The 72,089-nt window shown below is 40.9% G+C and overlaps 2 protein-coding genes across 3 annotated transcripts; both read right to left on the reverse strand.

Moving 5' to 3' along the window:
- Nucleotides 1–753: 753 nt before the first annotated feature.
- On the reverse strand, nucleotides 754–35,112 carry PGGT1B (protein geranylgeranyltransferase type I subunit beta). The gene is given in 10 exon segments (XM_030512937.1): nucleotides 754–1,330; nucleotides 1,333–1,464; nucleotides 4,206–4,314; nucleotides 4,587–4,771; nucleotides 6,220–6,265; nucleotides 10,275–10,407; nucleotides 13,358–13,509; nucleotides 20,497–20,564; nucleotides 29,207–29,325; nucleotides 34,821–35,112. Coding segments are annotated over 10 exon segments (1,119 nt in total). The 5' UTR covers nucleotides 34,949–35,112; the 3' UTR covers nucleotides 754–1,283.
- CCDC112 (coiled-coil domain containing 112) lies at nucleotides 34,107–45,931 on the reverse strand. Of its 2 annotated transcripts, none has more exons than XM_030512934.1 (10): nucleotides 45,769–45,931; nucleotides 44,949–45,064; nucleotides 43,304–43,425; nucleotides 41,487–41,576; nucleotides 40,142–40,217; nucleotides 39,166–39,556; nucleotides 37,917–38,333; nucleotides 37,126–37,221; nucleotides 35,301–35,415; nucleotides 34,107–35,213 (listed from the first exon to the last, which is right to left on the reverse strand). In XM_030512934.1, exons 1-10 carry the CDS (start codon nucleotides 45,817–45,819, stop codon nucleotides 35,164–35,166), a joined length of 1,524 nt encoding a protein of 507 aa, XP_030368794.1. In that variant the 5' UTR covers nucleotides 45,820–45,931; the 3' UTR covers nucleotides 34,107–35,163. The 2 variants fall into 2 exon arrangements, with proteins under 2 accessions (XP_030368794.1, XP_030368795.1); XM_030512935.1 differs by having other exon boundaries at nucleotides 35,297–35,415.
- Nucleotides 45,932–72,089: the final 26,158 nt, after the last annotated feature.

Genomic DNA, 72,089 nt, shown 5'->3' on the forward strand with positions numbered 1-72,089 from the left:
GCCCACTGGATCTCCCTGATACGTGATCAGAGGTCCAACTACTCTATCTTTTTCATTGTAAAAGCAGAACCATGGTTATCCCCGAAGCTCTTTTTGCTAAATGAAAGGGCCTATATCCTGTCTCTTCAGGCTCAGTGGTGACAAATGGTGCGCTTAATCTGGTTTAAGAGGTCTTCAGTCATCTGTATTTGGAAGCCCTGTAGAAAGAAGAATGTGTCTTAATGACTGGCAAGTAGAAAGACATCCTGGTATCTACCATATGCCTGAAACGCACAAACTGACCTGCCACAAATGCAACAGCTGCAAAGATACCTGCTTTGATTCTGAGCAGCAGTTCAAGCATATGAATTAAGGCACTACTATTAAACAAGCTGAGAATGTTCTCCATCTCTCTAACCACTGCCACTTACTTTAAAGCCCACTGTTCCATTCTTTATACAGAATCCTTAAGAAACTCAGCATTATTTCACACTAAAAGGGAGGTATGTTTAAAAAATAATGAGTGCAGTTGTACAATTGTAATGTACTGCAAATGTACAGGAAACAGGTTCTAATGCTACTCTCACATGCAGCTACTTTTCTAAAAGACTGTCTTGAGTATCTGTTACTGACATACATTAATATGCCACACTCTCGTCGAATTCCACATCAAGAGAATTTCTCAGCTGAAGACTCTTTGATCTGTGTAGAAGCTACTCAGAAGAATGATGACATCCATTTAGTAAGGCCACACAACTTTAGAAGTACAGTATATTGAATAAAATAATTTTATTTGCATTTACTTGATTTTTTTTAAACAAAGTTTATGGAATCTGAAAGTAGACAATAAAAGGTAACTTTTAACTGATACTTTTAATATGACAGCTTCTCTACTCAAAAATATGTTGAACATTAAGATCATAAAGAACCCCAAGGATCTGTGCTATACTGTATGATATGTAAACAGATTTTGAAAATACTTTCCCATTATGTATTTTGACACAGTATGCACAAATTTAAAAAAATAAAATAAAAATGAAGTTTAAATGCCTCAAGGGTTTTCTCAGAAGTAAAGCCATTTGAAGAGCCATTTATAGTCTGCAGTGACAAACTTCTATATAATCAAAATATCTCCTTTTTCACAATGCAGAATATTCTGCTGAAGGCAGCTCCCTATTGAAGTGATGCCAGCAACACAGATCTGATTGTATGACTCCAGCACTTAAAAGAGCACATTGGTTATACATGGCTTTTAACCTTGGGCTACAGTTATGCTACCAGAACTAAATTCAAGACTAAATCAGTCATGTAGTGAGGTGTGTGTCATCTGAACACTGTTTAGAGTCCTTGTTTTCCACATCTGATGAAGGTGGTGAAGGCGCTCGGAGGTTCTTATGCTTACATTCAGGGCAGGATGAACTTTGCAAATACCAGATTCTCCAATTAATGACAAACCACAGATCCCAAAGTAGGCATGTAAAGCATCTGAAAGAACAGAAAAGGAAAAAGAAAATTATGTCAGGCTGTCAGGCCTCTAACAGCCAACTGTTCCTGGATTCCAACTCCCCTGAATAATTACAGCCAAGGAAAACAATCAAATAGGTGCTTCATTTTAAACTCATGTTTTGACAGAAGAAATAAATTTCTGCCCAAAGTGACCAGCGTGAACTGATAGTCTGCAACGTCTAGAACTAAAGTCTAGTTTTGTTTTATAACAATTCTTGCTCACTACTTTATTTCTTCTGAGAGCTCAAGTCAAACAGCAAAAGAACTTAAGCATCTGAAAATAATTTTTATCCATAAAGCAAATTTTTTTTCCCCAAACATGTAAGACTTTTGTGGCTGAACACCAAAATTAGTGCCAGTAGCTGTCAAAGAGCAAGATTTAGAAGTATGAAAGAAGTCATTACTTTACCTAGCTTTCCCCCTTCCTGAGATAATACCCTAAGGATAGGAATTCATGAGGTGGCTTGATCAGTCTTAACAGATGACTGCCATCAAAAAGGGATGCACTTATTTCCCTATCCCATGCTGCTCCTGCAGCCTACCTTATACGAGCACTACCATGACTGAAAGCAATTGAAAAAACATAGACGAAAATTAACCCAGGCAGGATAAAATGGACAGTTTTCTGATATACTAGTGAATTAAACTGGTTTGCAGAACACTTTGATATATACCAAAGCTAGTGCAAAAAGGAGAAAGTATGTGCAACTATACTTGGGGAATCTGGGAGGAAGAGAAGCGAGTGTGCCTCCCTTTGGCAGCAGCAAGCCATGAGATTGGATTATCTGCCCATGAAATCACAGGCTAAAGATGGAAAGAGGATGTGAACTTAACGTGCCCCTTACAAATTCTCAACACTTAGTAATCTTTTGGAGGTGTCAGTAAATTTGCATCTGACTGCAAGAAAGTATCTGGACAGAAAGACTCTGAAAGAAGGCTTCTGCTTATCAGCATTAACATGCAGATACAACATTAACATCAGATACAACACTACTGACCTTGCAGAAAGTATGTCAGGCAAGGAGACCTCAACTTCAGGAAATACAGTGTATTAACCCCTGTGGACAGCTGCATTGAAACCACATACAAACCGGACTACCTGTATATGGCTATTTTCTGGGTTTAACCACAAAGTTCAGCACTTGTGCAAATCTATGCTAATTTAATACTCTAGCTAGTTCAAGCCAAAACACATATATGCAGCCTGCGTACACCTCTGTTTCAAGCTATAAAATACATAAAGTTTTTCAGGGTCAAAAACCACAGGTCCAAACATTTTGTTTCATAAGTAACTCACAAATACAGAATACACCATGCAACCTTCCAACTGCTCTGCTGCCATCTTAAAAATGTAACAAAGGTGTATTTACCTTTCTATGGGAGCAAATCTCACTTCAGTGTTTTACACATAGTAACTGTGCACATCCATTTTCATCCTGTTATTCCTTATGTTAAATCTTTTAATCTTTCATAACCTGTAGATCACATGTGCTTCCAATTCTTTTAAATTGCATATCACTTGAAGATAAGAAGTGAGATGCATCAGAGTTCTGCTTGACCTCCTGAGGCATGCAACAGTACATCTAAGTAATTTAAAATGAAAGTTTATTTAAATCTAGTCATGACTTTTGCATAAATCTGAAACAAAACCACAACTCCAAATGGGTTAGGTATCTATACTAGCAAAATGTTGTGGATTAACCCTGGAAGGCAGCTCAGCACTGCACAGCTGCTCACCCACTTCCTCCAGCTCCGGTGTGAGAAAAGGAAAGGGAGAGTAAAAGTGAGAAAACTTGTAGGTCAAAATAATGATAATATGGAAGGGAAAACCCACAGCTGCAAGCAAAGCAAACCAAGGAATTCATTCCCTATGAATCAGGAGGCAGGTGTTTAGCCACTTCTCAGAAAGCAGGGCTCCATCACACATAATGGTTAGTTGAGAAGACAAATACTGTAACTCCAAACATCCTCCCTCCCCACTTCGTCCTCCTTCTCCCAGCTTTTATTGCTGAGCACAATGCCATGTGGTATGGGGTTCCCTGTGGTCAGCTGGGGTCAGCTGTCCTGGCTGTGCCCTGTCCCAACTTCTGGTGTACCCCCAGCCTGCTCACTGGCAAGGCAGCATGGGAAACAGAAAACGCCTTGATGCTGTGTAAGCACTGCTCCACAACAGCTAAAATATCCTTGTGTTATCAAGATTTTTTTTGGTTGCAAATCCAAAACACAGCCTCGTAAGTTTCCTAGGAAGAAAATGAACAACTGAGCTGTGCAGATGCTTCATGTTAGTGACTTGGACTGTTTTTACATACATCAATGACTTCTGAATAAGCTTAAAGGATTCATTTATTAAGTAAAAATAGTTTTCAAGTATTTTACTCAGACAATTTACAAACGTACCCAACTGCATGATATTCCGTTTAACTAGAATAGTTAAAACATATACGGAAGGGCTTGTTCAGCTCTAAATAGACAGTGACACTTTTAGCAATAATCTAAACAACAGCTCACTTGCTCTGTGGGTGAACAAGAAAAAACTACCTCCCTCTTCCCACTTACATCATGAAAATCTGATTATATTTTTGTTTGGTTTTGGTTTGGGTTTTTTTTTCATTTTTTGGAAGAAGACTGAGGAGAAAATTTCCTTTACACCTCTCCGATGTCTCACTGCTGGAGTGTGCTTGTAGGTTAGAACACGCCATAAGTCTGAGAAGCAAATTTACCTGGATGGCTATCTGGCCACTTGGCAAATCCCCCGACAAGGCGATCTTGAGTTGACAGGATGTAATTTCGGTTTTTCTCAAAATTTGTATATTGGAATATGTTCAAGAGCTGAAAACAAATTAGACCATTACAGTAATATACTAAATCTTAGTCTATTTTTAATACTAGAATATAGTGCCTATTTATGAGATAAGCAGTGATAGCAGAGATAGCACTAATTTGGTAAAGCTTCATATCCTGTGTTTTTGCAATATGAAAGACCTTTATAGTGACCTGTGCATATTCAAGCACTTGGGCCAAATATGTACCTCTTTCAAGCAAAGATAAGATGCTTAAAGAAATCAAGACAATAACTATCCTATAGCTGTTCTGTACACTACCTTCAATGTTGCTCCCACCCAAAACGAATAGCAAGTGTCTACAGGTTTGTTGGGTCGTCCATGGTAGCCATTCTGTTGTCTCATTATACACCACCTTCTTATTCTGTTCAGTTCTTTTTCTGAAAAAACTTCTTCCAGTTTACCCATCAAACACAGTGATGCAATGCCACAAAATGTAGAGCCACCTGTGAAGAGAGAGTTGTTTTTGCAGTGTTTTGGTACCCAGATTTTCACTGAAGCCTGTATGATCTCAGTCAGAACTTTAAGTAGGGTGGTAGCAATTGCATCAATGGATTTTCAAAAATACGAAAGTGTTTAGTCTAAACTCCAAAGAAATAAAACTACTTTAGCTTAGAATATATGTCAAAGGGGATCCCATCCCCAATTCAACTCTTGCAATGTGTTTATTTTCTTAAAGCTGGATTGCCTTTCAATGCTGCACAATCTACATTACACACCAATCCAGAAATAAGTAAATTGCAGAAAACATTTCTTCATCTGTAACTTGAAAAAGAAAGCTATTGGGATTCCAGCAATCAGAATGAAGCAGATGTGCCAAAAGCAGTCTCAGACACAATCCCCACATGATACAGACAGAAGTGTCTGATGAGCAGAAAGCCAAATAAAAAAATGAGGGGGAAGGGCCACAAGAAGAAAAAATACTACAGCAATCACTTTTTAAAACCCATCAAGACCCATTCTGAGTATATTGCCTGATATGACAAAATTACAGCCCGAGAAAGACCATGAGAAAGCCATTGACAGAAGACTGGGGCCCAGAGTTCCTTACACTATCATGATGCTAGAAGACCCCACCACTCTAATATTATTTTCATTCTGATGCTGAAATACAGCAGAAGAAGGATGCGTAAGTAATGCTATCTGCTATCCCTAGCATTCTACAGTAGCTTAATTAACTGATTTCTTAAATATACAGGGATATAATTTATTTATTTCAACTTTATCCATCCTGTAGGAACAAAAACCAGATGTGATACTATCAAAGCTCAATACTAAGAATAAAACTAGCAAACATTTGACAGATTGAGTATCAGTCACATAAAAGTGAATAGTTCCTGTCACAATCAGACCACTACTTCATGGCAAAGAAACATTTTGCTTAAAAATATCAGTCTTTTGGGAATTCCTATCTTCACAACTACCAACTCTTTGCAACAACTAACTGCTGCTTCAAGGTTTGAGCCCCCAATATATGCTGTAATATATCAGAGGAAATGTTTCTAGGTTTCACTAAGAACTGCTGAAATTGGAGATTATCAGGTGCATTGCACAAATTCTCTTGCAGATAAATCCACAGAGTAGCAATGGTACATGTGGAAAACGTTTCATCTATCAGCAAGAGATCAGAACCAGAGCCAACACCTTCCAACAAAACATTCATGAGGTAAGATTAATGGAGTTGGTATATTAAAAGCCTATCTGGTCTGATATTAAGCTGGAACTAAAGGAAGAAGACAGAAGACAGATGATATTCTGAGGCATGTTTTGGATTTGCTCCTCATCACACTTCCTTAAATCAGAAACGAAGTTCAGGTATGACATGCCCTGCACCTCTTACAGCATTTCCAATCCCAGTCTTAAAAACAGGTGTAGAACATTTTAACATTCTTACCATGAGATTCTAGTCCAGCTCCCTGTGCCAGGCCATTATCGTAAGACTGAAGAAAAAAGGCCCACAATCCAGTTATTTTAGAATTACATCACTTTCACAGACATTGCAATTTCTCTGCCCTACAAAATATTACTATTAAAAAAATCTTAACAATGCTGAAAAGTCACTTTGTTAAGTGAAAGAAAAAAGAGAAAGTTGAGTCTGATGAACAAAGCACCAAGAATATTACAGTACAGGTCTGTCAGGAGCAAGCTAGGAGCAGATGATATTTTACATGTAGCAATAACAATCTTTTTTCCTTAAAAATACATTATAATTATTTTGTATAAGAAACAAGACATCACAGTAAGTTACCCATGAAACGGAAAATGCTTATTTTACAAGAGTTCATGAAATACTTCATAAATTATCACTGGACAAATACCCAACTGTTTAGCAGGAACAAAAATGAAGTTTAACTCTTCAAGTTAAACTACAAAGGTCCCAGATCTTCTATATTAATTGCTCAAATAATGATTGGTTCAATATCTGATCAGACAGTTAAAAAGCAATTTTAAAGCCCACCCCCAGGTGCTGACTATGAATTTCTCCTGTTTTCTCCAAAACATTTAACAGTTGTTAGCAGATAAAGTAAATCTTGACAGATGACTCCCACAATCCTAACTAAGGAATGGCTACAGGACCTAGCATGTTGATAGGAATGACCTAAGGATTGTTTCTAAAGCTGACATTGAGAAATAAAAATGAAACAGCAGCAGACACTGAAGATACTCTGAAACTGTATTTCTCAGTTCTTTAGTTGTTGCTGCAAGTTGAAGCAACTAAAAAGACTAACATCTGATACATACACTTAAAGCCACAGCTTAACCTGAAGTTTGAACCCGTCAATTTTAAGTAATCCCGATGAACATCAAAATGCTAAACCAGCATAAACTCAAATGCAGTGCAAATGTGCTACCACATTCCACAGGCCCATTAAGCAAAGGCAAGCCAGATTAGCAAAGCTATGCTGGCAAAGCTAATTAACTCTACAAACAGTAATTGTAAAAGGAGATGGTTTACTTTATGTATGATAAAGTAATTAGCTCTGGAGAAAAGCTGACCTTGTACTATGTTGGGCTGCACAATTAGCTTGGAATTTTAATAGATAATAGTTAACCTTTGGCTGACTGGTGCCTATTTGCAGACAGCAGCTGCTCTTTGGGGACTCGTGAGTTTGGGACTCCCTGTTTGAAGAACCAGGGAAAGATTTTTGTTTCTTTGTTCTTTTTAAAAGACTCAGGAAATTATAAGCAAAAGAGGCTGTAGGTTACCGCAACATGAAAACTGCATAATTGAATATTATACTCAGGAAATGTGTAAATCCAGTTGGGTACAATCTTTGCTTCACAGTCTAAAAGTTTCACAATTAGGTTAATTATATCAACAGACTCATACACCTGCATTTCAAGAGGACTCAAGAGGCAGCATATGCTATACTTAAAAACCTTCTTGCAACATTTCCACTTAAAAAAATAAATTTGGAGTAAACCAAGCAATGTTGCAAAAAAGTGTATTTTAGAACCTCTAGAAGTCATTAAAAATTTCAGCATCTTAGTGGCTGTTGTTTTTTTGATTAGTGATATATCTGACTTCTGAATGTGGAAGCCAAAAATCAATCTCTGTTGATAAAAATAGTGTTACTGGAATTTGACTATTTTACTGACAATAAGACTGATCCAGAATTGGTTTTGTGATCAATTTTAGTCTAGTCAAGCGATAGTCAAGGCGGCTATCCATTCTGTATAAAGGTTCAATCCTTTTTAACACGGTTACTTTTCTGAATAAATCAACACCATTGTTTCATGATTCAATCTTCTGCTGTTCTTGACATACCTAACTACACAAATCCACTCCCTCCTTCAGATATGTTGAATTATATCTGCCACAAATCTTACCCTGCATCACTAAACAGGATAAATTCCTAAGAACAAGCTATAAAATCCATAAATTTATTACAAAGATTACTGTGTTTAACCAGTCATGTTACTCTCCATCTAGATCAACTGCACTTCACATACAGGCCAATTTGAATTACTGAAAAAAAGCTGGCTGTGATTTGTTTCAGCTGTGTGTATCATATGATTACATGTGACAGTAAAACAAACCCATACCTTTCTGTCACAGCAGTTTACTACTGAGCAATGCAGTCTTTTTTATAATTAATGGAAGTAGTAGAATGAGGTAACATTGTAGCAAACCAGGAACAAGCATTTGCAAGAAAGTCTACAGCAATATTCATAGTGTAGTTAGTTACAGAAGGAATAACAAATTAAAAAAATCTCAAACAGAAATTACTTTGAATTGTAAGATATATACATTATTTTTAGCACCATCTATGAAATCTTAACAGGAGAAATCAAGCTAACATTCTTGGATACCATATTTCACATTCATTGTATTTATCTTAATAAATAATACACTTTAAGAAATATTTGGTTCATGTGAGACGTAACTGAATTGGAACATGTCTCAAGGAGGATGGTGGAAAGAGATGAACCAGAGGAAGGAGCAATCACCACTGTGAAACGATTTTCACACAGGGCTATTCCCTGAACATTTGAGACTTCTTCAGATACATCTTTGACTCCACAACGTGATCGATCAGCATGCAAAGATTTTGTGTATTTGCCAAGAAGTACCAGACACTTTGCAACAAGTTAGTGCATTGAAATGTTGCCCTGACCAAGCAGTGCACATGTAGAAAACCCCGGCAAAACTAGTGTAACGTGCATAGTAGCTCTGCAGAGAATTAACAGTGTCCTTTAGCAGGACTCCTTTTTAAAAAAGAAATCCTGCTAAACACAGCGTATAGTCAATCTACCAATTCACAGTAAATCTGGACAAAAATACAGCATCTCATGTTACGTATCAGCACATGCTAAGACAACTGCTGCCCACGATTGTATAAAACTTGTTATGGGGTGTTTTCTGGGGAATGCAGGGGTGTGCACAACTTATTACAGGACGGATAGGGAAAGGACCAATGGGGAAAAAGGGAAAGATCAAAGCTGACTGTGGAACGAGCAATGGAAAACAGAGGGGAGAAGGGGATAAAAGGTACTACTAGAGTAGGAACAGACTGCTGGTCTGTATGCTTGTATGACTGAGCCTTGCCTTGATCACCTTGGTTGGTCCAAGATTATGGCAGAACGACAGAAAGCTTCTTGTGATATACAGTGAGAAATGCTTATGCAACTAACTATGTCCATAATAAATAAAACCCAAATTGATCAGCTAGCAGCAACTACTAAAACACACTGGTTTACAACAGAAGTTGTATGCCATTATACATTTGGCTCTTTGGACCACAGGAATTTACCGTTTATGTTTACTCACATTCTGGGAACCCTAGCTTTCAAGCTTACTCAGCTTCTTTGAAAAACATTTATTTTAATTTTGGAAAATGAAACTCAATGAAACTAATGAAATATCATGAGAAAAACCCTGAAAACTCTTTTGCTCCAATCAAACATGAAGACAGCTTGCAGAGTCACATGAAAAAAATAATGTATGTTCTAATACTTTTTTTCATTCTAATATCTAATAAATAATGAAGTGCATGACTGGAAATACTTACTGAGCTTGAACTGATGCCAATACTTATTTTTTCCTTTGATTGTGTATATAATTTAAAACACAGGACTACAGCTCATTGAAATATGAGAATTTTACTGATGCAGTGCTTTATTTATGCATTTCTTTCTACATTAGAGGAACATCAGGCCACAATTTTCAAAAACTTGCTTTTGATTTTAAATTGAATTTTAAAGAAAAAAAGATCAGATTTAATTTGCCACCAACAAACATACCAGATAATTTTATCTTGCTAGTACACACATTGCAATGAAAACAGAAATGCAAAATAACTGACACACTTTTTCATTTTCAACGTGCTAAAGTAGGAACAGAAATTGCCACATTTAAATTTGGACACACAGATTTTTAGTCATAGTTAAGAAAAAAAGCTTGTAAATTTAAAATACAGTAAGAAATAAGCATTTGTGAATACTCACCATACTTCTTCTAATGTAGTCTATTGCTTTTTTCATATCCATGCCTGACCAGTTATCAAGCATGTAGCAGATGCAGGAAGCACAGTACACAAACCTCATATCATTCTCACTTCCTTCCAGCACTGCACAGAAACTGAAAGAAATGTTTTGGTCATTATACATTGTACAGCCTGTTACATCAGAAAATATGAGAAGCAGTTCGAGGAATTGTGTAATTTTTACTTTAAAATTAGTTACTTCTATTTATATTATTCCCATAAATATAACCCAAAGCTATGCTACATTTTCTTTCTAGAAGACGCGATTCTAACTAAGCCAAGTAAAATGAATATAACTATTAACATTCAGAGGCCTTTAAAGTGTGACTTTATCTCCAGCAATGTAATGACACCAGTCTTTACCTATTCAAAGATGTTAAGGTTTAAAGTCTTTCACCTATCACAGTACATACTGATGTATGAGTCATCATTTTAACATTTACTGTTTCGGGCAGAATTTTTTGCCTTCCTAGAAATCTTAGTAGCTGTCAAGGCTTTCTTTCCTGATCGCAACTTCAGGATCAGTTTCCCATGTATGTATAAATGTAACTGTGATCACTACCATTTCTAATACAAATGGTGAAACTTACCTTCAAACCAGTTTTTGATTTCTTATAGCTACCATCTTTCCAAACTCTACAAACATTTTAAAGTTGTTGTATCTGTGTTGTTTAGGTAAAATATTGCGCTCTCTCAGCCTTAAAATGAAGATGGATGCTGTGATTTGGATGCCTGTATCAGCAATAGTGCAGCCAGCACGGCCAGGGCAGTGACCATCCCCATGTAATGGGCACTGGTGAGGCCACACCTCGAAGCCTGTGTTCAGTTCTGGGCCCGTCATTACAAGACAGACACCGAGGTGCTGGAGTGTCACAGCTTGGTGTCATCAGCAAACTTGCTGAGGGTGCACTAGATCCCACTGTCCATGTCGCTGACAAAAGATGTTAAACAGCACTGATCCCAATACCAACCCCTGAGGAACACCACTTGCCGCTTATCTCCACTTGGACATTAAGCCATTGACCGTCATCTTTGAGTGTGACCATCCAGCTAATTCCTCATCCACTGAATGCTATGATACTCTATGATACTCTTTATTTGACCCTGCAATTCAACTATGTTCCCCATTATCTTCTCGGATAGAAGAGCTTCCAGCATTTACTGTGAGATACTCCTAACCTCAATGGTGCCAGGCCCTACTCTCTGCAGCTCAGATAACGGATGAACTCCATTGCTCTCTGGATATGGCACATGACATGCTGTGAAACCAGGACACCTGTTAACAGGTGCCAGTACTGTGGTATGCAATCTTGCCCTATCCTCAGGTGACAACTGCACTCTGTGTTATTCAGATACTTCAAATCAGATTCAGCTAGGTCAGGTATAATTAAAATACGCACATTTATTAATAATGTAAAAAAAGAAAATTATTTCTGTTTCTTCACATCTTTCTTTTATTAACTAAGATGAGCATGCTTATACTAGGGTAACATCACAGAAATGCATCTTTGCCTCACTGAGCTTGAAGTTTCCATTTAGACACGATACTAGCTTGAGTTTTGGTCTTCACGCATCTTCCCCCTTTGGGACAGTAAAAGCAGTTTTCATAGGCATGAAAACGTCTGACTCTCCAGAACGTATGCCGTTCCTCCTGCCAAAGTAACAATTCTGTACCAGGGCAAAGCACTCTCCCTACGAAGGCTAGCTGACATTCTTCAGCAGGGAATATGGAACAGAATTATGTGTAAGAGTTACCAGTCTGTACATTAAAACCACACAAAATACAAACATGTAGAAGAGGTTAATTGCATGTAGCTTATTACTGTAATCAGGCAAGATGACAAGTAACCCCTTCAAGATGCTAGTGCATCTTGAACAATAAACACAAGCGATGCACAATACAATTGCTCACCACCCGCCAACTGATACCCAGCCTGACCCAAGCAGCGATTGGTCCCTTCCGTGTGACTCCCCCCAATTTATATACTGGGCATGACGTGCTGTGGTATGGAATACCCCTTTGGCTAGTTTGGGTCAGGTGTACTGGCTCTGCTTCCTGCTGGCTTCTTGTGCCCCTCCTCACTGGCAGAGCATGAGAGACTGAAAAGTCCCTGATTTAGACTAAGCACCACTTAGCAACAACTAAAACATCAGTGTGTTATCAGCACTGTCCTCAGACTAAAGCCAAAACATAGCACTGTGCCAACTACTAGGAAGAAAATTAACTCTATCCCAGCCAAAACCAGGACAGTGATATGCAACCACCTGACCAAAACAAAAGCTTTCTTTACTAATAAAGGGTGACAGCTATTTCATTGAGAAGTGAAAGATAATTCTTTCAGTAATAGCGTTTCTGTAGTGCTGCGTTTTTAAAAATATTATTTCAAAAGTGACATTCAGTAAGATTTAACAACATGGACAGATCACGTGCACTAGAATAATTTTTCATTAGCTACCAGCTTCAGCCTGCATTGAAACAAAATTAAAAAACCCAACCACCAACAGAAGTAGATCAAAGGGTAAATACCATCTATCAAAAATACACAAAAAAGGACAGATCTCACAATGAAGTTTAATGATACATTCCTATTGCAAGTAATATTTAGGCTAATTCAGCTTGTATATTTATTATCTCGAATCTCTCAAATCTAAAGCCCATCCTCCCACAAAGCAGAGCAAATATAGCAGTGTTTCAGGTCCTGCAAAAACCAGAGAATATTAACACAGAAAATATCAGTTATTTGAAGGACAGAGCAGAAAACCTACCATCCTCAAGACATAAACCAATCCATTAACTTTCCAGCAATAAGCATCCACATTTGCGAGCAAATACTGCCATTTTCCAATATGAAAGCAAAGTGCTGTCAGGTCCTGTAAACTGGCACGTGTTCTATGACCGATATTGATTACCAACCAAAGTATTTTCTAACAGAAAGAAAAGATCACACAGCTACTTTCATAAAAACCATGTTTCTTATGTTTCATTCCACATCTGGGTTTTCTATTAAGCTTCCCGAGAGTTGCAGAGTATAAAAAATCTTTTACCTTCCATCCTCCAGCTGGAGAGCTCTCAGTCCTGCCAGTATGGCATCTTTATTTACTCTACTTAAATCATCTCCAAGAATAACCAGACATGACAGACCTGTGTAAGTCATTGCTATATGCCCACTATCATAGGGGTGAGACAAACCTGGACCCTAGAAAAAAGGGAGGAAAAATAAAAATATAGAAACATCATAAGACCTTTTGTTACAGTCAAGCATTCAAAAAAAAAAAAAAAAAAAAAGATAAACAAATTTCTTTTCCCTTCACTCATTATGGCTGAACTACAGGCATTTCACAGCGCTTTTCTAATCAAACTAAGCTACTGCACAGCTCTGCTACCCTTGTAAACAGTCAGTCAGTAGAAGCTTTGGAAGAAAGCTTTGCCAACAGTATTATTTATGCAAGAGTTAAGCAAAGAGATGGGATATGTTCGTCCTGACACACCACTGGGCATTAGCTTCCTGGAAGCTGGGTAAGCACTGTGAAATAGCCAAATCTCTGGACATACTTTCACCAAAGATTGTAAAATCTCATGATCTACAAGGAGAAAACAGTGTGAGGGATTATTAGTAATCTCTCTGCCAACTGAAGCAATACCAAACTAGCCTCTCATCTACTTTCATCTCTATTCTAAAACAACATTCAGAGCTTAAACAAAGTATATACATAGCAAATAATGTCAAGAGAGAAGTGAAAATAGAGTTATATGCTGACTAGTCACACTACAGAAATCACTATAATGTGCAAGGGGATTGATATAGCTGTGTTAAATTACTAGTTTTCATTCTGATATTTTATAGGCATATCCTGGACTGTACCACTTCACGAAAACAGAAACCACATGTAACATGACTCTGAATACTCAGGATGGCTCAATCTGGAGCAACTGGAAGACAGCTATTCTGAACAGGATAAAACCTATTTCAATACTGAGTAGTAGAGACAAGCAAGTTTTTAAGTCACACTTTACTAGCATTATTGCCTAGTCAGTTGCTTCTTCATTTTTCAATTCATCCTATAAACACATTCAAAAAGCAGGATAAAACCTAATTTATGTGTAATTGGTATTCTTCAGGCAAGTCACGCTTATTTCCAAAACCAAAAAGTTTTGTTTCTAGTAAGAAATTGGGAGAAAAATACTAAAAAATTACCCAGTAGACAGCAAGAGACTGTTCTCCTGCTAGGGAAACAAACACAGTTGGAAAGGGAGGCAAAAAACAAGGTGAAAATGGCTGCAGCAGCACTGAAAAACCTCTAGCTGGGCAAACAAGAGGAAAAAAGGAGTGCTGAAAGCAGCACCTCCTCTCCCTTACCTCCAGCCCAGGATCTCTGCTGAGAAGGGGCACCAGTCTCAACAGCTACCACTCTACCCCGAGCTCCCAGTGCCCCTATCACTGTCTCCTGCCCTGCATATCCAGCCACAGACACACCATCAGAGAGTGATGGGAAGCTGGCAGGGACCTCTGGGGATGATCTGGTCCAAACCCCTGCTCAAGCAGGGTCACATAGAGCTGGCTGCCCAGGATCCAGTGTCTTTTGAGTATGTCCAACAATGGAGACTCCACTACCTGTGCCACCTGTGGCTGTACTTGGTCACCATCACAGTCAAAGCGTCTCCTAAGGTCCAGAAGAAACCTCCTGTGTTTCAGTGTGTGCTTGTTGCCTCTGGTCCTGCCACTAGGCACCACTGAAAACAGCCTGGCTCCACTCTCTTTACACAGTCCCTGAAGGTATTTATAAATACACTGACATGATGCCCCAGAGCCTTCTCTTCTCCAGGCTGAACAGTCCCAGGTCTCTCGGCCTTCCTTGTAGCAGAGGTGCACCAGTCCTTGACCAACTTCCCCATGGAGCACGCCACAGATGCAGGACAGCTATGCCCTCAAATAGCTCAGAAAAATCTACTGCAGTCATGAAACATGTTCTTCTAATTTGAGTGGATGACAGGCTCTAATCCCAGAAGGAACAACCTGGCCTATCACTCCAATTTTAAGGATTGAAAAAAAAAAAAAAACCAACAAAAAAAAACCCCAAAACTTTTCAGAATACCTTCCCCTTGGAAATTTTATTATAAGCAGCTTAACCCTTGTGATGCATCAAGTTACTTAAAATATAAAATTCTGCACAAAAAAATCCAGACATATGGGGTGACACAAATTTGCCCTGACAAAGAAGTATTCAGTTTAGTGTAATTAATTACTAATTTTAAGCAAAGCATATCTCTAGTTTAAAAAGCCAGTTTTGAAACAGTTCTAGCCCTAAAACGATTCTCTGTATCTGTAGCTAAAGCTTTGCACATATTTTGTCAAAAGGAATACAAGACACTCTAGTTGATGAAAAATTCCTGGAAAGGTTCTCAATATTAGGACCAACCACTTACAAAACGTCCCAGTAGTTCCCATCAGCAGCTACCGAAGAAAACTAAGTTTTTAAACATCTATATAATTGAAATTAAACTGGACTGAGAAGAACACTTGATTTCTTCCTACTTGGAAGTACAGAAGATGCCTCTGTTTCACACAAACACACTGAAAATGCCAGAGTGAGCAAATCAATGTTAACTGTTCACCACTGCTGTTTACACACTTTAATAGGTAGTTCATCTCCAAATCAACTGACATCAGGAATGACTGAACAGTAATAACAATAGTGAAAGAGTTTGTTTCTAGTAAGAAATTGGGAGAAAAATACTAGAAAACATAATTTCCAGAGGAAGACTACATTCGCTAAGCAAGGAAGGTTTATTCTAAGGATATTCAGACTTGGTTTTTGAAATGGTATTTAGGAAAACTCTACCCAGATGTTCTAAATACTACAAGCTTGGATGTTCAGGAAGTTTTCTAAGGCATCTGTAGTTCTCAAACAACATTCTCTTTCAAGTGGCGATTTTTCACACAATGTCTACATAAACTGAAAATTCCCACTTCACAAGATTTTTTTTTTTTTTAATTGTAATTTTCTATACACATGCTAATGCCATATTGCCCGTAAATCTTTGGTAGCCTACAAGCAGGTTTAAACAACTGGGCCCCTTATTTTTAATGGATTCTGTATTTTAGTATTTCTATTACAATATTACTTGCTGCAGTAAAAACAAAGAGTGATAACCACATATACTGTATGCTCATGAAACTAAGTAATACCATCCTCCCCAAACAAATTGTATCAATCACAACAGTATCCAGACAATGTAAAAATCCTAAGTGTACTTCATTTTCTATGCAAATATTTCAAAACATAGCAGTAGCACGCTGCTTTTCCCAGAACAGGGTTTCAGCAATTCCAGAGCTATACACAATTTTGCAGGTCTGGTAGTTTTAATAAAGACCATGAACTATGCTTGTATGATGCATATAGAGCAAACAGTGATATGTGTTGCCTGCACATACAATCAGCTTGAAGTTATTTTAAGAATAGCAGAAGTTACATCTCAGAAACTGGCAACAAGAAAGCCATTAAACTGTGGATGGATTGTTAAACACTTAGACTGAACAACCAGAAGAAATACATTTAATCTAGCAAGGATGTGTCTACATGAAGGAGTAATGCAACAGGAGCAGGTCTGGAAGGCAGAACAGCAGGTGCTGAGGTACCAGTGCCTACACCACAGGCATCTCACAATCCATGCCAGCTGTAGCCTGGCTCCATGGATGAGCAGCCCACTAATGAAGAAGTTCACTCAGAGTGCAGCTTCTGGTTTAGTTTGATTTAAAAGGGGCCTGGTTTGTGTGTCTTGCTCTTTTGGAGCAAGCACATTAAAGTGCTCTTACCAAGCGCTCTCTACTGATCTGAACTAATACACTGGTGCAGAAATAGTCTGAGACGACAACAATGGTGATATGGCCCGGTCCCGTTCTCTCTTAAAATTCACTTTTTTTAATAAGTACGGTCTGTAAGGCACACAGTAAACAGATTAACTTGGATACCGGTGACGGAGTAAAATAGTTCTGCTCTATGGGTGTTACCATCATGGTCTCCACAATCTGAGTCTTCCTTAAAAGAACAGATACTTAAAGATGCAAGGTGAGGGAAGCTTTCAAACATTTAAATCTGGTTCAGCGACGTGATAATGTTACCTACCACATGATCTATAACAGCTATTTAAATATAACTCATGGTCACCAACAATTCCCACTGACCACTGCAAAAACAGCTAAGAAACTCTGCTGCAAAAGCATTGGTAAGATCTCTCCAAATGTTTACAAAGAATGCTAGTAACCATACTCCTAAACATACCTCTACACAAGCAGAGTGCCACTTTCAAAAAACTTAATTCTCACACCTGGCATCAGTGTTACAAACATGGATTGCTTCATCCTTGAGAATATACAGTGTGCTGGGAACACAAATCATACCTTTCTTCCCCAAGTAAAAGCACATGCTATTTACTGCAATCTTACATAGAAGTTCCAGGTATTCAATCCAGTCCCTAAAACTGTTTCATAACACTTTAAAGAGATTGAAAAGACCTAAGTCCATCTGTTCCCCTCTAAAGTAAAAAGCTAGTTTAAACTCCAATAACACCAGATCAGAGAGACTGCAGAACCTGGAGCCATTTCAGAAAACAATTGTTACCCTATTTTAAATGATTCATGTTTTAATGCAGTGACAGAAGCAGCCCTCTGCCCTCATTTACATTTAAGAGTGTTAAGGCTTGTTATGGCTGTGAGTGTTGAGTTGGTCATGTGGATAAGGTTTTGCTCACTTTTCCTACAGTCCCAAAGAGCTGCATAGACACTACATTCAAGCACTGAAATGGTAACAGCTAAAAAACTCCAACAAACCCCAAACCAAAAGAGCTATCCTGGTAATATTTAGTAAAGTTGGAAATTGTAACATATCCCTTGCTTTTTTCTATTATTTTGGAGGGTCCCTAATGACAGAAGAGATTTGGGGGCCTCCAGTATGGCATTTTCTCAGAGGTCAAGAATGAAATCAAGGGAGTGGCATGTAATAAATAGTAACTGTCAATGCAAATCCAAAATGCTTATAGGCTTTTCAAAAAATTGTTTTTCAAGACAGAGATTTAATAGAACATTTAAAAATTATGAATAAAGAAAAATAATAAGACCTTCAACATAATTCAAAGTGGATTTCCAAGTTTTTCTTTTTCTGAGTAATTTCAGAACATTTTAGGGCAATAACACTGAAAATACTTTAAATCTTTGTATGCTGATAAATCAAGCAGATCTGATCTCACTAAAGGAGATGCAATGAAAAAAGTACTGCAATGCTTGAACAAAAAGCATGTCCATCTGTTTTCTAAAGATAATGGCCCTGTAGGTAATTGCTGCAGGCTACCTGATTTCATGCCTCTGTCCCTTCTGCAGATTGGCTAACACATTACAAGACACCGATGGGCTGCAACATATTTCTTGAGAAGAGAACATTTAAGTATGAAGCATGTACTATTGGAAGTTGAGAGTTAAAGTAAAACACCAGAAAGTGCTGGGAAGGGATAATGATGCTTCGACGATCTTACGGACTTTCTGTCTTCGGGGACCTTTGCAAGATCTCAGACTATACCCAGAACTTGCTCTTCAAGTTTTATACACTGGGGAAGATTTGAATAAGATTCTTAAACGAATGCACCACATGGCACTGACCCAGATCTTTGAGGAAACATGATTGATACATTTTTATTATCTCAGTTTTGTAAAATTATGTCATTTTATAATGCTGTTATGCCACAATAATAGCATGACAACCTCAGCTTCCTTAAGTGACTTATCAAAGAAAAACATCTTCCTTTTGAGTAAAACCAGTCTTTTTCTTATACAACTACACTGAAATTATCTAGTATTTTGTCTTTCAACTTTGTTTTTAACAAAGCATCCCAGTAAGTCACCACTACAGATTCCAAACTGGCTTAGGTTTTAAGTAGAAGTATTCCTATTTTCAAGCTCATCAGGTAGCTGGATTGCCAACTACAATTGTCAATTCCAAATAAAACAGATGACGAATTCATCTTGCTACTACACTGTGAGCACACTGCAGACACTACTGTAGTGTAAACCAGGATAAATACCAAAGCAAACTAAGAGACAAATTATCTTCCCTGTCATGTGCAGCCATAGCACCTCATGTAGAGATGTAAAAAACCCTCTTCACAATTATTTTTCCCTTGTTAGGAAGTGCTACCCCTGAATATTACTGCTATGAGTACTTGGATAATTTGCTATGCAAAGATAATTTGCTATGCAAAGAGGCAATTATTATTCCAGTGTAGATTAACATTCCCACAAATTACTCAGAAGCATGAAATTATGTTAAGAGTAAACAAAAATAAGGCCAAAACAGGCTGCTGTGCTACCTTCACAGTCACGTTAGTTCAAGCATTTTTACAAACATTTTTACAGTCATTAGTGTATCAGATGTCTATCCTTGCTTTCAATTTCAGATCTCAAGATTCATTCATTTATATTTGAAATCTTGCTACAAAAATCAAATACTTGGTGATACATTAGTGGTCTTGCAGATTTTTCATCCACTCTTTGATGAGATTTGACTTCTCACTCTTGAACACAGCATAGAACTACTGTATCTTTCACAGTCCTTCCTGCACACTGACCTCTACTTTCCTCTTCCAACCCCGTCACACCTCTATACCTTCTTTAATATATAACAGCCTCTGCTCACCTCCTTTTTCTCTTGTATTAAGAGCACTTTCTTTCTGTATACAGATTGAACTCTTTCGAACCTCAGTTCTATCGGCTTCAAAGTATCCTCTCTCATGGCGGATACGCCTGTTTCAGCACAGGAAGAGAAATACTGAAGAACAGCGTATTAAGCACCACTTAATACGGAGGTTTTATGCCCTTCTCTACCAGGTGATAGTTCTTTAGGTAGAGAAGTTTCCCTACTTCAGTAATATCAGAGAATGGGGAAAGTGCACTTAGACAAGCCCCAGTTTGTAGGTCAATTTCTTCACTGCCCTGGAAACTCCAGCAGTACCATTTCAGTATGCTTCTTATACATGTTTCTTAAAAGCTCTGCAAACATTTTGGTGTGTTAACAGTTAAAAATCCTTGCTTTCCAGGTATTCCATGATTATGAAGTCAATATAAAAAAACCACAAGATCATTTATTGCCTATCTAAAACTATTTCACACATGTACACACACTCTCAATTAACTGACCTTGGAGGGACTGAATGGCATCCCCAAATACGAAGAGCCTCTGAATCCACAGCGATCCAAGTTTGATCCTGGAAAAGACAAAAAAATAAAGACTCAACTTGTTTTGCTGAAACACTCATTATGAAATAATAATTCTCTAGTCAAGATTAAGACCTGTTAGTTCAACACTACTGACAGTATTACTATAGTTTGCATGTGTCTTTCAGTATATTCCCAAACTCAGTTTGTTATCACTCTAACAAAAAACCCCAAACAAAACCCAAACGAAACAACAAGCAAACGTGATCCTGCTGTAATGACAAAGCAACAGATTACTTTGATTTGGTGGAACTACAGTGTTCATATCAGCACAGAACTGCCTTCCATGCTTGCCAAAAAAGAAAAAAAAAAAAAAAAAAAAAAGGGAAGAAAAAAAAGGAAGGGGGGGAGGAAAAAAAAGTGATTGCTCCCCTGGAAAAGTGCCCAGAGCCAAAGTTAACAGATTTTTTCCCTCTCTGGATTCCTGCCTGGTAGTACCATTGGTTGCCACGCAGAGTTGTTTTAAGATACTTTGCAACATGTAAAAGAACAACAAACCATTTGCAGTTGTGAGCTGCCACTGATCTAACTCAGTATTGTCAGAACGAAATGGTTAATATGATGTGAAAGGTAAATTTTCAATTGGAGCCATTTTTATCTCACCCAAAACAAGATGGTACAAGAGGTTGTAGCTATGAAACATTTCTGCTAGTGATTCAGTGTAATTTAAATGTGTCACAATAACTGAGCATCCAGCATAAAGAAGTGTGCACCACACACTGTCTAGAAATAAGTACAGGTTTGCAGGGCTCAAATCTGCTTCTGCATGGCAAAAAACACAATTACTTTACTCCTCAGTCTCTGAAAGTAAAAGTCTAACAAGTGCCACTCCCTTTCCCCCCCACCACGCATCTGCCCCTCAGCTTTTCAGCCTTTAATCATGAAGATTAAAGAAAATTCCACCACACTAACCAAACAGTTATAAAGCTGAAAGTCCTAAATACATCACTGTGAAATGTGGTCTACCAGTTTTGGTGTCATTTATCAGCATGTTGGCTTCTAATTTTAAATACATTCTGCATGTATGCAACATTTGAACTAGAAGCTCTTATTAGTCTAAGTACTTCGCCTTCATTAAAGTATGCAAGCTAGTTTCTCTACCAAACAAGTCTTTGGATCTAATTTACATGGAGCGAATCACCTGCAATTTTCCATTCCCTCACCTTTCAACCAAAAGTACTTTTTAATGATATTACTCGTGTAATATCGTTAAAGGTCATTTCAACCTGCACTGAAACTGGTAGCTATAGTCATATCCACACAGAGAAAATAGAAAGAGTATCGGGGGGGGGGGGGGGAACAAAAAACAAAAAAAAGGCACAGGGGTCACATTCTGTTATAATCTAAATCTTCTCAGCAGAGAACATTTGCGTGTTGCTCCTGGAGTTAAAGACTTGAATTTCACGTTGCAACAGATTCTGAAATGAACAATAAATATTAGTCTTAAGGACTAATCTAATGTCCTGAGAGACACTGGCCCAAGAGCATCACAATATGAAAAACGGCACAAAGTAAATGAATCAGTAAGAAGAGAACTAGAATTCCTACTTCCTAAACACCAGATTTCCTAGGTGACATTGTGGAAAAATCACCATTCACTTGGCCTATTTTCGATAAAAATGTATCTGTCTTAAGTGCTTAAGTAAACTACAAAATTCAGTTTGAAACGGCACTAATGTGGAAACCCTTCACCCAGAAAACAGTTGCTACCTTACCAGCACGCAGTTGTTCTGCCCTGCTGCAAATTAAAACATGCTACAATTAGGACAGCTCTGCAGTCAAACTGAACTCAGCTGTTAGTTGCTAGATGGAAGGATTCATCCCAGAAAGACTGATTCCCGTCACTGCACTTTTAGACTGTAGATTGTAATTCATTATCAAGGTAGAAACAGCAGTAGGAAAGCCAACTGCTCAGGTAAGTGTGGTTTTAGTGGGTCGCTTTGACTGGCTTCTGACTTGACAGCTACTCTGAAAAAAAGAGATTAAAATAAAGTACATGAATAAAATCATGTTACTGTTACTTGCTTTAGCTGTTCAATTTTCATGTAGTATTTAAAAACTTTTCTTGTACTACTAAACTACTACTAACTAAAACCCAGCATTGGTACTTTTAAAATAGTGGATTCTTAACTGTATTGCTGTCATTGATTTAAAATCTATTCTTGACTCTTTATGTCAGTGACTTCTGATTTCACATTCCAGAATTTACACACTGGATCCTAGGAGAAAGAGAACAGCATGGCTGTTTAATGTCCTTACTACTGCATAATCTTTAAAGGGAATTTTATCCCCTCCTCCAAACAAAAATCCTTTGTCATTAACGTGTATGCAACAGATAGCTTCCCAGACCTTCAGGATTACAAGTGAATTGCTAAATTTTTAGTTACAACTCTTGAATTGAAAAATAGCATGCTGAGCTGATAAAGGAAGTGTAAAAAGCAGGAAGTGAGAACAGCTAATTTCTGATCAGATGATTCTGGCGCATTGACATCATGTCTCAATTGGTGCTTTTTAGTCTCCTCTGAACATACAAGTTCAAAAACAAATGGGAACCAAAGGGGAACACCCACTGTCTTTCAGTTTATGCACATCACCTCATCTTCAGCAAAACTGGTTTTATGATTTTTGTAAAAGTACTTGTACTTCTTATCTTACATAACAGCTTAGTAGAGCTAATCAAACTTTTGCCTACTTTCCTGAACCACAAACAGCTTGTCAGAATCAGAAATAGAATTAGAAATTAAACATACTCTAATTAAAAGGATATGATCACAGTTTATGCCACAGAATCACAAAACAGGGTTGGAAGGGACCTTAAGAGATCACCCTTAAGAGACCATGGACAGGGACACCTTCCACTAGACCAGATTGCTCAAAGCCCTGTCCAGCCTGGCCTTGAACACTTCCAGGGATGGGGCAGCCACAGCTTCTCTGGGCACCCTGTGCCAGGGCCTCACCACCCTCACAGGGAAGAATTTTTTCTTAATGTCTAATCTAAATCTCCCCTCTTTCAGTTTGAAGCCATCCGCCCTTGTCCTGTCACTACATGCCCTTGTAAAAAGTCCCTCTCCAGCTCCCTATGGGCTCCCTCTTGTAGGACCCTCATAAAAAATTGCTGGAGGGACAGTTCAGCTTCAGCACAGTCTGCTGAAGCACCAAGTATAGCTGCAGTTATGAAATGGTACCACCTAGTGTTCACTTTCAGAGTTAAGCATATTTAAACACTGAAAGAGCTTAAAACAGCGCAAAAAATAATAAACGTTTCATCAACTGCTGCATGACTACTGCACGTTGACCAAAACACACCTGGAAAAACTCTTCACATCCAATAATGGAACTAAAGAAAATTAACCCTTTTCCTAAACCAAAAGACTCCACACTCAAGTCGAGAGCCAAGACCTTTCCATGAATAAAGCCACATTACTTATGTGTATGGACGTCAGAAAGTCCTTAAAACATGTAACAGAGCTTCAAGTGACGACCACAGATGGCTTATCATGGCAGCTCTTTTGTTACAGACAGGACATTTTAGTTATTTATCTTTTATGATTTGCCTTGCATGGGAAGATTGATAACTTTTACCACTGCTTCGTCCCATTCAGGTTACCAATGTGTTCCTCTCATTCCAAGGCTTTTCTCATTTTGCCAAGTACAGACAGAAGCCGGCTTACATACATCACTAAAATCTTAACATAAAAAGTCACAGGTTTAACACAGGCTGACGCAGTGGTACATCCAGACAAAAGTAAGCATAAACAATTCTTACTGAACTAGGGCTAAAAGATAATTATTTTTGCAAATCAAAGCACTAGAATATTGTCACAAAATGCAAAGTTGCATTCTCTAAAATCAAAGTCCATTACAGATTCAGTTAAACACTTCATATATAGCCACTGAAAAAGATTATGTTGGAATTAATAATTTTGCTGAAGAAACTCACAATCAGAAGGGTCACATGTAACAATGATCTCAAAAAACAATGACATTTTATCCATTTTCTTCAGTACTGACACACAAGTAAAGAAGAATCATTACTAATCATCTAAATTTAGACTTTGATAGAAGAAAGTTTTAGGTCCCTCCTGTAGTGTAATGGTTCTCAGCCTGCTATGCAGGGGTCTTGGGGGTCCAGACCCACAAATGAAGTATGTCTCAGCTCTCCTTTTGGTGGCACTCCTCAGTACAGCAAAGTTAGTGAAGCATCCTGCTGTGAAAAAGCACAATCTTCTCCTCTCTCCCTTACTAGGCTGGCACTGGCACTAGCACTCCCAGCCAACACGGTTCATCAGCACAGCACAAAGCTAACCTTCTGTTAGACAAATAAATGCATGCTCTCTGCCACTTCAACAAGCTAAATCAGCTCTCGAACAGGGCCAAACAATGCCAGTGTTGCTGTGGCAGAGGATGGTGGATCAATGGCCAATAAGTGTGCCTCCACTGTCTGTAGTTAGATTACTTGAGTACAGAGAGAAGAGTTGCACTTTAAGTTAAAATAAATTGGAAATTCTGTCTAGGAGCTGCTTTATGAGAAGAAAAATCGTAAAGGTCTGACACAACGATAATCTTAAAAACACGCAACTGAAACAGGATCTTCTGTCAACCCTTTTCCAATTTTACTAACACTTTAAAAAACAAGTCTAAGCCTAAACATATATAATTTCTGATAAGGCTTGTAAAAGAACACCACCCTTCTCAAAATGAAAAAAGAATTTTTTATTTTTTTTCAAGATTTTAACTTCCTTCTGTAAGTAAATACAGTACTGTCTTTCTGCAGTGAACACACAAAACAAAAACATGTATCAACCATGGGCCTAAGCAGAGCATTTACTAAAAGCAAAGGTGAAGTACAATGGCCAAAATCTAAGGACTATAAAGCCAAATTATTTTGCAAGAATTACAGAAGACAGGGGTCCTTCAAAGACAGTAATCAGACCAAGCCTGCAGCTAAAGACGGTACGCTTCTGTGTGAGGGTCAGCTCGTGTGTGTGACATGCCATTCTCTCCTAATTAGAATTGGTATTGAGTCAGTCTCTAACACTTAAACTGAAATTATGGTACCTAAAGGACAATATTTTTTTTGCATCATTTATAATAAACTCACGGAAGCATATAGTCTATCCTGACAGACCTTCATCTTTAGCTTCCTCTAATGCATTTCAATTGGGCTCATTAGAGTATATATTTGCTTTCTTACTCACCGAAATCAAGATCTAAACATTTTGCATTCATAGGCTTTAGTTTCACTTAAAAATTTCAAATGCTACAAACCTCTGAATTGAAGCTTTTATGAGCCATCAGACATATCACATATGAGTAAATACAAACATGTTACCTAAGTCTATCACAGTATGTTGTGATATTCTGTTTAATAAGTATTCTAAACCACAAAATTCAGAATTTTCTACCAGGTTCTGTAATGCCCTGCTGTGGTGGGTTGAACCCAGCCAGCAGCTAAGCACCCACTCACCTCCTCCTCCCATGGACAGGTGAGAAAACAGAGAGAAGGGGAGAAGGCTCACAGATTTAGACAGAGACAGTTTGATAGGCGAAGCAAAAGCTATGGGCACAAGCAAAGCAAAGGAGGAACTCACTCACTACTTCCCATCAGGCAGGCAGCCAGGTGTCTAGACACAACCCAGAAAGCAGGACCTCAGCACGTGTAAGGGTTACTCAAGAAGACAAATGCCACAACAACAAACATCAGCTCCTTCTTCCCCCCTTCCCGGGCTTTTACTGCTGATCATGATGTCAGATAATATGGAGTATCAGGTCAGTCAAGGCCTGCCCTGGCTGTGTCCTCTGGCTATATCTGCTAGGGGAAAACAAAGTGCAGAGGGGGAAAGAGAGACAGCCTTGATGCTGTGCAGGCACTGCTCAGCAGTAGCTGCAACACTGCTTTGTTAGTTAACAACACTGTTTTAGCCATGAGCTCAAAACACAGCAGCAAACAGACTACTATGGGAAAAACGAGCTCTATCCTAGCCAGTACACCTACTATAACAGTTACTGATAAACACAAATAGATACTAAGTTTGCAGAGTATCAATTGTTCTGTCACACATTCATTTGAAAAATCACTAAATAGCAGTAATGCTCAAACTAATTTGAATTTGCCATCCTAAAAAGTGCTCTAAATAAAAGTCAACTGAACTGCTATGGATATGGAACCTTTGGAGGGACAGACATAAACAGCAGAGAAATTTATTTTTCTCATGAGAACTACAGGAATTCTTTTTTTGCTCACTTTAGGAATTCAAACAGTGACACGATCAAAAACAAACCTCAAGATTTAGGTTTTCAGTCACAGAGACAAAATTAATGAAGACTTATATCAAGTACAACACACTTACTTATGGCAAGATTACTGGAATTCATCATTCCAGAAACTACACCATAAAAGTGTTAGAATTTAAATGTTTTAAAATAAATTTTCCATAAAATAAGAGAGATGTATCAGCACGCATGTAAAAAGAGCTGCGATAGAAAGTTTCTTTAAAAGTGGTGTAAAGGGTTCTTTTTTTTACCTGGAAGGATTCTGATGTGTCAAGCTAGCAACCGTTCTCTTTAACTAGAGATGCACAAGCATTTCAAAACCAACAACTTGACATCTACAGCCTACCAGGGTTTAGCTACTTCTTCAAAGGGGCAAAAGGTGGCGTAGAAGCTCTAATGCTGGGAGGCTGCCAATTAAAAAAAAATTGCACACACCCAGGATTAAAAAACAGAAAGTGAATACATTTTAAAAGTAGACACTACAGGAGGGTATACATTCTCTTCTGCACATGTAGTCACCCAGTATCTAACTTGCTGATGCTGGTATAGTTTACATTTTGCATCACCTATTGTCCATCAGATGATGTAAAAATTGAACAAAAATAATGCTGAATTTTAGGGGTCAAGTGACTGGATAGTGTTACTACCAAAAGCCTAAGTGTGTAAGAACAACAGAGTTTTTACAATCTGATACAAAAATACAGGATTGAAGGGAAGTTTGTCTGGTGAAAAGGAAGTATTGATTACTTAAGAGCACAGAATGCACTCTCAAAAGCGCCCTCCTAAAACTTCTCTCCCATAGTTTTCTGATGACAGCCAGAAAAAAGAGGAGTGTATCTCAGCTGTGCCCTGGACTGTTAACTCCACATCTGCATGCCAAAATTTATACTGTTCTTCCTTGGAGGCTCTTGACAACGGGACTATTCCAAACATTGGCCAGTTGGAACACCCTCCCAAGAACTACTGCATACTATCAAACAAACAAAAAAAGGCCTATTCTAATCTCTCTTCTTGCAAACTTCACTGTTCTTTCAGAATACAATCCTGAAGACTGGGATAAAGATCAGAAAGTGAGCAACTCCTAAAAAACCCCAACACGTACATCATGGAAAAATTTTTTAATGTTAAGGGAGAGGAACCTTCTCATAATTAAAAATGTTGTGGGAATAATTATGTGATCAAACCCCTGATTTTCTATAATCAGTCCTGGAATACAATACAAGAAAACAAATTTATTAGAACTAACGCCTGGGGTGACTCTCAAGTCTCCAGAACAAGAAAAGGCACCTTTTTATAACTGTAAAAACTAAGCATCGTCAATCTTGACTTCCATATGCTTACTTCATAAAAATGCTTTTCTTTCATAGAACTGCTTTTAGGGAAGACACCTAATTTTCAGTATATAATTAGACTAGATACTATAAGGAAACAGACAATTATCTTTCTACAACCGTGCAACATACAAAATACATGTTCATGACTTTACAGAGGGGTACCTGGAATTACCTTTTCTCTACAGACCAGCATGGAGCTATCCCCACACCATCACTTCACACTCCAGCACCTCCTGCCACAAAGCAGCAGTAGAGTCTCACCTGCATCTCCCTCCCTTCTGCCCCCTCTACTGCTATTAACCATTCACCTGCACTGCCATATTGAAAATTGCCAACACCAACTAACCACAGAAACAGCACCTTCCTGACTTCTGCCAAGCTGACAGGAAAAGGACCCCTCCTGTGTGCTCCCTCCCTGGCTTTGATCCGCACCTTCCAACCTGAGGCCACCTGCGATGCAGCAACAGCACTACTCCTAAAAACTTAGGTAACTTTAACCTTTACAGATCTAAGGAAAAGATTATTAGTTTTAAAGCAGGAACTGTGGTCATCCTTTTTGCTTCTTAACCTTATACCTCCCATTTTCCAAAAGATAATCCAAATAACCATAACCTGTGAAGTTCTTGGCATAGCTACAATTAGTGGAAGTCAATATAATCACTATCAGATTTGTAATGTTACATAACATATGCATTTCTTTTAAAACCAGGTAAAACATTCCTCTGAGATGCTTAAAAGTGCAACTTCATTATACTATTTTATACTGTCTTATCTTCAAATAAATTTCAGTATTTCAACTTGTATACATTAAAAAGCTAAACTAATTGCCGCTTCTAGCTTTATTATTGCAGAGGGATCTATTTCTAGGACTTGCTCAACATAACTATCTGGAATTACCAGGACAGCACTTTAGGAAGGTCAACTTTGTATTTTATAAAAAACAAGAAGCTATTCCCACTATTCCCCATGTGAAAAGCAAAAGCAAAGATGTTAATGTCAATAAAAAAAACTAAAAACTCACTCACTGTCTTCTGTGGGAAGGACCTGCAGGGAATAAATCCATTCTATTATATCATCTTTGTTCACCACATCTAAGGAATCCAACATATCCAGACCAGAGAGTGCGAAAAATGCAATTGTCAACCTAAAAGAAAAAGACAAGACTTACACTTCCCACCATAAATATCATGGGGAAATTAACAAGCGGTTGCAGAAACAGATATATCTATGAATTTTCAGCCTTTGACAGTGGTGCAACACACAGAGCCTAGCTCAGAAAGCATGATGAAATTATGTTCTTTGTACTGTAAACATTTCTCTGTAAGATGTCAAACAGCAAGGCTTCCTTTGTAACCAATCAATGTATAAATAGGCACACAGGATGAATCACCATCTAGAGGTCCTTATTTCTTGCCCTTTGGTATAAAGCATAGATGACTAAATTAAACACCAAAAATCAAGCACTTCAAATCCAAGTGTCCAATTCAGCTAGCATGCTGAATGTCTTGCACACAGCTCGTTTCCTTCCATAAGCATCTGCTACCATACCTGTATGCTAACACCTCCTTTGAGGGTTTTTTTTTTACCTCAAACCATTACAGTCATATAGTTTAAAGCATGGCTCCTCAAGCAGCTGCATTACTTGCTCTGACAGAGCACCAAAGCAACAGCACTGTGTTAGGAATTTGAGATAGCTTGCTATGAGAGAAAATGTTCATGCAATGGTACCTTGAAAGCTCTGACTCTAAATAAAATTAGAGGGATGTATATTCTGCCACCCACCCTTGCATCTGACTGTTCTTCTAGGAACTCCTGCCCTCCTTTCACCATGTAAGATGGTGGATTGTGAAACAGCTGCTACACAGGCAGAAACTACATTTCAGCAAACTAAGGAAAACCAAAAGTTAATGCCAGCTTTCCTTCAGAGACTTAAATTATAATTTGCAGTAAGTCACAAGTTAATGAGTCACCTTGTCTGCCAGTAGTAGGCACCTCTGAAGATGAGAGACAGATGTGGACAGAAGCCTCTCCAGCCACATAATTTCCGCATGTGGTTCTGCATCAGAACCGCCAATAGTAAGACCAAAGACAAAACAGTGATGTGAGTCAGCCCAAACACACCTCCAATAGAATTCTTCTAATTAAATAATAGCAGCGAAATGATGATGCAGCAGACATGCATCTCACTACAGTGACACAACCTCAAAGGGTGACATTGCTACTGGAGGGCTGACAGGCTGCTATAGTCATTGCCTGCCCATTCACAACCAGAATTTAAGTCAACAACTGCTGCTTCAAAACTGCTATCTTCTAGGATTACATCGCACAAACGATGGCCAGAACTCAGATGAATAATGGTGACTTGTTAACCTGAAGTTTTTTTTTTGACATCCTTTGGTTCCGCCCTGCCCCTCCCTTCCCCCATCTTTTATTTTAACCATCAGCTTTTCCATTGCTTTTCATACCATTCTTACAAACAAAGGTTTTAATCTGTAACCTGCTTGGATATTGAACACTAACAAATGTTAAACACAGAATCACAGAACAATTAGGTTGGAAGGGACCTTAAAGCTCATCCAGTTCCAATCCCCCTGCCCTGGGGAGGAACACCTTCCACTAGACCAGGTTGCTCCAAGCCCTGTCCAACCTGGCCTTGAGCACTGCCAGGGATGGGGCAGCCACAGCTCCTCTGGGCAACCTGTGCCAATGCCTCAGCACCCTCTCAGTGAAGACTTTCTTCCTAATATCTAATCTAAACCTCCTCTCTGTCAGCTTAAGGCCATTCTCTTTTGTCCTGTCCCTACAGGCCCTTGTATAAAGTCTCTCTCCAGATTTCTTTAGTCCCGCTTCAGGCACTGGAAGCTGCTCTAAGGTCTCCCCTGAGCCTTGTCTTCTCCAAGCTGAACAAGCCCAGCTCTCTCAGCCTGTTTCCATAGGAGGGGTGCTTCAGCCCTCTGATCATCTTCATAGCTTCCTCTGGACTTGCTTTAGCAGATCCACATTCTCTCTTCAAAAAATCCCTCCATGCAACATTACGGTCCTTGCAAAAAATTAAAACCACAAACCCAAAATGGAACAGCGTACAGCTCCATTAGTACAAGTATTCACAGCAGAAAGTGTAAACTTAATCACTGGGTTCTAAAACATGTCTTTTTCCTATTATTATTACAAATAAAGTTTTGAGTATAGAACGCTAAAAAAGTATGCTTTACACAAAGGTAGAACAAGAGTATCTTTTAAGCTATCTGATGACTAAAAACCTGTCCTTCAAAGTGCAAAATTAACAGTTCAAGGCTTACACCAACTTTTGCCAGTTATCTCTGTAATCCAATATCTGACTCTGGATAATAACCCACTGTTTTCAAGCAAAACCACTACCTTTATAAAAAAAACAAGAAAGTTACTGTTCAGCTACAGTAAATTATTTCTTGGAAAACTCGCATGTATTTTCTGATTTTCACAAACACCAAGTTTGACAGTCTTGTACTGAAAGCTACTTAGAGACTTTTTCACACTATGTTACCTAGCTATGCTACTTCCAGTGAGGCACAAATAACATGCCAAGTTCAGCACTAGAAACTGCAGCAAACCAGGTACAAACCTGCAAGGCTGTACACAAAGACAGACAATAAATGTCATCTATTCTTAAAAATACATGGATCAGACAAATGAATGTAAGAAGCGGGTTTACATATGGTTAGGTTTCAGTTTACTTATTGAGAGTTGATCCGCTGTGTTAATAGCACCAGCATGACTAAAGAACAGCCCATATAGTGTGTTGGAATTCACATACGATGGCTGAGAACACCTGGCACCACTGGACATAGGCAGAGCCTGAGGCAGCCACCTAGATACTGCATCCTTACTCCCTCACAGAAAACTAACAGATATGTGTTCTAAGCCTAAACAAGAACCTCTTAGCAGCACCTTAGCTGACAACATACCACAAAGTGTAAAAATTTGTATACAGGTATTTCCATAGAGGGCCGCCCTTTATAAGACAGCCCCCAAGTATGGCATCACTTTTGCTGTTACTTTTCTTCACACCTTGTACCACTTTAGTTACTACATGTGTATTAATTCAGGAAGTCAAGCATCAAAGCTTGGCAGCTGAAATCCATTTAACCGACCTACTGAAAGCTTACAGAACAGGTATCATTTGTCTTAAGTTCCTGTCCAAGACAAGCAAGTAGACATTTCCGATGATAGATTCAGAGCTCTTCATCTTCAACCACGGACAAAGATTACTTAAAAACTACTGCTGCTGATGCTGCATGCAATAACAACAAAAATAATTATAAGAGCTTTGAGCCAGTATGTTGAGTAAAAAAGGCAGTATCGAATTCCTCTTATCACTGTACTTACTCCTTTATTGTTTGACAAACTACAGATTAACTTAGAATGGACCAGCACTGTGTGGAAAATTTCACGCTCTACTATACTGCCTGTGTCCACAAATGCAGCTGTTTCTGCTGCAGTGCAGTGAACTAAAACCAACTCACTGACAATACCTTTTTTTAACAATTCTCTCTTTAATTCACTTGAGTTTCCCCATCTAATTCACCACAGAACCACACAAGTGCAGGAACAAGAAAAGTAAGAACAAAAGGGTAACTGCATTTCTTTCTGCAACAGTGCCAGATCAGAAGGCTTGCTGAATCCAATGACCTTGTACTGGTCAAAAAGAAAAACTTAGTACCCTCAAGGTCAAGCTGGGGATGACACATTTATGGTTCAATCCCCTGCTTAGAATTTCTTAACAGATATGTATGCATATCTGCAGAACACTGATCTAAAAATCAGTGTGAGAGAACTGAAAAACCTTTAGCTGAGTAAAAACTCAAAAAAAATGCATAAATTTGGATGAGTGCCATTTTTATTCTAACTGAAGAGTTAGGCTGTGCTCATTACCCAAAAATTAAGTCATCCTGAAATAGTTTCAAATTGATAGTTCCAATTTTCAGGAAAGACTGTTTTTTTTCAGAGCTGTGCAGCCATTATGTACAATATATGGGGCACTGGTTATTTAATGTATTATGGTCACTATGACTACACATTAAATTTAAGCTCAGGCAACTCAGTGTTTTCTTAAGAGTTCTCAAAACAATTAGCGTTATAATTAGCATTATTTAATAAGAATGGGGAAAACCCCAGGTAAACCAGAGCCTCTGCTTCAGCTCACTGGCAAACTGTGACAGTTTGGCAATGCTACTCACAGAACAGAAACGTCTGGGTTGTCAAAGACCTCTAGAGATCACCAGTCCCACCTCCTGCAGAGCATGGAGCCATACCTGAGAAGACAGAGGACCCTGCCAAGCCAGGTCTTCAAGGGAGACTCCACCACTTCACTGTGCAACAGCAAAGAACATTTTTCTTACATTTGAACAATTTTCCCTGATGCAATTTGTTCCCATAGCCCAGGACACCCATCACCCTAGTCCCTTGTGAGGGGTACACTCCCACCTTTTCTGTCACTAGTTTTCTTGGTAACGGAAGGCTATGATCAGATCTTCCCTCCTCAAGACAGAACAAACCTCACTTCTTCAGCCTTTTTCTATGTGTCAGTATGGCCAAGGTTAGCCCTTTGCGTTATGATTCTAGTATGAATGCATGTTACTGTAACTGTAATACTTAGAAAGAGTTACAAGTACAGCATGCCTAGACTTCCTTGTGCCATCATTTAAAATAACTGACAAAGTATACTGAAACATCAGCTAATTCTTACTGAATAAATTACTTAAATCTCTGAAATAAAAAAATCAGACTTCCCTTTTGAATATAAAGTGTTAATTCCACACACTGTTCAGCACTATCCATAGTAGTTCTTACATACTTTTACCAAGTGTTTGTACTCTCAACTGCAATAAAGCTTGATTTAACAGGAAGACTTGATCAAAAGTTATTAAGCATTCTTCACACTGTGACTTGCAAAACATTACAAAGTGAAAAGCACCTGGTGATTTTATTGGTTGAGTAAGATCCTCTACATGTCTCCAAGTTTTTATGAAGTGCAGCTCGACAATCAAAATATTCTCTTATGCCTCAGATGTAACTACCTTACATAAAGACTAAGAATTTTAAGTAAATGGATCCTTAAGCCATTACAAATGTTCCTCAAATTCAAAATATTTATGCTACATTAAAAAAAAAAAAAAAAAAGTCTTCTGCATGCTGACTTCGACCAACAGAAGACTTAAGCCATTAATTCTAAAATCGGCTTCCAATAGTGAAGCACAGACTTTAAATACATTAAAGGGATCAACAAGTCTTCCCGCGAGGATAACAGGAAATTTAACCGGCCACAAACGAAGCCCCCATCCACTCGTATTTTGAGGAGCCGTCTGGTGGTGGACAGATCCTACAGGCAGCGCCTCCCTTCCGGCCACCGCGGGACGCGGCCGGTCACGGGGCCGGTATGCTGTGCTCCTGCTGCTGCTTCTTGCCCCAGCCGCGGCAGCTCTCCAGGAAGAGTTTCCCGTCAGCGCGACCACCCGCCGGAGACAGAAGAACGGCTGTGGGGGGAGTAGGAGGAGCTGGCGACAGGCAAATGTCCCACCTTCCCGCCGCGCTGCCCGAGCGCCACGCCAGGTCCCCGGCCCCCACCCGGGTCCCCGGCGGCGCCGGATGCCGTCCCGCTACCTGCTGGTCTCGAGGGAGCAGTACCGCTCGGGCAGGATCTGAAGACAGCGCTGGAAGAAGCGCACATGGCGCTCCCGCAGGAAGTCCAGCCGCTCCACCTCCACGGAGCACGGCGCCGCCGCCGCCATCTTGCCACCGCCCGTGCCCGGCGCGGTGCACCTGCGTCACGCGCTGCGACGCTCTCCCCTTCCGCCCCAGCCGGCGGGAGACGCGTGGCGCAAGGCGGTGTGTGACGTGTCACACCCGCGCTCACACAATGCACAGCGAACACACGTCACCGTGTCCATCAAGTTCTGTGGCAGCTCCCGGGGGCTGCCGGCCGCTCCGCTGCTCAAAGCCACCCTCACCCTGCGGCAGGCTCATCTACAGCCCTTTCTCCAGGCTGGGACAGCTCTAAAAACAAGGCAAAAAAAGCACAAAGAGGTCATATATAATTATATGTAATGATGCTATGCCTCCATCGTTCTCCTCCTTACCTACGAGGAATATGTAGAACTGGTTCTGATACTGGTGGTGCGACCTCTTTTGCACGTTCCTCCCAGCCCTTGGTAGGTCTGTACAGCCTCGACCGGTCTCTGTTAACGTGAACTTCAACCTCGAGTGAAACAAACAAATCAATCTTTTTCATGGATCACAGAATGAGTTATAAACCCTCATTCAGGTCCTCATCGAGGCCACGCTTCGAATACTGTGGTCAGTTCTGGGCCCCTGTCCTTGGTTCAGCTCTAAGAGTCATTTTTCTCCTTAGTAGCTGTTTTGGCTCTCATCTGAGAACAGTGCTGGTAACACACTGATGTTTTTAAGTAATGTCTACTCCAATCGAGGACTTTTCAGTCTCTCACGCTCTGTCAGTGAGGAGGGGCACAAGAAGCTGGGAGGAAGCAGAGACAGGACACCTGACCCAAACTAGCCACAGCAGTATTCCATACCACAGCACGTCATGCCCAGTATATAAACCAGGGGGAGTCACACGGAAGGCCCAGCTTGGGTCAGGCTGGGTATTGGTCAGTGGGAGGTGAGGAATTGTATTGTGCATCACTTGTGTTTAGTGTTTCCCTTTCCCCTTTTGGCTTTATATTCTCTCCCCTTGTTCTTTTCCTTATCATTATTATTATTGGTGGTAGCACTAGTAGTTTTGTATTGTACCTTAGTTACTGGACTGCTCTTATGTCAACCCGTGGGAGTTACATTCTTTCGATTCTCCTCCACATCCCTCGGGTAGTGAGGGTGGGGAGAAAGTGGGGGAGTGAGTTACTGGCTGGGCTTAAACCACAACAGCCCCTCACTACAAGAGAGACACTGAGGTGCTGAAGCAGGTCCAGAGAAGGGCAGCAAAGCCGGTGAAAGGCCTGGAGCCCAAGTGTGATGAGGAACAGCTGAGGGAACTGGGGTGTTTAGTCTGGAGAAGAGGAGGCTCAGGGGGGACCTTAACGCTCCCTACAGCTACCTGAAAGGAGGTTGTAGTGAAGTGGGGGTCGGTCTCTTCTCCCAGGTAACAAGTGACAGGACAGGAGGAAATGGCCTCAAGCTGCGCCGGGGTGGTTTAGACTGGGTACTAGGAAAAATTTCTTCACCAAAAGCGTGATCAGGTGTTGGAACAGGCTGCCCAGGGCAGTGGTGGAATCACCGTCCCTGGAAGTGTTCAAAACCTGCGCAGATGAGGCCCTCAGTGACATGGTTTAGTGGTGGTCTTGGCAGTCCTGGGGTAATGGTTGGACTCGATGATCTTAAAGGTCTTTTCCAACCTACTTTATTCTACAGTTCTATGGTAAAAGATGCAGAGTAAACCAAACCCAGGTGGCCAGCTAGAAAGAGATGTTTTTTCCCTACACACCATCATAGGAAACAGCATGAACACAAAATCAGTAAGAAGGGCAACAACTGCTTGCTGTCATTAAACTTTAGTGATTTAAAAGGATAAACTCCAAGAACTCTGACAACGTTCCCAGAACTCTTCTGGAAGCCAGCCTACTTGCTTAACTAATGGTAGAAAACCATTTAAAAATAAAGAACATCACCCATATTGCAGCTCATTTGTATGAGCTGTGGGCTTTACCCAGAATAAATATTGCTGGGAGATAAATTAACAAATTCTCCCTTGCCCTTTCCCCCCCCACCCCCCTATTTTTAAACACAAGGACAGCTATGCCTGCTGCAATTTTGCTTCTTGGTAACAAGCATGACTTATTCTTTTGCCTTTATCAACCATTTTGATGAGTAAAAATAATTATTTTTTATCAGTGAGGAAAATGGTTGGTTAAACAGCTAAGCTGCACGAGTCAGATTAAAACAAAAAAGATGTTACCTGCTCTCTTAACTTTGCCAACCTTTTTTCTTTTTCTCGTTTCTCTGCTTCTTTAGCTTGTTTTTGTAGAATCCTTAGCTCCAGTTTCCGTAGATCCTGAAACAAGAAAACCAAACATTTCTTTGGTTTTGGTAAAACAAATTGTATGAAAATACGTATGTAGCCTTTTCAAAGTTATATTTGTTTTGAAATTATTTTGTCACAGTACAGAATGAAGTTACACTGGGTAGCTACTTGCTATAGCTTGTCCTGCACAAACAAATTATAGTTACGTAGTTCTGAAAAATTAAATTGTACTAGTTTAATCTGTGTTTATACAAATGAACTCCAGTGTGAATGACAATACTATTGGTTCTCCAATAATCAGATTCACATTGAAATGGGATCTATCATGACCTTACAGCTACTGAAAGCTTCAGGATATTCAAACATGTCTTTTAATTTCATATCTACATACAATAACCACGTCTTCTGACATTTTCTATAGCATGGAGAGCAACACAGCCCAAGCTGGTTTTCCCAAACATTTTCACATTGAAGTAAATAGAACCACTTCTCTATGCAGAAAGAAATATGGACTTGAATAATCCTGTAGAACTTAAAATAGTGAGGAAAAGGAACACTTTTGTATAAAATAAAGCTTCATACTGCTTCTTGTATGTAACAGATGCTATTCTTCATAGTGAATCACAAATAGATTTAAATGAATGAAACCTGTGTTTAACAGATTATATTGTAGAGGAAGTAGGTGAATTTAAAACAACATGCATAATGGGGATGTAACTACGCACACGCTGTTGGAACTTAGCAATTTCTTCTGCAGCAATTCTCTTCCTTTCCTCCTTTCCCGCTTCTTCTCTCTTCTCCTTTTCAAGCTTCTCAAGTTCCTCTTTTTCTTTCTTCAGCAAGGTGTACTTTTCCAACACTAATTTCAGGTGGCACTGGCGTTGGCGTTCTTTTTGTTGCTGTTTCTCCTTCTTTTCTTCTAGTTTTAGTTGTGATGCTTGGTCCATTGCCAATGCTATTGCTTTCTGCTCCTTCCATGCTTCTATTGCTGCTTGTCGCCTTTTTCTTTCTTCTGCTGCTTTTTGCTTTTGAGCTTCTTCATGCTGTAGCGATTCTTTCTTGAGCATTTTTTCTGATTTCTTTTTCTCCTTCAAGTTTGCTTGTTTTTCTTGCTGCTGCTTTTCTTTCCACCTCTTAATTGACTGCAGGAGAACAACAGGGGGAGGGAAGAGGAGAAAGTAAGATTTTAATGAAAGTTGTACACATTCCTGTTGATTTGGTCTGATGAAAACATGCTCCAAGGATACAAACTAGGATACAGATATGAATTAAAAGTCTACTAGAGGTAAAATCTACGGGAAAGAAGCAACTCTATCTGCTTTCTCACTTTTTTTATTATAGATCACACAGGAATATTTAACATATGCCTGCTAAAATCATTTAAATTATGGCATTCATCTTAACTTTGGGTAGTTATGAATGTTGGTGTATTATGCTTTTTTTAAAGCAAACATATTTCAGGTTGGTTTTTTTTTTTTCTCCCTTCAAATTAACAATTCCACCTCTTATTTTATAACTCCATTTTTATGTCAGTGTATCTTCTATTACTCAGGTGGGTAGCTCTTAAAAGAATTGTAATTCTCTGTGTCAATATGGCACAGGTATATTGCCTATACAGGGGGACAGACATTCTTGGGGACAGATGTAACAAGCAGTTTCAGATAGGATCAGTTACTACTTTGGGACTGGCACCTAACTTGCTGGTCCACTGCCATCAAAAGTGTTTGTGATATACTTTTACAGTACACAGCCGAATTCAGTGTATTGTTAGGTCTATGTTTATTCGTAATTCTTTAAGACAACTATTTTTGGCATGTTGAGGATGCTAAAGACTTCAGTTGTATACCACCAACTATAACAGAAATCTACCTTGAACTACCACCAGAGAGGCAAATAGAAAAATAAGAAAAGCATTCATTTTAAAAAAACGTGCTTTTCCTTAAGGCTACAAAAACGCTAGAGGGGTTATTTTACCTCTTTCTTTCTTTTGTGTAGAATCATAAATTCTTGATACCATTTGTCATGCTGTAAAATATCTTCTTTTGTTCTTCCAGAGAGGTACTCAAGGGCTTCATCCACGTAAGATAGCCTTCCTTTGTGTTTTTTCCATACTTTCAGAAAATTTTGATGATCATAATCATCCCAGCCACCTTGCCACCCTCCTGTTTGCTGAAGAAATCTCTCAAACTCTACTACTTCCTCAGGTAGGTGATTTTGCAGTGTTTTATCAATTGAGACTCTAACTGATGGCAATTTCAAAACTTTTGCTGTTGTTGAGCTGCCTAACACCCACAGTTCTACTTTTCTCTCAAAGACACTGAGCTCATTAATGGCAGTTTTCTCCTCTCTCACAAGTTGTTCATATCTGAAAAGAGAACAAACACTGAAATCTTAAGAAAAAAATTTCCACTATTCATTAATCAGTCACTGAAAATTAATTCTGGAATTGTTCAATGCCACACAAAAGCTATTCTTCAAAGATTAAGAACTGAAATGGTAACACAGATGACAGCTCAGTTGTAATACTCCCATAAAAAAAGCGCTACACAATCAGAAGTAAGTTATCCTTTTAGTTAAAGCACACATTTATGGCACTCAAGCAACTAACTCAACCCCCTCCTGACATCAACAGAGAAAGAAGGAAAAAAACCTGGCCCACGTAAACCAAAACAACAGAAAACCCACAATCTAGTATCTTCTGCAGCTTTTCTCTGAACAGCCTTTTCACAGGCAAATCATTGTTACACTGGATCACCGCAATAGCTATATAAAAAGCCTCTCTAGAAGACTATCAAGATCCTAATGTTGATAGCTTGAGTTCTGATTTACATACAATTGGAATCACTAGCAAACGAGTAAATAAAAAGAATAGGTTACTTCATTAATGTAAACTTTTCACTGTGTTTTTTGAAAGCACTTTTTCTTGTAGCTGAAGCATGTATAAACATACATTTGCCTCTGTTCTTCTTTAAAAGCACTGACTGCATTTTCAACTTCTTCCATCATTTCCTTGAGCTTGTCAACAACTAAAAAGGAAAAGAAGAAAAGAGCGTATTATTTAAGAAGTCTACAGTATTTACCAGTAATTCATCACTATCCAGAAATGTAGGCGCTGGCAGAGGCTTCTTGGACACTTACTTCAGAATACAAAAAAGCATACATTTCCATCTCAAACAGCCTTAAAAGACAGATTCTCATTTATTCAAAAGATGTGATTTCACAGTGATTTACCTCACTGGATGCAAAGCCAGTAAAAATGCTTATTTACTTTAAGTACGTCTCATTCTGAGTAACCTTCAACTGATTTCACAGAATAGGACAGCCTTATTCTAAAGTTTCCACTTTTGTTTATTTTTATAACGATGCAGTTAAGTGACTGCTCGTATCTTTGGTTTACACCAGGCTGCAGCAATCCTATTTAACCTACTTTTACAAAACTGACCAAGACCCATCAAAGTAAGACTTTATCCTGTAATGTCAGCATGCTGTAGTTTCGATATGGAGAAAGACAGCAAGACAGCTGCCTAGAGAAGATCTGTTGTAGAAATGGTAAAAAAAGGTTTTAGAATCTGTTTTAAACCAGCACAACGTTTCTATGAACACGTATTGAACACAGAGTTTAACTAACCTGGCTTTAAAAAATAATAAACTAAATTGGTACTGTTATGTCACCTGAAACTCCTAGTTCAGCTTTTATGCCTTGTTAGTTCTTAGTATCTTTGCTGACAGCTGAAGAAGATAATGCATTTTTTATAGAATAGACATTCCATAGATGAAATGAGATGCATTTTATCCAGCATCACAAAGCCCTCAGCGACGAGAACTTCAACATGAGTTCCACACGAGGTAGTAGAGTATCACAGGAGAATGTGCCTATTTCCCAAAAGTTTCAAGTTCTTTCAGCATTTCCCACAGAATATTCCAATTTACACTTCAATCCATGTGGATGGCTAGAAATGGATTTTCTGTACACCCTTGCTCTGTGACCTTTTACCAGATGAAAGGGAGCTGTATCTAAACAACACTAGAATACTAACTTATTACATAAGGCAAAGTTACACGTAGAAAATACATGGCTTTCAACAGCCTGAGGAAACAAACACACACCACTTCCAAGAGAGAGGAAGTTTCTCTGCTTCCACACAGAAATGCATTTCTGCATTCTTCCCTTCCGAGACTCCTGGAAAAGCAGATAGACTGCAGGAGTATCCCAAGTCTGCAGGAGAATCACAAGCAACTACGCAAGGAACCTGTCTGTAAATGAAAATGTTTTTAAATCTTTCATCATGACTTACATTCAGGTGTAGGTTTCATGTATTTTAATTGATGCTGAAGTCTCTTCATACGGTCTTTTATTTTTGATAGCTGCTGCAGGATTTTAGCTTCTGTAAAACAAAATAAGGTGTCGACAGTTCTAACAATTTCTGCATTCAAGAACAAGAGCAATGAAATGTCCAAGATAAACTGGAGATTTCATCTAAGCAGGGTCACAAGTCTGATCCTAAGAAGCTGCATAATACTAAGCATTTTGGCATGATCGTAACTGCATGTAGCTGACTGCATGAGCCATGTATCTCCCCACACTGCATCAATAGATTTTTAAATCAGTAGCTCCCTATTTTTGAAGGGGCCAACAGGATAGTTGTATTTAGGTTAAATCAGTTTGCTCTCCCTGCCCCCCAAACCTTTTATGACATAACTGGAATTTGGAGAGTGTTGCCTATGCAGATGATACCTCCTCTAGAATTCTGAGGGAGACTCTGACCTAGGCCTCAAAACACTCAGCATTGAAAACAAACTTGGAAAGCATACATGAATGTACTGCTTCAACAAGATTTGTTTATTTGCTGCGTTAACCAAATTAGAATCAATGTTTTCATGTACTCCAAGCACGCATGTATTTATTTGCTTTGTTACCACTTGGCTCCTCATGAGTCCATAAATACAATACTGAGGAGGATGAAGTTCTGGATACATCTTAGGTACTAAGGAGCTGTATCTTCTATCCTGAAAGATTTGGTTTAAGGAAAAGATAACAGAGTTGAAGACCCAAATGTGACAAAATGTAGCTAAAACATGACCTTACTAGTTCCTGTTGAGACCATGGGCAGCACTTAGCACACAGATGCTACTGAAAGACCTGAACATAGTAAAGAGGAAGTTTGGGAGTTCTAGTACACACCCTAAAAGCTCATACTCTAACATTCCTTCATATCGCACACGTAGTGTGATAGTCCTTCGCATCTCACAACAGTATCTCCGTCCATACTTCCATGCTCCCTTCTTACCCCTGGAGTTTTCTGATTTTTTTAACTTAGTTATTCCTCAGAAATACTTAAATTTCTTACGGATTGCAAGACATAAAGGATATGTTAAGTTTCTTTAATCAAAAGACACACATTAAAACATACACATTTGTACGGTAAGTATATTTTTAGTTATCTCTATGTGTCCTTTCCTTTCTTCAACTTGTTTTGATCGTCTACATCAAAAGGCATAGCATGATTTATTTGATTACTTCTGAAGGAATCTAGGTGCTGTGAACAGGGGAGCACTTTTTTTCTTCAAGCATTTAATTAGCCCCTAAGCAGAACAGATATTGTAGGACAGATCGTGTACCATCTCACAGCATTATTCAGACTATTAATATTTACCATTAGCCACAAATGTGAAAAATGCAAACAGAACTGTTTAAAAGTATATCTAAAGGCAGCAATCAGTGTGTGGAAACTTAAATTGTGGCAAGTATATATTTATTGTACCTTAGCTAGACTATATTAGACTTTGCAATACACACCCAAAATTGATTCCAAGTTTCTAAAACAGTACCTTCCCACCAAAGTTGTTGCGAATAGTACCTGCTACACTTAAGATTAAAACAGTTAATAACACAGAATGCCCAAAATATTTATGCCTCTGAATTTTGCAAGCCACCTGTGGAAGTCTTCTTTATAAGCTGTACACACGGTGAAATACCATGCTTTTATCAGCATCCACCTTCTACCTGAACTAATCTCTCTCTACTACTGATTTTTAAGCCATTTAAACAAACAACAGTAATGTTAAAAAAAAAAAAAGGCAAACAAAAAACCCCAAGTAAAACCCCACTTACTTTCAGTTTTCCTGCTGACAGTCAAGCTGTGTTCCAATTCTTCTAGTATGCTGTATTCTATCCTGAAATCACTCTTCCTATTGTAAAGATCTCCATTTTTGTCTTTATCTAGATTTGCAAGCCTGGGAAAAAAGGTTGCTGCACTGAGTAAGAAACGAAGACTTAACAAAGCCCCAGGATTTTCCAAGGTTAGCATCCAGCTGAGGTTGTATCAACAGGACTGTCTTATATTTTACACAAATCACTGTTTTGTTCCTAGAGCTGTTTTCAAAGAAAATCTTTCTGCAGTTGTAAGACTATACACCAAAGTAACCCAAGAACTTGAGCAAGAGAAAGATGTAACAAGGAAATTATCTTGCTGACAGGCAAGTGGTTCAGACACTGAAATGGCCTGAAATTTTACCTGTATGCTCACTATCAGGGAGCCTTATGAGAATTTTCATTGGAAAGTGCAGACAGAGACAGGTTGTATTAATGCGGCTGCACACATAGATGGAGCCCCAGCACATAGAACACATGTACATTCCCTCAGCCTTAACACTAGTAGTAGTGCTAAAAGATTCAAATTCAAGCTCGTTATCATTCAAATAACTTCACATATTAAATTACTTAATACAATGCTTAATACAGTGCTACATTACTTAATGACAAGGCTTTATGTATAGTACAGAGAGCTTTCTTGCTAAGGTCAGAAGCTTTAGAGAAAACAGGTGCCACTTGGTACAGACATCTGCACAACATTAAGCAACACTACTAACAGCCCAAGAAACTTGCCTCTCTTAGCAGCATGGTTCTTCAACAATCTACTGCTGCTACATGGTTAAAATCCTTCTATGGTGCAGTTCATGGTTCACAGTTTAAATGCTTTGCTGTCCCAAGTACCCCATCTTCCCACACAGTGCACTAGAAACCTTCAGAGCACAACTACAGAAGCCTAATGAGCCAAAGTTAAATGACATGCTTCGTTTGAAGCTGCTTGGGAATGTCTGCATTACCCAGCAGTCAATTTTTGAGCTATAACTCAGGATCCAGACTGAACGAGGAGCTGATTCAGACAGTGTAAAACAGTGCTGTGAGATTCAAGTGTCACTGTTCATTGAGGATTCACAACTACAAACCTCTGTTCAGCTGGGTGGCTATGTCAGCTCTTCCTCATTATGCTCATACATTCAAGATGAAACCTTCCTCTTGTTTCAGCTGCCAGAATAGTTATGACAGCACTTACTCAAGATGTGAGGAAACAGATTTAAATGACTTTTGTGCCTGAGCTGTCTTGAACCCCCATTTTCCAAGGCAGTCGCCTACATATTTCAGATGAAGTGTCTCTAATCTTCTCTTAGGAAGCTCTTGTAATGCTGCTACAATTCCCTTTTTGTTGGTGCATCTTAAGGGCTTTAGGTAAGGGTAAGAACAGCTAAGTAGAAAAACTGAGAACTCAGTTATGTTACAAGCACTTTCTTTTTCATGTGTCTAGTGCAGCAGGCATTTTGGACCTCATGAGCCTATCCTGAACTACTGTAACAACTGCCTGAGTTCCTGAAAAGGAAATCTTAGCCTAAAGGTTTAATTACCATAAACTCTCACCTTGAACCTCGAGTTATATTACCTCCAGAACATGAAAACATACTTAAACTATATAACTTACTGAGTTTTTAGATTTTCCGCAGTTCTTAAGAATTCAACTTTCTCAGCTTGTTCAGCTTTCATCTTCCAGTTCCGAAATTGTCGACCAGTACCTGCAGTACTGGAACAGCTGTCATTCTGTATGTAACAAAATAAAGTATTATTCAAAACCAGTATTATTTAAATGCTCATTAGTTATTTTTAAGCAGACAACACCACAGTGCAGAGTAACAGCATTACTTCAGTTTTATACTGGTTCAATTCAACTAATTTTAAGTCACACAGGTATAAAACTAAAGTGATGAGTGACAGTGAGCTGATGACTGTATACAAAAATGTACTCCTCAACAGAAAAATGGGAAGACTGCAACATCGGCTCGCTTTAACAGAGGCTGCTCATCACACTGCAACTGCCTTGCCTCTCACAGCACTCAATCTCTGGGAAGTCAGAGGAACTACCTTCCTAAATACAAATACATCATCTACGCTAGGCAGATTACCCCCATTTCATCTTGTTCGAGAAAAATACCAGTTTAACGTCTGAAATCTGCTTAATAACCCTTGCAAATAGCCAACTCTGATCCTCAGCAACCCTGAACACCCTTAACTGCTAGGAACGCAGATAATAAAACCGCCTGCTCAGGTTACAGAACCACCATTTTGAGGCCAGCCACACAAACCCGCACTGCTTCCTACAGGTTTACTTTTTAACGTTTATCCCTACACCTCGTACAAAGACAGAACTCCTCAGCGGCCGCCTCCCAGCGGGCCTGCGGAAAGGGACTGCCCCCGGCCGGCGAGCAGAGAAGGGCGGCAGCCCTGCGCCGTGGCGAGGCCTTTACCTGTTGCTGCCCAGCAGCCGCCGCTGCAACCAGCGTTACGAGGGCAGCCATGTTGAGCGCGGCCGCGGCGGCCGCCCCACCCCGTCCCGCCGGCGGTGCTGAGGGGCGGGCCGGCGGTTGGAGCCTGCCGGAATGCTGGGTTTCCACAGCAGGAAGGCGGGGTTTATGTGTGGGGGTCTGGCCGCGTTGTGCGAACCGAACGATGAAGGGGTGTGTGTGGGGGAAGGGCTGCTGCCGTCATGGCGGTGGCAGGTGCCGTCCAAGGTGTCTGCAGCTGTTCACGGTGCTGTCTGAGCACCCGGAGTTGTCTTAAGTTGGTGGGGCCACAGCCTGGGCATCAGAAGCTGATGTCCCAGCAGAGTGATGTGCTGAAGACCACCGCAGTGGACAATGCTGGGCCAACCTAAGGGCACTTTAGGAATGCTGTGTATGGAGATCCATCGCATGTATGGCATCAAGTGGTGCTGGCTGTAGGGCAGCACCATGTGGCTGATGTTGATTAAGAACTACTGTGTGCAATTCTGGTGTCCCCAGCATAAGCAGGACATGGAGCTGTTGGAGCAAGTCCAGAGGAGGGCCACGGCGACGATAAGGGGGTTGGAGCACTGAAGACAGGCTGGGAAAGTTGTGGCTGTTCAGCCTGGAGAAGAGAAGGCTGCATGGAGACCTCATAGCAGCCTTCCGGTATCTGAAGGGGGCCTAGAAGGATGCTGGGGAGGGACTCTTCATTAGGGACTATAGTGATAGGACAAAGGGTAATGGGTTCAAATTTAAACAGAAGTTCAGGTTAGATATAAGGAAGAAGTTCTTTACTATGAGGGTGGTGAGGCACTGGAACGCGTTGCCCAAAGAAGTGGGGTTAAATGCTCCATCGCTGGCAGTGTTCAAGGCCAGGCTGGACGGGGCTTGGAGCAACATGGTCTACTTTGAGGAGTCCTTGTGCATGGCACAAGGGTTCAGGCATCGATTTGTAATGCTGATATAAAGATGAACCCTGGGGTTGGAACTAGATGATCTTAAGGTCTTTTCCAACCGAAACCATTCTATGAATCTATGATTCTGTGATTCAATGGTTCTGGTTTCATTTATGTTAGGATTTAGGATTTTTGTATTGATTGCTTCCTTCAGGAAGACCAGAATATATCCTCACTATCCTGACGGGAAATAAAGAGTTTCACATTATTCAATACATTTTTGGGACTCTCAAGATCTTGTTTTTCACTCATCTGTACTAATCAAGCTTTTAATGAGTTACCGATTAACATTTCTGCAGAACAGAAATAATTATTCATGCAGTGGCTTTGCTAGCTGAAGAGATTTTGTGAACTAGTGTTTTCCCAGCTGCAGAACTCAAAAGCGTTCACAGATGCTAACCACATGGCATAAGCTGAAGACATTTTATTGCCTAATTGATGTTTTTAAGGCACTTTTCCTGATATATTTTCCCTCTTTATATTTTATGACTGTGCTTACATTTGACTTCTTTGTATTTGTTGAACTAGGAGTTAACAAGTAAAGGAGAACATTTCAAAACCTAAAAATAGTCATCAGTATAAATTACGGAAGATTGTTATCACAGACCTGAAATAGCTTGTATTCTCTCTAAAGCCGTGTTTCAATGTATTTTTTGTCTTTGTCTACAAGAAATCTGGTGAGGGACTTTTACAAGGGCAGCTAGTGGCAGGACAATGGAGAATAGCTTTAAGATGGCAAGAAGACAGATTTAGATTAGATATAAGGAAGAAGTTCTTTACTGTGAGGGTGGTGAGGCACTGGAATGGGTTGCCCGGAGGAGTTGTGGCTACCCCATCCCTGGCAGTGTTCAAGGCCAGGTTGCACAGGGCTTAGAGCAACTTGGTCTAGTGGAAGGTGTCCCTGCCCATGGCAGGAGGGTTGGAGCTAATGATCTTCTAAGGTCTCTTCCAACCCTAACTATTCTATGATTGTCTTGTCCTTCACTATTAGATGCAAACGAAAAAACTGTGTCTAGAACTTGTTTGCGTTTGTTTTCTTTTGGTGACTGTCAGCCCTTTCAAGTTTCCTGTTATTAGGATTAGCAAACTGATAACTGGCTAAGGATTGCTCCACAGCAAGCATGTGTTTTCAGCAAGCATTTTAACACGGTGGCTCCAGTCATAGTGTAATCCAGATACTGTTCAGTAGTTCACCAGTTTCTGGATGGTCAATCTGTATTATTGTTTGCCACACACTTTACTCATGAGTTATTCAGAATCCTGAGGACTTTACAAAGATGCCGTATAAGCCATATGCAGAGATATTTCAGATATCAGAGTTAAGCTAGGCTTGGCTAGTTCTGGCTCTACACACCAGGGGGTTCAGGCATCGAATTGTGATGCTGGTATAAAGATGAAACCTGGCTTTAAGCTGGGCCAGGATGTTGCTTTACTCACTCTGTGGAGCAGGACTCATCTAAGTCAGAATGCCTGTGGCGGGGGTTGACCTTGGCTGGCCACCAGGTGCCCACCAAGCTGGTCTGTCACTCTCTCTCCACAGCAGGACAGGGAAAGCAAGTAAGATAGAAAACTCATGGGTCGAGATAAAGGCAGTTTAATGAACAAAAGCAAAGGCTGTGCTCAGAAGCAAAGGAAAGCTATCCTCTATTTCCCATCAGCATGTGATGCACAGCCACTTCCTGGGAAGTTTGGCCCCAGAACATACCATGATTTCTTTAAAAGACAAACACTTTAATAACGAATGCACATCACTTTCTCCCCCCACATGAATTGATATGAACGCAACATCATAGAGTGTGGAACATCCCTTTGGTCAGTTGGGGTCAGTTGTCCTGGCTGTCTCCTCCCAACCTCTCGCCCACCCCCAGCCCACTGGCCTTTGGCAGGGAGTGGGGCTCATGCTGTGGGAACATTGCTCAGCAGTAGCCCAAACTCTGGAGTGGCATCATCTGTACACCACCCTAGCTACAAACACAAAGCACAGCTCTATGTGGACTGCAATGGGGAACGTTAACTGTATCTCAGCCAGACCAGATACAGTGCCACAGCTGTTGGATGGTGGCCCCTATCTCCTTTCTTGTAAACAGGTAGTCTAGACCCAGAAGAAACTAGCTAGGTAATTACATAGGGTGATTACATCCTGACCTCTCCCACACTCTTTTTCAGCTTAGTCTCGTGTTTGAAGTTATCGAATTCCTGACATCTGTGAGTGTTGTGCTTCACAGAAGCTTTCAAGATTTTGCACAGAAAAGAAGCGTGGAAATATACCAGGAAAAAATGTTAAAATAGAAAGAAACTGGGTATACATAGACCAAAAAAGCCCAAATAACAGAAAAATGACTTTTAACCTGGAAGATATAATGCCAGCAATCAAAGAATTTATCACAGGCACTTATAATAAAGATAAGAGGCCTCTTTGTCCCAGTATTGGTTCAGCAGTATCTCCTGTTTTCCTGAAGTCCTTCAAGCCAAATAAAGAAAAGGGCCTGCACAGTAACATTACATTCCCATCCATGAGATCCTGGACGAAATTACCAATCTTACCATGAGGCATAAGCTTCCACTCTCTGGATGGAGACCCTCAGAAGACAGGCTTTCAGAAATAGATGTTTCTCTTCAGAGTGGTTGGTTGGTTTTGTTTGTTGGTTTTTCCTTCCTTTTTTTTTTTTTTTTTTTAAAGTAGAGGCGGAAAAGACAACCAATGTTAGAGAAGCAGCTGGAAGTAGTTTAAAAGAGAAAGAGTAAATTAATGATCAGAAGATAATAAAAGCCTTTAACCCTATGGGTACAACTATCCATTTGTGAAGGCATTCATAAAATTGTCTAGTTATCTGAGACTCAGTTGCTGCTAACAACATGAGCTTTCCTGGTATTTTGACTTCTGAAAACGGTATCTCTACTTAGTCAAGCCTCAGACTCACAGGTCAGAATTAAATCAACCCAGGGCATCAGCCAGAATATATGTAAAAAAAAATAATAATGGAAGCGGACAAAAAAAAAAAAAAGCTGTTACAGGCACGTGGATGATATGTGCTTATCCTGGGACTCTCGGGGGGCGGGGGATAATCACAGCAAGGAGGGCACCTGGTAGGTACAACAGCAGTAAGTGCAGTAATGCAGATGTGGGCAGGGATGGTACAATTCTGCACTGTGAAGGCAGGCTACATTCACCCCCTTACTTTCTGTCCACCACGTGTCATCTGAGAAGCAGATAGACCTTGCTGGACCTTGTACTGGCAGACCAGGAGGGACTGGTTGAAGATGTAAAGGTTGGGGGCAGCCTTGGCTGTAGCGACCATGAGGTGGTGGAACTCGGAATCCTGCGTGGGGGAAGCAAACCAGTAAGCAGGATTAGAACCCTAAACTTCTAGAGAGCTAATTTTCCTCTTCAAAGACCTACTTCGAGGCATCCCATGGATAGGGCTCTACAAGAGAAGGGAGACCAAGAAAGCTGGTCAGTTTAAGCACCACTTCTTCCAGGTGGTGCTTGGAAGCAAGCACCAGTGTATCCCCATGATGAAGAAATCAGGCAAAGGGGGCAGGAGACCTGCATGGATGAGCAGAGAGCTCCTAGTGAATCTCAAACACAAGAAAGAAATTTATGGGATGTGGAAAAAGGAGAGGCCAAGTGGGACGAGCATCTTCAGGGTATTAAGGGATGCAACAAGGAAGGCCAAGGCCCACTTGGAATTGAGTCTGGCAAAGGACATCAAGGACAACAAGAAGTGCTTCTACAAGTATATCAGCAGCAAAAGGAAGATAAGGGAAAATGTGGGGCTGCTATATGAGATTCGTGTCCTGGTAACAGAAGACACAGAGAAGGTGGAATTACTGAATGCCGCCTTTTCCTCAATCTTTATCGCTAAAGATGGCTCTCAGGAGCCAGATCTTGGAGATAAGAGAAGAAGGCTGGAGAAAAGAAGACTTCCCCCTAGTTGTAGAGAATTGGGTTATGGGTAGGCTGGACAGACCTAACACCCATAAATCCATGGGCCCTGATGGGGTGCACCCAAGGGTGCTGAGGGAACTGGCAGATGTTGCTCTGCCACTCTCAATCATCTTTGAAAAATCATGGAGAACGGGAGAGGTGCCTGATGGTTGGAGGAAGGCCAATGTTACTCCCATCTTCAAAAAGGGCAGGAAGGAGGACCCAGAAAACTACCGTCCAGTCAGCCTCACCTGTGTCCCTGGAAATGTGATGGAACAGGTCATTCTGGAGGTCATCACCAAGTATTCACTCTCTCCTGATTTATAACTGTGTAAATGACATCTGAATCTGATCTTTTAATAATTCATCCTCTTCCTTCCTTTTTTCCTCCAATTCTTTCCCTAGCTTTTTTTTCCATTCTCTAGAATTTCTGCATGCATTTTCACATCATCTTCTGGTCTTGGCTCTTCTGTAATTCTCTCCTTATTCACCTCCCATTTCTGTTATTAAAAGAAAAAGAAAATGTTTCCTGCAACTGTACTTGAAACAAACAAACAAGAAGAGGTAGCAAGCATGTCACTAAAACATAATCATTTCCTAATGTATTACTTAAACCTCAAATGTTTTCTGAAAATCGTTCTGAAAGTGCTGAAGGTGATAGTCCGAAGTTCAAGTCCCAGTCTTCCAAAATACCTCTCTTCTTAGATCTGGAAAGAAGAGGACAGAAATGTGCTCTGGCAAAATTTCAGAAAGCTTTAGGCTCGGCCAAACCTCAACACAGCAAAAAAGTTGGACACTTTCCCTGGTACACATTTGTATATTCAGTCAACAACCTTAGCAGCTGCTTATGTTTGAAACTGGCAGTCTGCATAGGTCACACTATTGACAGCATCAGTCATGCTGGGGCTTAAATACCTTACTCTGCAGCTGTCTCTGCCACTTCTTTTTCACCACGAGTATTTAATTTGTCATCTCCTATGCTACTTTTCTGTAACTAGTTATTAATACGCTTTCTTAGGGCTTTTCATTGGCCTTTTCTGTGGTTTCTACAAAAAACTGGCTGCCTATTTTAGGCTGTCAGGAGCTTTTTTTCCTTCTGTCACATGAAGCTCAAGCCACTCTCAGCAGCACTCGAAAAACCTCATCACATAAGTCAGAGGCAGATAAATGAGAATGCATTACCAGCATAATGAAGGTTCTCTAGGGAAGCACGCCCTGCAGAAAAGAGAGGAGGAGTTCCTAGGTACATGAGAAAAATGGCTGGTTGGCAAAGCTGACCTGGCTTTGTGCGAATGCAAGGATATTTGTGCATGAAAGCAAAACTATCATACACAGATAATGAGAATCACTTGGTCTGCCATAACTGGCATAATGACCTGACATTGCTACAACTGGAATTGTTTAAGAACTTTGGCACTGATTTCATAATGGGCACATTAAAGTTCTGAATTTTTATGATTACTGTTATTTTTCTCAGTTTTAGTGCCTACAGCTCACTATGGTAGCTGTGAGAGTTAAGTGGTCAAATGAGTAATCAGAATTAAAATTTTAATCAGAATTTAAAAGCTACAATTTAAAATGTTGTACTTTTTTTTTTTTTTTTTTTTTTGTAGTTACTGAAAGTCCTTATGCAGCTAAGGGAGCATGCAGTCTCTTGGGTCTGCAGGTGCACAACCAGTACAGCAAAACATGTGTGTCAATCACAGTCACAATTTTTTCTTCTGTTATTCTGGATGTATGGCTGAAAGATGCAAGACACTCACTGCTAGTCAACATGGAAGTGAGTCTTTGTAGTGTGGAAAGAGAAAACATAAAAAGTCCACTTACAGCAAAAAAGCTGGGGGGAAAAAAAGAAAAGACAAATTCAGATTTCAAATAAACTTGAAATGCTGACAAAGCTACCCAAGTTTCAAAGATCATTCCAGCTTTCAGTAGCACAGAGTTAAACACTGCAGGTTTCACAGATCAACTCTGATACTCTGGCAGTGAAAACAAGCGGTTCGCTAGCAGGTTTTAGTCACATTTACTAAGTATTCTTTGACTAACACCTGTTTATCAAAGAGAAACATATTCCTGACCATATTAAACATTGCCTCTAATTTCACACCTGGCCTCAGAACAGTTTGCTGCAACATGTGGCAGTATCTGTGCAGGAATATACCTGTTCCTGCCAATATTAGATCAAATAAGTTGTTTGGACAAAAGATACAGTAAATTCTTATGTGATCTTGGTACTATTTTAGAGGAAAGGATATGGTGAAGACCCTCAATACATTATCCTGTTCCCTTGATCATTCATGGTATCTCTCACATGGAGCATACATTTTCAAAGTTGTGTGAACCTAGGATAAATATTCTTTGCTTCTGTCCTGACCAAATCTTTGCCTCAGTGAAGTCAGTAGAAATTTTACTGTGTGAACAGGTTGACACAAACACCGTTTGTGTCTAACTTAATGCTTTCTGCTAAGATATTGGGCAGGTTTTTCAGGCTTGTAACACTGCTTTCAGGTTTTAGGGTTTCTTCTGGTCAGATCTCAACCACAAGTACTACAGAAGCAGCATTCACAAGCAGTGTGAGAGGTCAGGAGGCTTTAAAGCCCTTTGTTTACACTATTGTCTTCATTTTTCATTTTCCTGGATTTTAAAACAATAAATAGAGCCTGAAGAGCCCCAGTGGGAAAACTGTAGAAGCAGAAACAGATGAGACAACAGGGCAAGGAGCCAAAAATCAGGCCCAGTTACAAACGCAGGGCCTGATCTGGTAGCCTGCATACCATTCCTGCAAAACTGTGTCTGTAGCAATACTTTTTGGCCCACCGTGACACCAGTCTTGTGGTTCCCAGCAGAGATGCAGGAAGCTGAGTCTGTGATGGGAACCTGAAAGCACTCTGTGTAGATGATTAGCAGGTGTGTTTGAAGACACTGATTCCTTATTTATGTAGCCGACAAGAAGTATAAATTGACAAGGATTGTTTCTTTTTTCTTGGATTGCTACTACTGCTGTGTAGCTAACTTAGAAGTATCAGCAGGGCCATTATTGATATCTGTATGCAGTAAATAGAAATTAGAACAGGTTTGAAATGAGCCAACAGTGAAAATGTTTCTGTTGGAAACCTTCAGTGTCAGGCAAGTGTTTTGCCTTGGGGTTGAAAATGCTATAATTGGTATCCCAGGGTCAAACTGGGATCAGTAATTAGGTTGCATTCTTATATTTTTTTGTTCTTTTCTATTTGTTTGTTTTCAGGGTTTTTTTGGTGGGGTTTTTTTATTTGTTAGTTTGGTTGGTTTTTTTTCCTTTTGTTTTCATGGGATATTAAGTCTTTGTCCCTTTCAAAGTAGAAAATGAAAACAGAGCACTTTTGATTAGTCCCTGCCTGCTGGCAGAACAGCAAAATATCAAGCTGTTATTTTCAGTGGAAATGTATGGGGTATCAAGATGCATGAAACACAGTCACTTGCATGTAGGTGAAGAATAGATTTACATGCATAATGTGCTACCAAATATGCAAGGCAATGAAGACTGCTGGAGTGGAATAGCTCACAGCGGAGGCACAGCAGTGCAGTGGTTCTGGAACCATGACAGGGATTCAGAGAATGTCCCTCTTGCCTCCAGCTCAGCTGCTCAGGAGACCTGAGGCAAGTTACAAAGGCACTATCTGCCCTTACATTAGCACAGGCACCCTGGGGTGTAGTGGTTGGGGAGCTTGCGTGGACAGTGCTGCAGCATTGCCATGCACCAGGGAATTAAAGTGTTGGGAATTGCATGTCAGAGTTCAGTTAACCATTCACTTTGCAGCACGCAAAATCGAATAGTCACGTCGGCAGTTGTACTTGTCTTGCTGTTAGCCACAGGACACTTCCGAACTCCATTTGGGTAATCCCCAGAGCTGAGGCAGCACGAAAGATTGCTTAAAGCCTCTTCTGCCCTTACCAAGTCCTCCTTGACTTCTGGCTGAGTGGTCACTTCAGTACCCACAGAAGAGGAAACCCAAAATTAGCTGTAGGATTTCAGGGCTTTTCTCTTGCCAGAAGGCACTTCTGTAGAGATGAGCATACGGTCAAGAGCCATAAAATAAACAAATGATAGTTGCTACCCAAACAAAACAAAATACAGATTGGCACCCTTTACAGATGTTTAGGATATTCAGCTGAATCTATGCTGAGAGAGGTATTATAACCCTGAGTATGCAATAATCCATTTGGTAGCATATTCTAGATTGGCACATGGTAAAGCTAGAAAATATCCCTCAACCTCAACATTATTCTTGGAAACAATTTCCCTGCACAACCACACCATTAAGCAAACTGTAATATGCTCTGACAGAACTTCTTGGGCAATTTTTATTATTTCCAAGCTAAGTTAATTTTTTTCCCTGGTGTCATTTTTTTGTTTTCTCTCTCCCTATTTTTTTTTTTTTTTTTTTAATTTTTATTTTATTTTATTTTATTTTTTTTATTGGAGAACTCCAGTAGGACTTATAAGCTTTTTCTCTTCTGTCCTTCCCCTTCTGACATCTGTCCAGAGCTATTCCCATTAATTATGTTTTCTTCTAGGGAGAGCAAATCTGGATCCTGACCATTCCTGCAAGTCAGATTACACTATCTGGGCATGTCACGCTATGAGAACGTTTAGTATCCCAATAGCACCCTGCAGAGCTGAGGGTAGTTCATGTTTACAACAGGGTGCTGTAGTTGTCTGATCCCTGCTGTGCATTGAGAGGAGTTGTCCTTTCTTTCGACTAGATCTCTGCTGACCTTTTTGGGTTTCTGTTTGTTAAGTGGTGTTTTTCTGTTGCAGCAGTACACTGAGCACTCAAATGAGTACACCATCTGCTAGGACCCAGGGATACTCATGTGGCAAATGAGCATGTGTTTAGGCACACTGATGCTCTGACAATGCTCATGTAAGGTGATCTGGAAAGTTTCCGCACTTGGAGAACTCTGCTGCGGAGAGATGCATGACTTTAACATGGTCTTCATGTTGCATGCATCTGTTAGCGCATCAGCATATACATACTGGCGTTTCAGTACTTCTTCAAAACAAAAGCAATCCTTCTAACTCTCTACTTTTGTGCCTGTGGCATTAGATGCTGCCATGCATGAAGGTCACTTTGTGTCTTTGCTGAAGCCAGCTAAAATGACCCAGAAGGATTTTCCCAATGCACTCATGTCCCAAGTGGCAAAGAACTGACATTGTGTCTCTTCCATTCCTCTGCTGCAGGCTCAGGGCACATGGCTGAGGAAAAAGCTCGTTTGGGTGTGTAGGAGGCCACATACTGCTAAACAGCTGAGTTCAGTTGGGATCTGGCTTATGAGTCACCCCGTAGGGTGCATGATTTACCTAGACACCAGTATCTGTTCTTCGCTTTTCCATCCTGCCTGCAGTCTCTTTTTGGATACAAACATATGACGTGAGCATCTGACTGCCAGGTTATTTTTCACATCACAATTGCTCCTATCACATTTGTACTAATACAAGTTCCTGCAAGCATAAAAGGGCAGGCACAGTGGTGTGTTCACAACCATTAAGTCAAAAGGAAATGTTGGGCCTTTCAAATCTGGCCCTAAGTGTCATAAATACATTTTAACCCTTTAATTTAATGCAGCTTTTTTTCATTCATTTTTTTTTGTTTGTTTGTTTGTTTGTTTTGATTCCCCCCCCCCATGTTTTTATCGGATGAGATTTTACTTGGGTGGATGAAGCAGCAGATGGTGATGGTGCCCTACACTGCTTCTGGACCACCTCTGGGAAATAGTAGCTGCTTGATGGCCGTGGAGACACCCAGTCAGACTGAGCCTTTGCCTTTTTGCTGTGTCTTAACCCATGGGATTTACATTCTTTCAATTCTCCTCCCCATCCCTTCAGGAGTGGGGGAGAAGAAGGGGAGGAGTGAGTGAGCGGCTGCGTGGTCCTGAGTTACCGGCTGGGCTTAAACCACGACCATGTCACGTGGAGTGTCCATCAGTATTAAATTCTAGTCCAAGTGCCAAATCCTGTAACCAGGTATGTATGTAAGTAACTTGACATGGTTGAGTAGGTGTCGTGGTTTGAGCCCAGCCGGTAACTCAGAACCGCACAGCCGCTCGCTCACTCCCCCCCCTCCTTCTTCCTCCCCCCACTCCCGGAGGGATGGGGAGGAGAATGGGAAGAATGTAACTCCCACGGGTTGAGATAAGAGCAGTCCCGCAACTAAGGTATAATACAAAACCACTACTGCTACCACCAATGATAATGACGATTAGTGAAATAACAAGGGGAGAGGATACAATTGCTCACCACCCGCCGACCGATACCCAGCCCGACCCGAGCAGTGATCAGGGCCTTCTGGGTAACTCCCCCCGGTTTATATACTGGGCATGACGTGCTGTGGTATGGAATACCCCTTTGGTTAGTTTGGGTCAGGTGTCCTGTCTCTGCTTCCGCCCAGCTTCCCCTCCTCTCTGGCAAAGCATGAGACTGAGAAAGTCCTTGGTTGGAATAAACATTACTTAGCAACAACTAAAAACATCAGTGTTATCAGCGTTGTTCCCAGGCTGAAAGTTAAAAAACACAGCACTGCACCAGCTACTAAGAAGGAGAAAAATGACTGCTATAGCTGAACCCAGGACAGTATCCACCCCTTATTCCATACCATTCATGTCATGCTCAGATCCCACATCTCTCAGCACACCATCACCCCTGTCCCAGATATATATACACATATATATATACACCCACACCCACACACAGAGAAAGATATCATTCCCTAGTCCATGGACCAATCCCTGTAAAATTGCTGAACTCATCCAGTCCATGATGTCAGGCTCCATCTCTTGTAATAGTCTTTCAGGGCAGGAGGGGTGGTATGTAGTGTTGGGTTGTGGCCTGCTGATGATACCGCTAAACTCGTCTGGTCACTGCTGAGCTCGTCTGGTTTCCTCAAAATTCATTCTTTGTTGAGGTGATGACCAGAGGGAAGTCAGGGTCAATTGCTGGCGACCTGAAGATATCTAGCTGGTGGACTATAAAAGTGTTATAGAGCAGGCAACAGCGTACAATTGAGTTCATTGGCTGTTTTCCCCCAAAATCAAATCCCCTTGAGGTACACATCGGACTTCCCCATCTTCCCGCATTACCCACCAAGTATATCCAGGTCCCTGAGCAGAAGCAACCCCACGAGTGGGTTTGCCTTTACCTGAAGCAGGAATAACCCAGACTGTCTTCCCCAACAAATTCTTTATGTGCACCACAGGAGCTTTGTCCCCCTCTACAGTACGTAAAAGTTCTGATTGGGCTGGGCCAGCCCTGTTGGCAGATCCCCTACTGTTGACCAACCAGGTGGCTTTTGGTAAATGTGTATCCCAGTGTTTGAAAGTCCCACCACCCATTGCTCTCAGTGTAGTTTTTAACAGCCCATTGTACCGTTCGATTTTCCCAGAGGCTGGTGCATGGTAGGGGATGTGATATACCCACTCAATGCCATGCTCTTTGGCCCAAGTGTCTGTGAGGTTGTTCTGGAAATGAGTCCCATTGTCTGACTCAATTCTCTCTGGGGTGCCGTGTCGCCACAAGACTTGTTTCTCAAGGCCCAGGATAGTGTTCCGGGCAGTGGCGTGGGACACAGCGTATGTTTCCAGCCAGCCGGTGGTTGCTTCCGCCATGGTAAGCACATAGCGCTTGCCTTGGCGGGTTGGTGGGAGTGTGATATAGTTAATGTGCCAGGCCTCCCCATAGTTGTACTTCAGCCATCGTCCTCCATACCAGAGAGGCTTTAACCACTTGGCTTGCTTAATTGCAGCACATGTTTCACATTCGTGAATAACCTGGGCAATAGTGTCCGTCGTTAAGTCCACCCCTCGATCACGAGCCCATCTATATGTTGCATCTCTGCCTTGATGGCCTGAGGTGTCATGGGCCCACCGGGCTAAAAATAATTCACCCTTATGTTGCCAATCCAAGTCCATTTGAGCCACTTTAATCTTAGCAGCTTTATCCACTTGCTGGTTGTTCTGGTGTTCCTCAGTGGCCCGACTCTTGGGTACATGAGCATCTATGTGGCGTACCTTCACCACCAGGTTCTGCACCCGAGCAGCGATATCTTGCCACAATGCAGCAGCCCAGATGGGTTTACTTCTGCGTTGCCAGTTGCTCTGCTTCCATTGCTGCAACCACCCCCACAGGGCGTTTGCCACCATCCATGAGTCAGTGTAGAGATAAAGCACTGGCCATTTTTCTCGTTCAGCAATGTCCAAGGCCAGCTGGATGGCTTTCACCTCTGCAAACTGACTCGATTCACCCTCTCCCTCAGCAATTTCTGCAACTTGTTGCAGGGGACTCCACACAGCTGCCTTCCATCTCCGATGCTTTCCCACAATATGGCAGGACCCATCAGTAAACAAGGCATATTGCTTTTCACTCTCTGACAGTTCATTATATGGTGGGGCCTCTTCAGCACGCGTCACCTCCTCTTCTGGTGACATCCCAAAATCTTTGCCCTCTGGCCAGTCCATGATGACTTCTAGAATTCCTGGACAACTGGGATTTCCTATTCGAGCTCGTTGTGTAATTAGTGCGGCCCACTTACTCCATGTAGCATCCGTTGCATGATGTGTAGAGGAGACCCTGCCTTTGAACATCCAGCCCAGCACAGGCAACCGGGGTGCCAGGAGGAGCTGCGCTTCAGTTCCAGTCACTTCTGAGGCAGCTCGAACCCCTTCATAGGCTGCCAGTATCTCTTTTTCAGTGGGAGTATAGCTGGCCTCGGATCCTTTATATCCCTGACTCCAAAAGCCGAGGGGTCGACCTCGAGTCTCCCCTGGAGCTTTCTGCCAGAGGCTCCAGGTAGGACCATTCTCCCCAGCTGCGGTATAGAGCACATTTTTCACATCTGGCCCGGCCCGGACTGGTCCAAGGGCTACTGCATGAACTATTTCTCATTTAATTTGTTCAAAGGCTTATTGTTGCTCAGGGCCCCATTTGAAATCATTCTTCTTCTGTGTCATGTGATAGAGAGGGCTTACAATCAGACTGTAATTTGGGATGTGCATTCTCCAGAACCCCACAACACCTAAGAAAGCTTGTGTTTCTTTCTTGTTAGTTGGTGGAGACATTGCTGTTATCTTCTTGATCACGTCTGTGGGGATCTGGCGGCGTCCATCTTACCATTTTATTCCCAAAAATTGAATCTCCTGTGCAGGTCCCTTGACCTTATTCCGTTTTATGGCAAAACCGGCCTTCAGCAGGTTTTGGATTATCTTCCTCCCTTTCTCAAAAACTTCTTCCGCTGTATCGCCCCACACGATGATGTCATCAATGTATTGCAGGTGTTCTGGAGCTTGCCCCTGTTCCAGTGCAGTCTGGATCAATCCATGGCAGATGGTAGGGCTGTGTTTCCACCCCTGGGGCAGTCGGTTCCAAGTGTACTGGGCGCCCCTCCAAGTGAAAGCAAACAGTGGCCTGCATTCTGCTGCCAAAGGGATTGAGAAAAATGCATTGGCAATGTCAATTGTGGCATACCACTTGGCTGCCTTTGACTCCAGTTCATACTGAAGTTCTAACATGTCCGGTACGGCAGCACTCAATGGTGGTGTGACTTCGTTCAGGCCACGATAGTCTACTGTTAATCTCCACTCTCCATTAGACATTTGCACTGGCCATATGGGGCTATTAAAGGGTGAGCGGGTCCTGCTGATCACTCCTTGGCTCTCCAGTCTGCGGATCAGCTTATGGATGGGAATCAAGGAGTCTCGGTTGGTGCGATATTGCTGCCGGTGCACTGTTGTGGTCGCAATTGGCACTTGTTGTTCTTTAACCTTCAGCAACCCCACAACAGAAGGATCCTCTGAGAGACCGGGTAAGGTGGACAGCTGCTTAATTTCCTCTGTCTCCAAGGCAGCGATACCAAAAGCCCATCTATACCCTTTTGGGTCTTTGAAATACCCTCTCCTGAGATAGTCTATGCCAAGGATGCATGGAGCCCCTGGACCAGTTACAATGGGGTGCTTTTGCCACTTCCTCCCAGTCAGGCTGATTTCAGCTTCCAGCATAGTTAACGCTTGGGATCCTCCTGTCACTCCAGAAATAGAAATGGGTTTCACCCCTTGATACCTTGATGGCATCAGAGTACACTGTGCACCGGTATCTACTAGAGCCTTATACTTCTGTGGGACTGATGTGCCAGGCCATCTGATCCACACAGTCCAGTAAACCCGATTATCCCTCTCCTCCACCTGGCTGGAGGCAGGGCCCCTCTAATAGTGATCACAAAATTCTCCACTTCTGTCTTGTAGAAAGGGATTAGTATTCCTTATCACAGGAGCTGGAGTAAAATCAGCTCTTTCACTCCATCTGGGAAACTGCTCGCCAGAGACTGGAGCAGCAGCTTTCCTGGGAGGATCATCGTTGACCATTGTTCTCCTCTTCAGTTCACGCACCCGTTGCTCCAGAGCTGAAGTAGGTTTTCCATCCCACTTTCTCATGTCTTCTCCATGATCCCGCAGGTAAAACCATAGGGTGGCCCGTGGCGTGTACCTCCTATATTTTCTTTCTCGAGCAGTAGGGCGCCTTCTGTTAATAGCTGAGACATGGGTTGGTACGCGTGGGGAGCTGGATAGGTCGGATAAATCGTCTCTCAATTGTTTGAACTCCTGGGACAGTTTTTCCACAGCTGAAATGATGGAAGGGGTGAGATTGTCTTCGAACTCTCGGAGTTGACGAATCAGGCAATCCACTGTTGGTGATATTCCGTCATTCCAGGTCATTGATGCCAATGTGTGGGCATATGATGATGGCGCACTCCGTGTAAGTTTCCGCCACATAGGTCGTGTACATTCGACTTCATCTGGGTCTACGGATGTGTTCCTGGAATCCGGCCTACGATAGATCATCTCTAGAATGGCTGATTCCCTCAGGGACTGGATGCCTTTCTCTATCGTGGTCCAGTTGGCTGAGCGATTCGTAATATTGCCTTTGTAGGGAAACCTTTCCTTCACAGCTGCCAGGAGCCGCCTCCAAAGACTGAGGGCTCGCTTCTCTCTTGCAATCGCTTTGTCAATTCCTCCTTCCTTAGCAAGTGATCCCAGCTGCTTGGCTTCCCTACCTTCTAGTTCGTGACCGTCGGCCCCATTGTCCCAGCACCGGAGCAACCAGGTGACAATGCGCTCCCCTGGAAGACGGGTGAAATCTTTTCGCATATTCCGCACTTCGGTTGAGGTCCGGGGTCGAGAAGTGACCTCTTCTTCTTCTTCCTCTTCCTCTGACCCACGTAGTAGTAACTCTTGTTCAGATGCTGTTGCATGTAGTAATGGCATTGGGTCTTCATCTTTCTTCGCTTCGCAGGTTGCTCTTTGTGCCTCTCGTCTGCTTTTGCTTACAGGGGCAACAGACATTGTCACAAACTGGCCATTTGGTTTAGCTGCAGTGTTTGTCACTGTGGTTGGAGTGGCTGCAGTGTCTGCCACTAGGATTGGAGTGGTTGCAATGTCTATTGCTGGGGTTGGTGCAGCTGTTGTGCTTGGGAGTTGAGTAACACCAACAGCTGCATTGTCTGTTGCTGCCGGGGTTTGAATAGCTACTGTGCATGTCACTGGGGTTGGTGTAGCTGCGGTGGTTGGAGTAGCTATATTGTCTGTTGCTGTCGGGGTTTGAGTAGCTACTGTGCTTGTCACTGGGGTTGGTGTGGCTGCGGTGCTTGGAGTAGCCACATTGTCTGTTGCTGTCGGGGTTTGAGTAGCTACTGTGCTTGTCACTGGGGTTGGTGTGGCTGCCGTGCTTGGAGTAGCCACATTGTCTGTTGCTGTCGGGGTTTGAGTAGCTCTTGTGCTTGTCACTGGGGTTGGTGTAACTGCTGTATTTGAAGTTGGAGTAGTTGCGTTGTCTGTTGTGGTCAGGGTTTGAGTAGCTGTTGTGCTTGTCACTGGGGTTGATGTAGCTGCTGTACTTGGAGTAGCTGTGTTGACTGTTGTGGTCAGGATCTGAGTAGCTGCTGTGCTTGTAGTTGGCGTAGCTGCGTTGTCTGTTGCTTTGCCATCAGATCCAGAGACATTTTTTTCCCTTTGAAGGTGCTGGATAGTGTTGAGCAGGGCTCTGTAGGCATAGGCCGAGCCCCAGCACGTTGCCAAGATTTGTCCCTCTCAGGTATAACCAGGACGACAGCACACCTCGTTTAAGTGTTTTACTAGTTTTTCCGGATGTTGCACTTGTTCAGTGGTGAAGTTCCAAAGCACTGGAGGGGCCCACTGGCCTAGGTACTTGCCCATACTATCCCACACACCCTGCCACTCATAACTGTCCAGCCTCAGGGAAAATCTCCTGGTGGTCCTCCTATATCGTCGTCTAACCCTAGACCAGATTCGAACCTGATACTGCTGAATTTTTGAGATTAAATGAAATAGGATGTTCCTACGACGGGATGGCCGTGGGTAAAACACACTCCGTATGTTTGCCAACATGCTGATCCCCAGCACAATCAGCAGGCAGGTTTCAAGGGTATTCAAAGGCCATCTAAAACCTTCAGAACTCTCAACTGCTGTTGCAAATAGGCTGGTGGGGGAACGGGGGTGAAAGAGAATGCTTCCTTCATAAGTTTACCCCCCGAGGAGAAAAAAAAAGATATGCAATTGCTAAAATATTTCATTATATACCTCCCAATGTATAGTGGTGATGGCCACGCTGGAAGCACAAACCAGACCAGTTTCATGATCAATGAGTCTATTGTATTACAAGTCATTACCATGAAGTACAGTGAAACAAGAACCTTAGCCCAGGCCCCCCAGCCGATAAACGCTAAAACGGCAAATAGTGGCTGTAAGTAAGGTACAACATGCTGAAACTCTGAGATCAAGCGCAACAAGTCTGAGAGCCAAATAATCACCATTGTGACGAGTAGTAACAATGAATGCTTATCACAAATATGATTAAACACACTCTGGTCAGATCTGTCGTTATCTCAACCTTTCGTGCCCCACGTTGGGCGCCAAAAAGAACTGTCATGGTTTGAGCCCAGCCGGTAACTCAGAACCACACAGCCGCTCGCTCACTCCCCACCCCGCTTCTTCCTCCCCCCACTCACGGAGGGATGGGGAGGAGAATGGGAAGAATGTAACTCCCACGGGTTGAGATAAGAGCAGTCCCGCAACTAAGGTATAATACAAAACCACTACTGCTACCACCAATGATAATAACGATTAGTGAAATAACAAGGGGAGAGGATACAATTGCTCACCACCCGCCGACCGATACCCAGCCCGACCCGAGCAGTGATCAGGGCCTTCCGGGTAACTCCCCCCGGTTTATATACTGGGCATGACGTGCTGTGGTATGGAATACCCCTTTGGCTAGTTTGGGTCAGGTGTCCTGTCTCTGCTTCCGCCCAGCTTCCCCTCCTCCCTGGCAAAGCATGAGACTGAGAAAGTCCTTGGTTGGAATAAACATTACTTAGCAACAACTAAAAACATCAGTGTTATCAGCGTTGTTCCCAGGCTGAAAGTTGAAAAACACAGCACTGCACCAGCTACTAAGAAGGAGAAAAATGACTGCTATAGCTGAACCCAGGACAGTAGGTCCGCCATAAAACAAATATTTGTGGTCGTAGGTTCTAAGGTGCTGTGGAATGTGTTACACAATCCCCATCCCAAAACTGATTGCTAGCTGCATTCTTGTGGGAACTTAATGGTACATATATATGTTCTGGTGTTAAACACTCTTGAAAATAAGCTTAGCTATCTAACAGCTCTGTCTTATCTCTGTTGTACAATATCAAGGTGCTTTCTTTATGTTGCTGTGTCTGGTGTGTCAGAAACATTGAATTCCAGAGGAGCAAGATGAGAAAAAGAAAGATATTTGCTTGTATCATGATCAACAATTAGAGGAAAGAACAGCAGCAAGGGAATCTATAGGTGCTTGTGTAACCCCAGTACAACTCCTGAGACTCAATGCACAGGAATTAATACCAAACACAAACATCGAGTTCTTCCAAATGATTTTTACTTGTAACACCAAAATTTTTAAGGTTTCAATCATAACGTGCTTGCTAGTGAATCAAGCCATGCTTCTCAATACACACTTCTTTGGAGTTAGCCTCCAGCTGACCAAAATGTTGTTGCATAAAAGACATTATCTGCATGTAAGTATGGTACAAAATTGTACTGAATGGCCAAACCCCAGACCTATGTTGTAGCTGCATAACTTACATGACACTTGCAGCATAGGGTGGTCTAAGCATTCCTCCTTACCTGACTAATGCTTTCTGTGGGAAGAACCTGAGATGGCAGCTGCTGTCAGAGCTCACCAAAAAGCACCAAAACTACCTGTTTTCTGTCAGTAAATGCCATTTTCTCCCATGCTTCAGTCCTGAGGACATTTTCATTCTGACTGTCTCACACATGTATGCTATCCGCTGAGTATTGCCTGGGGGGCATGAACACTGTCTATGCAGTTCTATGCCCCATGCTGTCCTGGTCTGAGGCAGCCCTACATACAGCTTAGGCAGCCACAGATCAGATAGGTGCCCAGAGATGTATGCCCAGAACATTCAGATGTATTTCCTTCACTGGATTGTAAAAGTAGGCACAAAGCACTCAAAATAAATGGACAGACTGTTAAACTGCCCTTTTTGTCAAGTGTTTGCACCAAAATCTTAGTAGTTATCTAAAGTTTTAGAATGTGCTCTTCCCCACATGTGTGCATGCACCTATATAATGGAAGTAATGTCTGTCTTTACACACCTAAGTGTGCATCATACTCATGTGTATTTCAGTGTGTTACATTATCTTATAGAACTGGTGTGCTTCTGAAATAAGATGTAATTAAATTCAAATACCTTTTATTATAGTGATTAAGAGTTATTGGGAAGTAAAATTTTGGATTTTACTAGAAAAAGAAGTATTCACTCTTTACTTGCAAAATAGAGACAATGTCTACTGATGCTCGGATATGCTGTGCCATGCTAAAAGCAGATGAGAATCAAAATTATTTTTCTTAATTAATATCCTTATCAAAACCAGAAATACAGTTTTTAAGTGGGATGGGCATATCGTCATGCACAAGTCCTTTGAAAGGCTATGTTAATCTGGGGCTAAATCATAGGTGTAATTCTACCCAAACCTGCACCGTGGAGGGTACAACCAGTGTACCATTTGAACTAAAGTAGGTGTTCTCCTGATTATAAAGATTAGTAATAGCAATACTGATAAATTTCCCTACATTTGCACCAGTACTTGTGGTAGATATAATTGAAAAGCTGTTTTAAAGTGGTTAACATTACATTTTCATTTGAAATGGCTGAGCAAAAGCCAGTTGTCTAAAAGCTAGAGATGGTTCAGTATTACAGATTTTATGCATTGATTGCAGAACACTCTGCACTCCCAAAATATTAATGACATCCTATAAACGAGGCAGTAAACACTTTGGTGGCATATGGAATTTAGGTGCTTAACTGCTATCTTCATTGCCTAAATTATTGGCAGACCAGAGCATAATGGTGTTGTTTTGAATAAAATAAAATCCAACAAAAGATTAACATAAAAAATTAAAGCTGGAAAAAATTTTGGCTGTCTTTGGTGAAATAAAAATAAGAAATAATTTAATATTGATATAGAAATTAATCAAATAATCTAATGTGAATTGGACCAACTGATTGCATTTTCACCTTTTGAAAGTTTTATGCACAATCCAGAAATGTACAGGCCTCTAACTCTTGCTGATATCTACAAAAGTTTGATTTCTAAACACATTTTAAAATTCTGTCTATATAAAAGTAAGAATATAACACCTGCACTAGTACAATGTTAATCAGGAAGAGGAACATTAAATTCTGCTGTCCCAGGTGTCTGTTTCATTAGTCTTCAGGGCATTAGAATTTTCTTGGCTTCTGTCAATATATTAAGTGGCTTCCAGAAACTTTTTCCGAAGTAGGATATTAATATTGTTCTTCTATGGTATCTAGGCAAAGTCAATGTGGTGCTATAATATATGCTCTAAAATACACCAACTATCACAATGCTTAAGCAGCAGCTCAAATTATCTAAATAAATTCACGGACTTCCGTTTTCTAGTTTTTATTTGTTTTTACTGTTGCAGTTCAAAAATACACTTAAAAAAATTAAATATACACTAAAATGTTAAATGCACTAAATAAGTCAACAACAGTAGTTATTTTCCCAGCAGGATGATGGTATTAGGGTCACATGAAACAGTTCATAGCAGTGGACAGGACTTGCCCTCTGCTCTTACATGTGGTGGACCCCTTAGTGGTAATGAGTGAGCTTCTGAGGGGCTACCTAAAAGGGAAATAAGAAAGGGAAATGCTGCTGGTAAAACACGGTAAAAGCTCACAGGGGAATGCAGCAGAGTGCCCACCATTGTCTAGAAGCTCACACAGGGACAAATCCAGAAATTGCCCCACAGACTGCTGAAGGGCTCCAGTGTCAGGGTTGTGGTGGGAATCTGTTCATGGGGTGGTGACCACATGGAGACACATGTCTACCCCCCTGCAAGGCCCAAAAAAGCTGCCAAAGCTGATGACTGGACTGCAAACATGCTAAGTACGTGTGCTTGCCAGGTATCCCCTTACAGGCCAATGTATCTAACAGATGTTTGCTTAAAGGACTGCATTGTTATACTCTGCATAATGTAACTTCTGTTATGAATAGCATCTTTTTAATTTAGCTTATTAATCTCTTCAATAGAAAAAGGTTTAGCTTTTATTTTACCATCTGGTGCCATTTAAGCTTTGTTTTTCTGGAAATACTGTTCTCTGAATGGGTAAACTTGTAAATGCCCTCATATACTTACAATACTTCATTCTGTGGGCACAAAATAGTAACAATTGCCAAGTGTTTAGTTATAGTAGGAATTCTTTAAACTAGACCCTATCCAAATTATCCTTGATTGTTCAGAGGATTTTTACTGATGAGATGTCAGATGTCTTCAGCAGGGCAAACCTGACAGACAAATGCCAGTAGTTTTAGCTTCATGCTCTTCCTCTTGTTTTTGTCTGCACTGCAGCAGTAAACAGTGAGTTTTCTCTCAGATACCTGGAGCTAAAACGCAAGGCAGTATGCTGTTCTCTCTGTTCTTAATGGGAAGATAATTTAAAATTAATCTGAAAATACTTGCCAATTAATTTGCAATTGCTAAGATTATAACTGCACTAGGACTTTAGTCTTGTTGACAAGTCTTTAGAAAGTCTGAGAAAGTTGGGCTTGTTCAGCCTGGAGAAGAGAAAGCTCCAGAGAGACCCTATAGCAGCCTTCCAGTACATAAAGGGGGCCTACAGGAAATCTGGACTTTTTAGAGGGGCATGTAGTGATAGGACAAGGGGGAATGGATTTATCTGAAAGAGGGGAAATTCAGATTAGATATAAGGATAAAATTCTTCATTATGAAGATGATGAGACACTGGCACAGGTTGCCCAGAGAAGCTTGAATGTTCCTGGCAGTGTTCAAGGCCAGGTAGTGTTCAAGGCCAGGTTGGATGAGGCTTGGAACAACCTGGTCTAGTGGAAGGTGTCGCTGCCCATGGCAGGAGGGTTGGAACTAGATGATCTTTAAGGTCCCTTCTAACCCAAACCATTCTATGATTCTGTGGTTTCTATGATTCATGATGTTCCTTTGAAATGACACACAGCCAAGCCTACAGTGCTACAGACACAATCTGACCGGTTACGGTTACCTGTGCAGCTCCAGACTGTGGTGAAAGGTCTCTTTGATAATGAAGGGTGACCAACTTACGGCTTAAGAAGACATACAGGTTGTGTTTCCTATATATCCTTAATACACTTTCCAGTGTAAATTCTAGGAAGTTACTGTCCACTGGGGAAAAAAAATCACAAAAAGAAGTAATCAGTTCTAAAATTTCAGGATAGTAAATCTGTAAATGCTTGCTTCCTGTTTGCAGTGCCCAGAGGTTTTGACTGTGTGGTCAGCAGAGGCCTGGCAGGGCACAGCTTGCCTCTGAGAGCCCCACCGATGGTCCCCATGAGAGCAACTTGGTAGGTATTTGCAGTCTAGCCTGTGCATGTTCTGAAAAATCTTGTAGCTCCATAAAGGACAATTCACAGGCCTACCCAGGATGGCTACACATTTACTCCTCACTAGATGTATTTGTTTTATATAGAAGAAGGAAGTAATTAAAAACTTAAGTTTCCAGAAAGAAATATGTCAGATAATGGAGATATCATGAGAAGTTGCCACAAGAAAAAAGCTTAAGCACATATTTAGTGTTTAAAGTATGTGTTTTCTTACATTTTCATCCAGAAAAGGACTTTTTCTAAAACAGTGTAGAAGTTGCTGAGTATGGCTTGGGCCACATTGGTAGACTCATGGTCTTACCTGGCAAAAAAAAGCAGCACAATTTAAGAGAGTGACAGGGAGGGTTTTGCAGTAACCCATGCCCCACAGAGCTCTTGATTTTGACAGTGAAAAAATCATCTGTTCAATGTGCTAAAACACACCAGCCAGGCAAAACCAACATGGGGTGATGTGTGTGTGCAAATATGCATTACATAGGCTGTCAATGTAAGTTCCTTTTTCATGGGAAGCCAGTTTTGTATTGATTTTTTCCAGCATGTGTTATTAATGTGGCATTACTATCATTATGTGTAATCACTAATGTGGTAGCATTATTATTATTGCTATTGTTATTATGACAGGGTATTATTGGAACATCTGATATTTAGTAAGCCATTTTATATACATTTATGGTTTAAAACGGGCACACATGCAGCTAGTGTTTGTCAGAAGTAGGCTCCAGAGTAAGCTGGACTGCTAGTGTGCTCCCTGCAGACCTGCTATTCTTAAGTTTCCTACTGTGAAGCCAAAACAGGGATCACCATTTGGTCCAAATGAAGATGCTTTCCACCTGATTCCTGATTTTGTTTACATCACATATGAATTCCTTATTTACACATACAAAAAGGAGTACAGAAAAAGCCCTGTGCCTGTGAGGTGGGAGAATGAAGTACCATTAGGCTATGAAACTCAGCTTTATACAAAATGAGCTTTGCATGAGTGCAAATACATGCTTATCAGATAGAATGTGCATTGACAAGCACCATTGCCCAATTTTACCTTGCTTTGATCATATGACATTGTTTGCCAAGTTTATGTAGTGGGTGAAGCAAGTGGTTGACATAAAGTGTTGCCTGAGCAGAAAATGAGCTTCACTAAAGTATCAGGGAACACAAGCAAGTTACTCAACTTGTCATATCAGCTTAAAGTAAAATAAATTAGCTTTTATTTCTTCTGTGGGGACCTTGCACAGTCTACATAAAACGCAGACTAAGAGGTAGGATTTTTTTTTAAACCCACAAATCATTGCAAACATAGACATAAATCAGGAAAAACATAAACTTCAGAAACACATACTGCTGTGACTAAGCACTCTAGATTATGCCTTTTCTATATTTGAAAATTCACAAAAGTGGTCGTTGAAAAGAAGAGCAGCAGTGTGAATTAAATAGGCCTATATCAGGTTTCTTTGAACAGTAAGAAGTTACAGGTCAGTTTAACTTTATACCAGCAATAGCACTATCTTACTGCATTTGATTAAATTTGATTTATTTGGCTATTATTTACTCTTCAGCTTTGTAGAAGTCAATATATGACTAAGGTGACCCATTACGTGTATTTATTTATTTATGTATTTAATCTCAATTGTGAGTGTCAGCTTGATTTTATCCTGACAGAAAGTCACCAGGAGAGGAGCTGAAAACCACCTGGACTTCTTCAGGGCTGGGGGTGATGTCCAGCCCGACTCTTACAGAGGTTAGAGAGGAAACTGCAGCTCCTTACGTGCTATGGCAGTCAGGATTTAGGCAGGCACTATCCTGACTGTATCAAGGTCATAAGGCTCCTGGGTTTCTGTGCTCTCCCAGGAATGCCTGAAGGTTTGATATCCAGGATACATGCTGCAAAACCTGGGGATCAGGGTTATGCTCGACCAGTTTTCTTTCTGCTCAATATGGGGTAGGTCTCATCCCACTGAAATTTAGATCAGACTTAGTGTCTCTGTGCATTATGGCTGGTAGTAGGGCCATCCTAGGACAATTTTACCAGCTTATAGATTTCTGGGAAAAGGGTGCCTAGGTTCTGGCCTCTCTCTGTGAAATAGTCTCCGCAGGAAAGAAGAATGATGAAGCGAAGGTGATACTGGGGCTCATGAGCGTGGCACATGAGGTGCCATGCTGCTGCTGTGAGCTGGGTGATGCTGCTGAACTAGGGTCAAGCAGCCAGCTTGCAGTGGAGAGTTGTGCCCTACATGTTTCATGCAAGATTTCTTATTGTGTAACCATCACTTTTCCATGATTTGGCCCTGTACTCTTGTAAAAACAAAGGTCTTCATTTTCCCCAGGGCAGGATGCCTATTAACATGTACTGCTATCATAGACTCCTGTTTGGTTTATATGACAAGCTGTTCTCTTAAATGTTCAGAGGATTTGAGAAGATCCCAGCAAAAAAACCTCCTTCCTTGTTCCCCAGTGTATACTCAAGAAATGAATGGGGCACAGATTTGGGGAAGAGAACTAAAGTTACAGCCATCTGGCTTCTTTGGTGAGCCTACCTCCCTTCTCAGCAGTCCAGGTTGGTGCAGTTTGCCCCTTTGTAGACCTCCTTCAAAGCATTACATTTCACTCTAGCATCAGTCCTATGAATGTAAACAGATTATCTGCCTCTCTCATTTCATTTGTCACCAGGTTTGTGCAAATAGAAACTGATGACTCACAAGGATTGTTCTGGGGTGGCTCAATATATGACTAGGAAGATATCACAATGGCTTTTTCCAGAGCAGGCAAATGTGGTTCTAAGAAGAAATGCACTGAACTAACTAGTAAGTCCCCCCAGCGTGGCTCAGCTTTATTGCTCTCTGTGTGTCTGTGTATTTTGCTGCCTGTCTCTGAACCAAGCTTATTTATGTAAAGGCTGCTTGTGCAAATGAAAATGTTTTGTTGCAAAGGACACATACCAAGCAGCCAAAAAGTGTATTGAGTTTCTAGTTGGCATAAAACCAAGACCTCAGTGGTTTGCACAGATTCCCCAACTTATGAGTAACATGCACAATATGATGGAAAGAAGTGGGAGAGTCTGGCATCAAAAAGCTTTTACATAGTTTGGAGCCTCAATTACAAGAAACCCCTGAAATGATATATACAGAGGTATATCTGTGTTTGAATTATGAATTTCTAGTATCAATACTGTAAATTATTAACATTTGGAAAGGTAAAAATGACTAGAGCAGCAATGATGAACAGAACAAAGAGGTGTCCTGAAGTGTCGCAAGGTAACAGATTGGGAAACGTAATGCAATGAATCATCTACAATGCTTGAAAACACCGTATGTTGCTTTGCCAAGAACTCTAGCTGTGCCACTTAACTACGCTGAGCATTAGTCATGAAGCAAGCCACCTTACTGGAGGGAACTGGAGTTAATGGTCCTGCCTTT

Source organism: Strigops habroptila, chromosome Z (genome assembly GCF_004027225.2).
Source record: "Strigops habroptila isolate Jane chromosome Z, bStrHab1.2.pri, whole genome shotgun sequence".
NCBI lineage: Eukaryota > Metazoa > Chordata > Aves > Psittaciformes > Psittacidae > Strigops > Strigops habroptila.

Excerpts from the sequence above, each read along its gene's own strand:
- CCDC112 (XM_030512934.1), bottom strand. The coding sequence starts at position 45,819 with ATGGCTGCCCTCGTAACGCTGGTTGCAGCGGCGGCTGCTGGGCAGCAA. Across the intron at positions 41,577-43,303 it reads TGTCAGCAGGAAAACTGAAA|AAGCTAAAATCCTGCAGCAG; the intron begins GTAAGTGGGGTT and ends TTTGTTTTACAG. Across the intron at positions 40,218-41,486 it reads CATGAAACCTACACCTGAAT|TTGTTGACAAGCTCAAGGAA; the intron begins GTAAGTCATGAT and ends TTTCCTTTTTAG.